The 72,089-nt window shown below is 36.9% G+C and overlaps 4 protein-coding genes across 5 annotated transcripts; 2 read left to right on the plus strand and 2 right to left on the minus strand.

Annotated features, from left to right (window-relative positions):
• Positions 1–5,584: 5,584 nt before the first annotated feature.
• On the minus strand, positions 5,585–10,764 carry LOC121773829 (MADS-box transcription factor 23-like). 2 transcript variants are annotated; one of them, XM_042170748.1, is made up of 8 exons: positions 10,444–10,764; positions 6,700–6,778; positions 6,445–6,506; positions 6,274–6,373; positions 6,153–6,194; positions 5,994–6,077; positions 5,795–5,916; positions 5,585–5,719 (listed from the first exon to the last, which is right to left on the minus strand). In XM_042170748.1, exons 1-8 carry the CDS (start codon positions 10,623–10,625, stop codon positions 5,701–5,703), a joined length of 690 nt encoding a protein of 229 aa, XP_042026682.1. In that variant the 5' UTR covers positions 10,626–10,764; the 3' UTR covers positions 5,585–5,700. The 2 variants fall into 2 exon arrangements, with proteins under 2 accessions (XP_042026682.1, XP_042026683.1); XM_042170749.1 differs by having other exon boundaries at positions 5,638–5,719; positions 5,795–5,903.
• A 6,109-nt stretch (positions 10,765–16,873) lies between these two features.
• Positions 16,874–18,043, plus strand: LOC121773799 (protein C2-DOMAIN ABA-RELATED 5-like). The gene is made up of 3 exons (XM_042170715.1): positions 16,874–17,095; positions 17,366–17,461; positions 17,552–18,043. Exons 1-3 carry the CDS (start codon positions 16,985–16,987, stop codon positions 17,840–17,842), a joined length of 498 nt encoding a protein of 165 aa, XP_042026649.1. The 5' UTR covers positions 16,874–16,984; the 3' UTR covers positions 17,843–18,043.
• Positions 18,044–43,786: 25,743 nt separating this feature from the next.
• On the plus strand, positions 43,787–45,831 carry LOC121773985 (transcription factor MYB114-like). Its single transcript, XM_042170893.1, has 3 exons — positions 43,787–43,931; positions 44,016–44,145; positions 45,270–45,831. Exons 1-3 carry the CDS (start codon positions 43,802–43,804, stop codon positions 45,703–45,705), a joined length of 696 nt encoding a protein of 231 aa, XP_042026827.1. The 5' UTR covers positions 43,787–43,801; the 3' UTR covers positions 45,706–45,831.
• Positions 45,832–69,278: 23,447 nt separating this feature from the next.
• LOC121774071 (MLP-like protein 43) lies at positions 69,279–70,215 on the minus strand. Its single transcript, XM_042170987.1, has 2 exons — positions 70,016–70,215; positions 69,279–69,724 (listed from the first exon to the last, which is right to left on the minus strand). The coding sequence occupies exons 1-2, from the start codon at positions 70,203–70,205 to the stop codon at positions 69,468–69,470; spliced, it is 447 nt and encodes a 148-aa protein (XP_042026921.1). The 5' UTR covers positions 70,206–70,215; the 3' UTR covers positions 69,279–69,467.
• Positions 70,216–72,089: the final 1,874 nt, after the last annotated feature.

A 72,089-nucleotide genomic window follows, 5' to 3' on the forward strand; every position in this document is an offset into this window, starting at 1 on the left:
TATTACAAAGTCATAGTAATCCATAACAATTTGGCTATTTTGTGGTAACTAATTAAGTGCAAAGCCAATACTGTCTAATTAGTTATTAGTTGTATCAATTAATCTGCATATATGTTGACTGCGACTTACGTTTAGCTGATAGTCGACTCCAATAAATCCAATTATATCATCTAAATCGTATGCATTCCACTTATCCTAAAATAAAACAATAGTCCACTAATTATAGCAATAATTGATTGGGGCCATTGAAAGGATAGAATAGTTATAACGTTAGGATGCCTTTTTCCACACTTTATAAAAAGCTCAACTCCATTCCAATTCCACCACAACTCCACCTCACAAAAATATTCTCAAATCTCAATCCAAAAATGAGCGACGTTATTAGCCGACGGCCGTCCTACTTCACCGGATGCATGTCGCCGTCGTGCGTCCCCGTGCACGAGGAGTACTCGCGCATACCCGGGCCCCGCCCCAACCGAGGCCTGCGGAGGCTGATCCGGAAGATCCTTAGCGAGAGCAAGAGCCTATACGCGGCGCCGAAGCCCCTCACTTTCCAATACGACGCCGTTAGCTACTCTCAGAATTTCGACGACGGCTGCCACCGCCGCGACGACGATTACAATCGAACGCAGCACGCTTCCAGATTCTAGACGCGCATCAGAAGCAATTTGTACATATTTTTAGCATTAATCTATTCCACTTTTTGCACTTTTGTTGAGATATTTGTGAATGGAGTATATATATGCTGTTTTGTTACTTTTATTAACTCTATCAATTATCATCATCTTTCCCTCACACACAAACAACACTACAAATCAGAACATTGTGATTTGTGAATCTATATTAATTTTGAAAATATAAATATTGGGAATAATTAGCTAATTTTGAATCGAATCATATCGTTATAGAGATTGCACATGGATGAAGGGCCAATTGTCTCCCTATTATGTCTTCTAGTACTGGTCCTCACTGCCGTTGCTGTCGTTCACTTAAAATTATTCTTTAAAAAAATAAAGCTTTATATTCCAGCAATTTCCAGTTGGTTTTTACTTGATGATTGTAGCAGCTGTTTTGGTGTATTTCAATGCTATAATTATTTTAATTTAATAGTATTAAATTTATAGTACTATAATTTGCAATCAACTAATTTCGGCGGGCCCGGACCAAGGTTTCTCGTGTGATAATTGATATTGTTTCAGGATGTGTGTTTTTTGGGCCAATTATAAGGCGTGTGATATAAATGTTTCAATAAATTGTGTAAATGATCAAACGATACAAGTTAGGTGAAATTCATGTGCGCTATTTATTTATAATTAATAGATGGGTATTTGCCTATTTGAAACGAAGAACATGAGGGAAAATATTACTCCTAAAAACGTCATTTTCCTATGCTATGGAATTCTAGGGCCACTTCACACTGTCGACTGTTTATGGTCCGTCTATATTAATTTTCGAGTGGTCATAACACTGTTACAAAAGTATTTGTATTAATTATCTAATTGCAGTAATTTAAAATTAAATGGATTGGCAGTTGACAATTTTGATGTTTCACAAGTTTTAGTTGACATTGAATATATAATGCCACAAATACATGAAAAAAACAAGAGCTTCGTGGTCATTTTTTAAAAATTTTAGTCTGAGGATGATGAGAGTTGAATTTGAATCCCTATCTGTTAGAATGAAGAAAGTTATTCTTTTAGAATCTTCACACTGATATTACATTGACACTCCAAGAATAAATTGATACTTTTTCTGTACACATATATTTTGATCTCTATTTTAAATTGATACTTTTTCTCTTCACTTATATTTTGATCTATATTTAAAGAGAACTGGAGTAGTGATAAATTGATAATCATCAATCAATGAAATACATTTAATCCATTCATATCACCTAATTCAACACGGTATCTGTCTCGACCAAAACCATGATAAAGAGTTAAAGACCCAAATGAGCAATTCAGAAATCCTGATACTAATATCCATCAATTCAAATTAAACCAAAGTCAACCAAATCATTCGCCCAATGATGAACGAATGAATGAGAGCAACTAAGTTAGAGCATCAGCAATAGTGGACGAACGCACGCCCTAGCCACCGGCTTGCGGATCGGGTGTCGCGTTCGTCCGCTATTGGAGTCGGCGCTCGTCCGCGGAGGGAGGGCATTAGCCGATCTCTCGTCCGCTATTGTGGCGACGCGATCGGCTAACGATCGGCGAGCGCATTTTCAATTATTTATTTATTTCCAACTCTATATATACGGCTCGTTGCACTTCATTTCATTTGCACCACTTGTATTAACAAGTTTCTCTTCCTCCTCTCTTCATTTCCCATCTACTAGTAGATTAAAAGTGGCTAGTGATGGTGATGCTAACGACTCGCAGCGAATTAACGAAGAGTTGTGGGCCTATACGTCCGGGGAGATAAACCGGTTGGTGCAAGAGCACTTGCGCCAGCAGAAGTAGCCGGCGGTCCCTCGCCCCATCCATCATCGAACTGTATTCCTCCGGGACCACCTAAGTGCCCACCAACGGTTGTTTGACGACTACTTCGCTGAGGAACCGTGATTTAGGGAGTCCTTTTTCCGCGGCGTTTTAGGATGCACCAGCCGCTATTTCTGCGTATCGTGTCAGCTTTACAGGCTCGGTACAAGTATTTCCGGTTCAGGGAGGATGCGAGTGGTAGACCCGGTCACTTGCCGATACAGAAGTGCACCTTCGCAATCAAGCAGTTGGCCTACGGAGGCGCGGCCGACATGTTCGACGAGTACCTTCACATCCGTGAGTGTCTGCAGCATTTCTGTCGGGGTGTCATTCTCATATTCGGGGATAGGTATCTTCCAAAGCCTACCCCTGAAGAATGCCAAGGTCTGATGGATATGCACGGGATGGTGCACGGTTTTCCCAAAATGTTGGGTAGCATAATTATATGCATTGGGAGTGGACGAACTGCCCACCTCCTGGAAAGGGATGTACACGACCGGCTTCAATGGCAAGAATCCCACGATGATCCTCGAAGTCGTAGCTGACTACCGGCTATGGATTTGACATGCTTATTTTGGGGTAGTCGGGTCGAACAACGACATCAACGTCATCCGGTCGTCGCCCCTTTTGAACGAGCAGTGCCTGGGCGTTGGTCCAGCCATCAGTTTCGTCTCCAACGGCAACCAGCACGAAATGGGCTACTATTTGGCGGATGAGATATACCCTAGGTGGTCCGTCTTTGTAAAGATTTACTTTGCGCAACGACAGGAGGCGGCATGAAAGGATGTGGAGCGGGCATTTGGTGTGCTCCAGTCTCGATGGGTGGGTGTGAAGGGTCCAACACGTTTGTGGTATGACGACTGCATTGCTGATGTCATGTATGCATGTATTATCACACACAACATGATCGTTGAAAATGAAGGTTCAGAACTAACTGATTGAGCCGTTGAAGATGCTGCTGGTCCAAGCCACGACGTGGCCACCGCCAATGTACTAATGAGGATACCCCGGGGGAACGCCGGAAAGGGCCAAGCATTTGCCGATATTCGCCAACAAGAAGCTCATATTCGACTCCAGCATTATATAATTGAAGAGTTATGGGCGCGTAGGGTTGCACGATGATATCTAATGTGATTTGTTTGAATCGTTATTTTTTAAATTTTACTGGACTTTTTTTTTAATTGTACTAGGTTAACTTTTTATTTAATGAAATTATTATTGCACTTTCTCCGTATTCGTGTCGAATTTTTAATTCCATATTTGTGAATTTGTTATTTGCTAGGCCATCGGCTAGTCCTAGTGCTTGCCTATTAGTGGGTTGTGGGAAGTCCTGATGATGTGTCAGGCTGTGGAAAGACCTAGTGATGTGATATGAGGTGTTTTTGGTTAGTCTTAGTCCTAGGCTATTGGCTGGGACGTCCTATTGTGGATACTCTCAGAGAAATCGGAACATGGTACACCTGTTGCTGCCGCTGTATCAGCTACGCCCCAAAAACAATTTATACAAGGATCTAATGAAATAAAAAAATTGTAAAATTATATAGTGAAACAAAAATGCATTGGTACAATGTTCTAATAAAATATTGTAAAATTATATAGTGAAACAAAATGCATTAGAAGAATCTAATAAAACAGAATGTATTAAAACCTCTATATTAAAATATGAAAAGATAAGTTGCACTCATTATGATAAACTGTATATGGAAAAACAAGTTACGAATATTAACTTTATATATGGTTTAATTTTCTCATCCTTTACATATTATCATTTTTATAAAAAAGTTGCTTCCAAGTTTACATGCTCAATTCAAAATTTAACTTAATTGGGAAAACAGGTCAACCTTGGATCCAACGACACTGAATTGACTCCTATTACTCTGATAACACACGGAGATAACTCTGTACCTTCCAACATCTAACTGAAATAATCAAACACAGATCCTTTTGGAAGAAAATCACACGAATAGATATTTGTGACTTCAGCTAAAACTTTGGCGTAACCAAATTAGACAGTTATTGTAATATTGTATACTTTGATTTCGTGTGTAGCAAAACCCTAATTAAAATCACTTTCACTTGTCAATATACAAGATAATTCCGTCCTCTATTATTGTACTCCCTCTGTCCCATAATAGATGTCACACTTTCCTTTTTTGTTTGTCTCACAAAAGATGTCACATTTCATCTTTTTAGAAAAAACTCGCTCTCACATTAATATAAAATATACTACTGTATTTCCTCTCTCCACCTAACACACAAAACAACATCTCCTAAATTTTGTGTCATTTCTTAAGTATGTCATCTATTATGGGACGGAGGGAATAGTAATTAATTTCCAACATTAATTTCTCAAGATTCTTCATCTAACTAATCCATGACATACTCGCTGGTTGATCAATAAAAAACTATTAAAATCTAGCTCCACGCCTGAAAATTCTAATGCAATTTAAGCTTCAATTCGGTCGGAATTTTAAATATATATAACTTCTGCAAAACCTTAGAGATAGTATATGTATATATTTAGTACCAAATTTATAGAATATGGAGAAACTTGAATTTCACCCAATAATTTATGGATTTAATACCGGTTAACCATTAAAAATTTCAGCGTTTTGGGTTAAAGAAATGATGCAGTTCTAGAATATATGACTTGGAGACTAAGCAAATTATTAATTTGATTTTATTTATTTCCTAGTTAATAGAACTAGTAGATAAAAAAATATTAGGTATAATTGTTTTTTCCTTCTATCAAATTAGAATTTCCTTTTTGCTTATTTTCCCTTTCGTTATTTTTCATAAGTTTAGGATTTCCAATTGCCTATAGGCCCTATTGTTGAACTAAAAAGACAAATTTTTGAATATTAATTTTACATTGAGATTTATACTTTGAAGTTCTCAATTTATTGAGTATTTTATTTACGAGTTCAGTCATTTTCCATACGTTTCTGCATCATTTGGTATCAAGAAAAGTCAAATTAAGTTTTTGATCATGCTTGACTTTGCTACCCTATATATAATTACTTCAATAAGTTTACAACAGAAACTGATTTTATGATTTGTGAAATCCTGCGTAATTTATAATTAAGCACCAATTTGAAAAATTGAAGCTTTCACATACCAACCAAGTACATCCATTTCTATAGCAAATCAGAATACGATACAAAAGTATTTGTTTTTAAATAAAAGACAGTTCAATAAACCCTTTTGTTGGACGTACTCATCTCCAAACCTGCTCACTGATCATAAAATCACAAAATTTATTTGGATGCGAAAGTGAATGATTCATAATGAAATGAGCTCTCGAAAAATACCTCGATTGAGTAGAAGTTGATTGCGGTCGAGGCTGGCTCAGTTGAAGCTGTATGGGTGCATAGTCATAGAGGGCCAAACCACTTGGAACCTCAAAGGGGCTGTAATTTTCTGCACCATAAGCCTACACACATCATGTTATAAAATTAGATCGAAATTAGTTTCTTTTACAATTTAATATAACTAATTTATTGTAATTACCTTTGTATACAAGTCCTTGTTTTGTTGTTCAATAAGTTTCACCTTCTTATACAGCTGAATGTTTTCTTCATGGATCAATTGTCCCTGAAGTTACTTTCAAAGTCTTAATTCATTATAAGGCGTACGTAATTAATTTATATATGATCGATGTATCCATACCTTTCGACTTAGCTGTTGAATCTCCTCACTTAATATTTGTTCCTGCAGTAATAAATTTGTAAGACAAATACTATTGAAATAATGTGTTTAGTTTGGAAGTGAATATATATGTATATGAAACCTTTTTCATACGCACGCCTCGCAAACTCAGCTCTAGTTGCTCTTCTATCCTTTGAAGATCTTTGACGCTCAGTCCATAAAGCTCTTCCCCCATCAGTTTCCTGTCTTACTTATCATGTCAATCCAATTTTATTGTTTACATAATTTATTTTACTTCAAGCCCTAAACGTACCGATGATTTTCCTGTAGATCGCCCAACTGTTGCCTTAGGGTTGCTGCTTCCCTTTGCCAAAACTAGCAAAATGAATTCCCCAAATTTTAAGCATACCAATGGAAATTGAGTTCAAGTAAAATTCCTCATATATAATCACAGTTTCTTTAACCTAATGTTAAATTTCATTCAAGTAACTTATACTTATCTCATTTGAAAAAAAAATGAAATGAATCTAATGAAGTAGAAGAAGCAAATTTAGTGGCAGAATCTTACCTTGATCTCGGATCCCGGATTGAGGAGCTGTTGCTGATCCTCTTTTGCCTTAGTGTAACGCTCTATAACTGATTTCATGCTGCAAGGCAAAATAGTACATATGATAGAAAATTTATCAGCATTTGACAATAAAATCATATGAATAGATATTTGCATCTATTACCATTTGATTCGAAAATACTTTTTAGGCCACAGACAATCACTTAACTTTCCACTTTATCAGTAATTACTTTATCCAGTAATTAAGCTACCATGATATTCTAATAAGTTATCATCACCATCTTTATCAAGCCCTAGAAAGTAGAAATGAAATGTGTGGTTTTGACTTTTGATCTGAGATGAATAAATTAACTGAACTAGTTCTGAAAAAGCCCGGAAGGACAAAAGATAAAGATTTTGCAAGTTTATGATGATTAGGTATAACCTTCTAGTTAACCTCACCATATGCTTTTGTTTCAATCTTCATGAAACTAGACTTGAATAATGAAAATCACATGACACTTGGACATAAAGAGTGCACATGGCACTATATACACACTTCAAAGCTACTCAATTTTACTTCTCTCATAATTTATTTTTTTTCCCATTTTAAACATAAAAGGAGTAATTTTCAGTTAGAGGTAATGTCAAGTAGTATCAAATTTACATGCACTCAATTTAAGTACTTTTAGATTTGTATTGATATAGCTTATAGCTAGGGGAAAGTGTAACCCAATATAGCCTAAAGAGAATAACTTGAATAACTTCTTCTACATAATTAAGTGAAGTGATTGTAATGTCTACTTAAATAGTAATATGATGAGGTTGAAGCACATATATAGAAGCAAATGTAATGTGGATTAGTTTAGGAGGAGGTGTCTCATGAGTTTAATTTCCTCAAAAGATACTGATAATTAAAGTTTAGAGTCCAATTTCACGAGAGAAATTAAGATAAGTGGAATGCGAAAGATGATGGATGATGATGATGATCGGCCTACCGTTTAGTGGAAATTGTGGAGTGTAGGCCATGCTATATTATAACACACTAATGCTTATTACAACATCTGTGGATGCTGCATAACATTATTAAATGCATTGAGTGTGTGTATGGTGCGTGTGTGGGTACTATACAAGCAACTATAACAAAAAAAATAATGACTTACCAGATAAGGTTAAGTTTCATATAAAACATTTGAAACTTAGGATTATGTGATGTATCTTCACCAGGTGACACCGGATTTGGGGTTTAACAATTAAATAATTTTTAAGAAGATTTTTTAATTAAATTCTTATTTGTCATAATTGTGCTAATATGATTGGTGGACAGCAAGTTGATCAATTGAGTATTGGGAAATGAAACAAGTACTACAAGAACTTATAGTAAAACACAATTGACATTAAGCAAATGTTGGATGCTACAGTTATTGGTTTCCTTTCACTATCCTATAGTATATATGGTCTTCTTCAAGATAAGGAAAATTTCATGACAGTTGCACTTGAAAAGAAAAGAAAACATAATATATTGCTTATGAAATTAGAATATGTTAAACAATGCAAATGGTGAATTGCAGTTAAAAACAAACAATATACTAAGAGTGTGTCTGATAGGATAGATAACTCATCTATGTTTGGAATTCTATGACCAAACATTTTTTGTCATAGAATTCCATACATAGCCAAACAAGTAATCTTCCAACTGCAAAAAAAAAACAAAAAAACTAGCTAGCTAGTTGAAATATTAAGATAGAGTTTCTTTTCTAAAAAAGGTCAAGGTCAATGCCATAAGACATTATTATTGATTCCTATTTTCTGAATACCCAATGACCATATAATTGAACATATCTAAATCTTAATTAGACTTGAGCCCCCCTTTCTTAATAAAATCCAAAGGGTTACATATATCATAGATTAAAGCTCTTGTTAGTAGGCTTTATATTGTAGGGACTAATTCATCTCTATCTACAACTTTAATAATGTACTAATAGATTAATGTTATAACAACATATAATTAATAAAATGTTATAATAGTACTTAATGTTTTAACTACATATAGAAACTTTAAATGTAGTCCTTCTGGTGTTAATTTACCTAACAAACAATATAATTATAAAGTGTTGTGCATGCACCGTCCAAGTAAAGCTAAATTGTTGATTCCAATCAATGCTATTATCTTTACCTTGTCACAACACAAGACAAAAGACATACAGGAAACGAACTTTGCTTTATTAATAATTAATGAGATTTGATTGAGGTATCTGATTTTAATGCAATAGAGAATGTATCAATACATTATCTTCTCATCTAATAATACCTTAAACTATCTCAGGGGCTCATGGATTTACCTAAACTACCACTCACGAGTTTGATGCAAGCCAACCAAATTGTTTCCTCCCATCAAACAAGAGCCTACTCCAAAAAGAAGAAGTATTTGATAAATGCAAGTAGCTTCATTTATTTATTTATGGAACTTGAAGCTTTAAAATCAATAATTTGAAAGTGTTAGCAAAATGGGATTTTCAAGGTGTATATATCTACAACAAAGGTAGGGTATCTAGAGTTAACTTACACAATTTTTATACTTAAGACACACATATAAATTACTTTCCTTACTAAAACATCATATTCTGCATAATTACCTTCTTTCCTTTTGTAATGTATCACATGAAGAAAGATTAAATGAGCAACTTGGATCCTCTATTGCCATATAGCATGGCATCTTACATTGCACTCAACATAATTGACATATGTCAATATTAATGGTTTATGATTTATGATTAATATAAGGAAAATATGTCTTCTAACATCTCAGAATCTTGAACCCTATAGATTGCCACATGTCGTCCATCTACGGATGCAATAAACATATCACACAAATTGACTATAGATTATCTTACATATGCTACTACTATACATCTCACTCGAGTATATACCATTATTGCCTTACAATTTAGGTATAGTCACACGTATCATTTTTGGCATCTTACAAGACATTATGGAATACAAACAGATTATTATTACTCTCCCCCTTGAACTGCTATACAAGAGAATATAAATAGATAATAAGGCCTAACTATATATAGCTCTCTGAAAATAGAGAAATATAGAGTGTTATATGCTTGCTACTTGAGAAACTCTTGAAAGATGGATAGAATCGGTAAACAATGGTATCTTATTAGACAAATCGTCACGAGCTAACAAAAAGAAAACTTGAAAGATTTGTCTTTATAAATAGAGGATTGTTCCATCCAACTTATTATTCAATCTCAGATCTTATTGTTTAAGCTTGTAACATGATATTTCATTTCATTATTATCATATCATCTTCATATGATTGAAATTTTAGCTACGCCTCAAGAAACCATAGAAAATATACATAAACATACAGTATATTTCATTAATTTCTTCATTAGAAATGATTGAATTAGATATAAGACGAAAACTTCATACTATATAACTCTACAAAGTAAAGAGTTGTTCGAAAAAGATTAGACTTGTCAATTATCATACACAAAACTTAATACTTCTTCCACTAAGATGTTCAAAAAAACTAAAAATAGTTTAAATTAAAAGTACCGAGCATCCAATTTTGAATCTTTGATTTAATTAGTCTATCATAAACAAAATTCCATGCAAAATGGTCCTAAACAATTAATCAAGATTGGTTTGAAGTATATATTTATATTTAATTTCGTGATGTTAATATTGTGTAGGAGACAGAAACAGAAATCACACATTGAGCATTCTTGATTTAGAGGGAAAGCAAACCTGGTATTTGAAAATTCATAGAGTTTGCCAGTGCTTGAAAATATAATAACTCCAACTTGTGCATCACATAGAATGGCAAGTTCCTTAGCCTTCTTCAACAATCCGGTTCGCCTCTTCGAAAACGTCACTTGCCTGCTCGTTGAGTTATCGATCCTCTGAATCACGATCTTCCCCCTCCCCATTTTTCTTCTTTCTAGGGTTTCTTCCTTCTTCCCAATTGTTGGATCTAAAAAACCCCAACTAGGGCAAAAAGATGGAATAAAGAAAAGAAAAAGGTTACTTTTGTTGAGCTTAGAGATGAAGTCTGCAAATCAAAGGGGTGAGAAATTTTATTTGAGGCTGATATTGAAGTCAAGACAAGCCCTTTTTATAGAATTTGTTAATTGCTTTGTATAGTTTTGGATTCCAAAACTATCTTTTGGGTTCTTAATTTAGAATAGTGGAGAACTCGAGGACCAATCTATAATTATAAAATTGAAAAAGCAAGGGTAGTTTAATGGCGCCGTCGCCTTATAAGGCAGTGACACGTGGGGAATCCTAAATATTTCTATAACAGGAAAAACTTTATTCCAATTTAAGTAACTTTAAAAACCTTAAACTTAACAGACCCATGAAAGCTTTGGGCAGACATTTCACAGATTTGTTATTGATTCTTTTGGCATTTTTCACATCTTTCGAAGTCATTTTGGAACTGCCAAGTGACATACCTCCTTACGGTTAGGCTTTTTATAATTTTTCCCATTTGTTATTTTCTTTTCACTTTTGCTAAATATATACTCCTCCATCCCGGCTAAAATAACACATTTCTGGACCGTCACAAGATTTTAGGAGTTATTGGTTAATATATTTAATTAGAGAGAAAAAATGTGGGTGTAAGGAGCAAAATAGAGAGAAAAAGAAAGATGAATATTTTAATAGGAGTGAGAAAAAATGGTTTGGTGTATTAATTAGAGAGATAAAGTTACTAAAAAGAAAATGTGTCATCTTATTTGGGATAAACTAAAAAGGAAAATATGTTATCTTGTGAGACGGAGGGGGTAAAAATTAATTAGTTCATTGCATAAAATATATGGATGAAACTAAATCATAGTACTTGGTGCCACAGTTCATAATGCAAGCCACCCTGGCTTCTATTATTTTATGTGAACTGATAGGATAGATCACTTGCTTATATATTTGTGCCATATGTATTTAATACTTTCTCGGTTACTACCTCCGTCCTCCAAATATTGTCCCACTTTGATTCGACACCGATTTTAAAAAATGTAATGAAAAGTGAGTTGAAAAAATTAGTGGATTGTTGGTCTTACTTTTATATATTAGTTTTATAATAAAATGTGAGTAGGAATAAGTTAGTGGAATAAATGGTCCACTACCAAAAATGGTAAAAAGTGAAATGAGATAAACTTTGGGGGACGGACGGAAATGAAAAAATGGGACAAACTTTCAGGGACGGAGATAGTAGTATTTAATTTTAAAATAACAAAATTGATCGATGATTAAAGTTTTAAGTATGATGTGATATTATTGATTGTGCATAAGAACAAGTTGAACTACATGCAAATTTAGACTCTCGTTAACTAGGACTCACTCGTTCGTGATTTAAAGTTCCATTTTGCCATTTCAAATATCCGTGATTTAAAGTTTCAGTTGCTTTTCTTTCATTTTAGGGAAGTGGACTTATCATTCAACTAAATCATTACACTTATATTCTATAATAAAATTAATATATAAAGTGGAGTTCATATTCCATCGACTCAATCCTCCATTTTCTTCACAAAATCAAATAATTTCATAAAAACTCTTTGCCAAATCAAAATGAGAATATAAGGACTAAGAAAATAGTTGATAGATAACATATCATTCCTATCCTATTTGGTTCATCTGAATTAGCAGGTGTTTAGAATTTCTATACATCTCAATCACTTTAACCATAACAAGTTTTGACTTTGTCTTATTGAAAGAATTCCCTTTTATTACCATCAATAAGATGACTTGTTTGGAATAGAAAATATGTAAAAAAATCGAAGTAATACATCATCAATAAACCAAGTTTCAAACTTAACATGATAGATTTATACTCGAAGTAGTATTTATTCTACATAAGCGCATAATTAAGACTAGATCTTGATATCTCTCTATCATGAGGCAAGAAGTTTGGTACCACCATAGACATTTGAATATTGGAAAATATTTTAGTATTTTCTTTCTTTAGAATCTTTAATGTTGGGGTTGCATCGGTCGGCGTTCTCCAACAATGATTATAGTTAAAGAAATAGAGCAAAAAGATGAAATTGTATTGGCTAAGCCCACGTGAAGTCGATTTGGTGAGCCAATGAGAATCTTTTGAAATATATAAAGGGCTTCCTTGAGAAAAGGAAAGCACCAAATTCAAAGGGATAAAATTATAAATTAGAGGAAATTCCATGCTTATAGACAGGTGTCAATCATCAGCAAATGATAGGAAGTCGAAGACCCTAAAATCAAGTGTTTTAATCTTTGGACAAGTTTATCACTCCAACAATGGAAATGTCGACACTTCTGACTCTCAAACCCTTTGAAAATTGAGTTCTGTTTATTTCACGTAAGAAAATATATATGTACCAGATCAGATATAATTTTTTGGAATGGGGTCCTTTTCATGATCTATGTAACATGCTCTAATTTTAATCAGATGCAAAAATTGTGATGATCAATTTCTTGCTATATATGAAAATTAATTATTTTTTAAGGTTTACTCGAGCGAGAGAATTCCCGGGTCAAGGTTTTGTGGTGGGTTTGTAATATAGAAGTGATTTTAGAGTTTATTGGCTGTTTATTTGGAACTACTCTAATGTATAGATTATATTATCTTGGAGATTTACATCTTTATTTATGATAACCACTATTGTCTTGTATATACCATAGCATAGTATAACTACACGTCTACACCTTTATTTATGTTCAAGTCAACATAGTATTAGTATGGTTTTATCATACATTCAGATATAGTATATTCTTTTAATTAAGAAAAAAACATTTAGAGGTCTTTACATTTTATTTCGTAGGGTCCTTATATAAATTTTTGTTTCATTCAATTCTTGTATTAATGCATTTTGTTTCATTAGGTCCTTTCATAATTTTTTGTTTCATATCCTTATATTAATGTATTTTGATTTAGAAGATTTTTTGGTGAATCTTTATTTAACGAACTACATAATTTTATTAATTTCTTGTGTTAAGTAAATTTACTTATTTTATTTTTTTTCTCTTATTTATTTTACGTCATGGACATAGTTAGCAATGCAATTTCTCCGCCTCATAAAAATAATGATTTTTTTTCGTATAAGATTATCCTATAAAAATAACCCTTCTATTTTCAATAACTTAAATCTATTATTTTTTCTTTCTACTCTCTTTTATTTTAGTAATGATGCATTAAAACTCATGTTGCTCTAAATATTCATATTTCTATAGGAAGGAGGAAGTATATATGTTAGAGTGTTTCAGTTTTACAAAATAAATGTATTATGAGGAGTATTAAGATAGAGAGAGATGGAAAGAGAATTGGGCTTGAAGTTTTTTTGTTGGCCCAATCGGCCCCAAACCAACGATCACAAAATAATGTTGTTGGGCCCACGATTCTAGCCCAATCCCTACATCGGGCTACGGAATATGCCTATGGAATCATTCGGGAAAAGGTGAGTTTCCAAGTAATTTCCTTCGTGGTCACTTTCTAGATGTTAATTCATCCATTTAATTATATTTCAGTCCATTTTGAAGTCAAATTTGGTCTACCGATCTTCCCCAATTGGGAACTCGAGAATCGAATGGACCTATATTTATCTAATCAACTATGACACGTGTTATTTTTTATTAATAGATTGACATAGTACCTAGTTTTATAGGCTAAATTATATATATGGTCGGAACATGGTTGGAAATTCAATAGACGTGTATTTGGAAATTCATTTTATATCAATAGTTAGCCGGCGGTGATGCAGGTGGTTGCATATACTTGAGTCTAATAGCAAGAAATAGCCGAACACTTTAAATTTGTTTAGATTCTTTGAGCTGTTAATTTAATTATATTTATGTCAATTTTGTGAATCTCTCATCAATTTGGTATTTGGATCATAATTTGGTTGCCGAAAAGTATAGGTTTAATTTGATTAACTTTATCTCTATGCTTGGATTAATTTGTTATTGTAGCTTCCCTTATTCTTTAACTCATATACACTTAAGCTTAAAAATTGCCTAAGCCATTTAAATCATGAAATTCGGTCAAATTCCGGTTTATCTCATAAACACTGTTGATATTGAAATATTACATTATGAAGTTTCAATCTTTCTTAATAGTCTCATACTTGCACAAGATGTCGTCTTTTAATGATGTTAAAAACACCGTGATTCATTAAAATAAGTATTTTTCTTTTATGTACTTTATTTTCTTAGATTTTGAAATATTGTTAATTTCTGCATGAATGAGACAATTGCAAAAAAATTTTTGAAACTTTTGTGATTTAATATTCTATTTTAAAAGATCATGACATAGACCATAATTTAACTAAACTTTTTAACTTAAATGACTATTAACCTATAAAAAATATATTGTACGTTGATCAAAATGAATAAGTAATATTAGAGTGAGATTTATGAAATTAATTAAAGATCCTAGCTAAGTTCGAATTTCACTATCATATTTATAGGTCTGAGCTTGATATATCTAATTTTTCATGTTTGGTGATGATCCATCTTATGTGATTTATGGGTTTCGCTCATAACATTATTAATTCCAAATCAGAAGATAGTGACTACAAGATCTGATGAATTTAATAAAAAAGGTAATGGTGCATTTTCTTTGACAATTAACGTATGATAATGTTTGAAATAAATGGACAACTCACATGTTTATATGAGCCCACAAATATATGAGAGTGTTGTGTACGTAAATGGACTTTTTTAGTCTTCTAGATCGATTGGAAACCAGTGGATGGTTGATTGTGACAAATGAAACCAGACTACAGGTTCAAAATTGAAATTCAAATTATAATTTCCCAGCTAACTACTGATGGGATTTTATTCTTTTCTATTATAAGGAAAAAAGCAAATACTCAATTTCAAATTTTCATTATATTCATAAGCAATGTGTCATATATAGGACCCATATTTTAACGTGTAATTGGTAAAATAAGAAAGATAAAAAAAGGATGTATTTTTTTAAAATGGAGCAAAATGAAAAAAATGACTTATTTTTTTATAAGACGAAGGGAGTATGAAATGAATCAAATGAAGACAAACATTTAATAGTTGGTGCATTTGGTGAGTTGGTCCCGTTTTTAAATATTAGTTTTATAATAAAATGTACTCCCTCTGTCTCATTAAAGATGAACTACTTTCCTTTTTGGTTTGTCTCAACCAAGATGATCTTTACTAAAAATGGAAACGTCTTTATCTCTACTTTATTATCTCTCTTACTTTACTCTCTCCACTTAACACACAAAATAAAGTTGCATAAAATCTCGTGCCGCTCAGGGAAAGGGTCATCTTCCTTGGGACGAAGGGAGTAAGTAAGAATGCGTTAGTGGAATGTGAGATCCACTGTAAAAAAAAATGATAAATAGTGAAATATGACAATTTTTATGGGACTGACGAAAATAGAAATATATGACAAATTTTCAGGGGCGAAAGAAGTACTATGATTTATGGGATACCTGGGATACCTGTACTTACCACTCATAATAAATACTCCCTTAATAAAACATACTTACAGACTTTAATTAATTTTTTTAAAATTTAATGTAGCATGCTAATTATTGAGACCTCAGATCAGGCATGACATACTTGTAAAGATTAGTTAGTTAATTAATTAACCAACAAATCAATCAATCGATTAATACATTAAAATATGGTTGTAGAATTAATTTATCTGATTGACATTCATTACGAAATAATAAAACAAGCTCTGACTAATTATATGCTGATTAATTAATGAATCAATCTATATTAAAATAATTATTCAACTAATTAGTTAAATTTTGTTCATCGTTATTATTAGCCTTATAGTATATCAATCAACTACCTAAATTCATATTATTAGCTATAATCTTGTTAATTAAATACAACTCTTATCAAATCCAATGATAATTCAATCTTATACAAACGATGTCAAATAAAAACTCAACGTTAGGACTCGAGGAATGTACTAAAAAATTCAAGCGCAAGAAAGTAATTCTCTAATATTAAATTTTTGACAATTTATAAAAGAAGAATGTCAAGGAGGAAAGACGAAAATAAAAACGTGTAAAGAAGGGAAGCTACCATTGTTGTTTGAAGTCAACATATGTTGTCTCTTCTTTCCATATAGAAAATACCGCATGCAATTTATTGTTTATTGAAATAGCGCGTCAACACAGTACAAATCTCTCTAATATAAAACCCCTCTCTCCACTCTTCGTTAAACCCAAGAATCTCTGTTTCTCTATTTTAACCAACATTTCTAATTTCCTGCAATTGGCTGAGTTCTGGTGCCAGTGAGAAGATAATAAATTTCAATTCATCAATGGATAATATTTTGGGTTTGCTAAGGATTAAAGTTGTAAGAGGCTTCAAACTTGCTAAAAGAGATGCCAGAAGCAGCGATCCTTATGTCATTGTTCGGATGGGCAAGCAGGTTTGATAATCATTTCCTTTATTTAACAAATTTGTTTTAGGTATATATGTGTAGATATCTGTTTGGTTGCAAATTCATACCATATCAACTGACAAAAGTTGAAAGTAATATATAAGGGTTACAATCTCAATTAGTTGAAGCCTTTTAAAATGATCTAAAAAATCAATGCAAACTAGGTCTAGAGCGAAAAATATCAAACTAATCTGCAGTTGACGATCATACCGCCTTAAACTTCAAACTAATAAGCTTTCGTCCTTGTGGAATGATCAGAAGCTAAAGACTCGAGTGGTGAAGAAGAATCTGAACCCGGAATGGAACGAGGAGCTGACTTTGACCGTTGCCGATCCAAATCAGTCCATCAAATTGGTAGGTTGATGTTAATTCATCCATCCTCTCTTAATCAATAATCATCATGTATCCTTAAAATTAAAAAAATGACATGGGCTTAAAATGCAGCAAGTTTACGACAGAGACACGTTCACGCTGGACGACAAAATGGGGGATGCAGAGTTTGATATAAAGGAGCTGGTGAGGGTGCTGAAGATGGAGTTGGAGAATGTTTCAAATGGGACAGTGATGGCCAAGGTTGTGGCGAACAGGGAGAATTGCTTGGCTGAGGCAAGCTCTATTGTGTGGGAAAATGGGAAAGTGGTGCAGAATATGGTGTTGAGATTGAGGAATGTTGAGTGTGGAGAAGTAGAGCTGCAGCTGCACTGGATACATGTTCCTGCCTCTACACCTCTCTAGTCTTGTGTTATTTAAACCTTTCTATGTACAGATTTTTTTTTTATTTCGATGCTGGAAATGGTATTTCTGCTTAATATGTGATGGAGTACGGACTAAACAAGCCCAACAGCAGTGACGGCCCATCAGCCCAAAGCCCAAGGAAGAGTATCAGACCGGCATTACCAAAGAGTTCGGCCCCAGCCTACAGCTCGGTAAAAGCCAACCAATCAGTTCGGCATTACCAAAGAGTTCGGCCCCAGCCTACAGCTCGGTAAAAGCCGACCAATCAAGCTCTACTCTCAGACCGGCAAAAGCTGCTCGGCAATAGTTCAGCAGTTCGGTCTCAGTATTTGACCGAACTGGGAGATAGTCAACTCATGTCAGAACCTCCACGATCTCCACTACACCCACGATCTATTTAGTGGTGTCAAGCAGTCATTAACTCATGCAGGATAGTGGGCCCATGCAGGATCGCATGACCTCCACGACATCCACAACCTCATTAGTGGTGCATGCCACGATCTTGGTTCAATGTATAAATAGAACCTAGATCAGATAGATAGGCTCTCTCTCTCTCGCTCTCTAGAGATAAAAATATCAAATAGCAAGTTTGTATTTGTAAGCTGTAGAAAACAGATCAAGCAATACAACTCTGCCCTCTTTTCTTCCCGTGGACGTAGATTTACTTCAGTAAATCGAACCACGTAAATTCTTTGTGTCGTGATCTGTATTTTTACTTGCATTTATCACCATCAGAAATTCGCCCATTCATCACTGGCGCCGTCTGTGGGAAACAGAGAACCAAATTTGTGATAAAGCGAATTTTTGACCCTTTTTCTACCCCAAAAAAAATGCATACCAGATCACATAACACCCGCGCCTCCGTCCGTGATAACCATGAGGAAGCTAATCCAGCAGCCCATAGGCCTGGAAAGCAGCCTCGTGAAAAATCTACTTCCAGTTCTCACGGAGAAGGAACAAGCCGCTCAAAAGGTCCACACACCGAGTCTTCCCAGCAGCCTGATTTGAATGAGGCTGTCAAGCTGTTCTTGGCTGAGAAGCAGGATGAGTTCTTAGCCTTCCTGCAAAGGAGCCAAGAGCCGAAGACGAAAAGGGTGGATTCTCCTTCCTCCTCCAGACATGAAAGTCACTACCGCAGTAGTGCCGTGTCTTCCGGAAAGAAGAATCCTCAACCCCGACATGTTCCTGTTCCTCCTCGGTACCGGAACCACAGGAGAACTCCATCTCCTCCGTACCGAAGAGATGTCAGTTCGTCTGAAACGAGCTGCAATAAGCTAACGATTGCGAGTCAAAGCTTCTAAAGAGGATACAAGACCACAATTCAGCTTAAACAAGCAGTTCGTCTGAAACGAGCTGCAATAAGCCAACGATTGTGAAGTCCAAGCTTCTAAAGAGGATACAAGACCGCAATTCGGCTTAAGAATCAAGCACTTCGTCTGAAACGAACTGCAACGAAAGTCCGATTCTCGCGATAAAACTTGCCTGAATTAGGACAAGGGAAAGTCCGATCCACGCGATAAAACTCGCCGAATTAGGACAAGGGAAAGTCCGATCCCCATGATAACCATGAGGAAGCTAATCCAGCAGCCCATAGGCCTGGAAAGCAGCCTCGTGAGAAATCTACTTCCAGTTCTCACGGAGAAGGAACAAGCCGCTCAAAAGGTCCACACACCGAGTCTTCCCAGCAGCCTGATTTGAATGAGGCTGTCAAGCTGTTCTTGGCTGAGAAGCAGGATGAGTTCTTAGCCTTCCTGCAAAAGAGCCAAGAGCCGAAGACGAAAAGGGTGGATTCTCCTTCCCCCTCCAGACATGAAAGTCACTACCGCAGTAGTGCCGTGTCTTCCAGGAGAAAGAATCCTCAACCCCGACATGTTCCTGTTCCTCCTCGGTACCGGAACCACAGGAGAACTCCATCTCCTCCGTACCGAAGAGATGTCAGTTCGTCTGAAACGAGCTGCAATAAGCTAACGATTGTGAGTCAAAGCTTCTAAAGAGGATACAAGACCACAATTCAGCTTAAACAAGCAGTTCGTCTGAAACGAGCTGCAATAAGCCAACGATTGTGAAGTCCAAGCTTCTAAAGAGGATACAAGACCGCAATTCGGCTTAAGAATCAAGCACTTCGTCTGAAACGAACTGCAACGAAAGTCCGATTCTCGCGATAAAACTTGCCTGAATTAGGACAAGGGAAAGTCCGATCCACGCGATAAAACTCGCCGAATTAGGACAAGGGAAAGTCCGATCCCCAAATTAGGACAACGGAAAGTCCGATCCGAGCGATAAAACTCGCCAAATTAGGACACAAGACGAGTCCGGTCAAAGATGTTTATTTCATCAGACCAAAGACGAGTCCGGTCGAAGATGTTTATTTCATCAGACCAAAGACGAGTCCGGTCGAAGATGTTTATTTCATCAGACCAAAGACGAGTCCGGTCAAAGATGTTTATTTCATCAGACCAAAGACGAGTCCGGTCAAAGATGTTTATTTCATCAGACCAAAGACGAGTCCGGTCAAAGATGTTTATTTCATCAGACCAAAGACGAGTCCGGTCAAAGATGTTTATTTCATCAGACCAAAGACGAGTCCGGTCAAAGATGTTTATTTCATCAGACCAAAGACGAGTCCGGTCAAAGATGTTTATTTCATCAGACCAAAGACGAGTCCGGTCAAAGATGTTTATTTCATCAGACCAAAGACGAGTCCGGTCAAAGATGTTTATTTCATCAGACCAAAGACGAGTCCGGTCAAAGATGTTTATTTCATCCGACCAAAGACGAGTCCGGTCAAAGATGTTTATTTCATCCGACCAAAGACGAGTCCGGTCAAAGATGTTTATTTCATCCGACCAAAGACAAGTCCGGTCAAAGATGTTTATTTCATCAGACCAAAGACGAGTCCGGTCAAAGATGTTTATTTCATCAGACCAAAGACGAGTCCGGTCAAAGATGTTTATTTCATCAGACCAAAGACGAGTCCGGTCAAAGATGTTTATTTCATCAGACCAAAGACGAGTCCGGTCAAAGATGTTTATTTCATCAGACCAAAGACAAACATCAACTTACCCCCGTACCTTTATCCAGAATGCCGAAGTGACTCGCTTCGCCGAAGTAATTCACTTCGCTTTTCGGGGGGGGTAGTGATGGAGTACGGACTAAACAAGCCCAACAGCAGTGACGGCCCATCAGCCCAAAGCCCAAGGAAGAGTATCAGACCGGCATTACCAAAGAGTTCGGCCCCAGCCTACAGCTCGGTAAAAGCCAACCAATCAGTTCGGCATTACCAAAGAGTTCGGCCCCAGCCTACAGCTCGGTAAAAGCCGACCAATCAAGCTCTACTCTCAGACCGGCAAAAGCTGCTCGGCAATAGTTCAGCAGTTCGGTCTCAGTATTTGACCGAACTGGGAGATAGTCAACTCATGTCAGAACCTCCACCTCCACTACACCCACGATCTATTTAGTGGTGTCAAGCAGTCATTAACTCATGCAGGATGGTGGACCCATGCAAGATCGCCACGACCTCCACGACATCCACAACCATCATTAGTGGTGATGCAAGCCACGATCTTAGTTCACTGTATAAATAGAACTTAGATCAGATAGATTAGGGGGACTCTCTCTCTCGCTCTCTAGAGATAAAATATCAAATAGCAAGTCTGTATTGTAAGCTGTAGAAAACAGATCAAGCAATACAACTCTGCCCTCTTTTCTTCCCGTGGACGTAGATTTACTTCAGTAAATCGAACCACGTAAATTCTTTGTGTCGTGATCTGTATTTTCTTGCATTCACTAACATCAGAAATTCGCGGATTCATCACTGGCGCCGTCTGTGGGAAACAGAGAACCAAATTTGTGATAAAGCGAGTTTTTGATCCTCTTCTACCAAAAAAATGCATACCAGATCACATAACACCCGCGCCTCCGTCCGTGATAACCATGAGGAAGCTAATCCAGCAGCCCATAGGCCTGGAAAGCAGCCTCGTGAAAAATCTACTTCCAGTTCTCACGGAGAAGGAACAAGCCGCTCAAAAGGTCCACACACCGAGTCTTCCCAGCAGCCTGATTTGAATGAGGCTGTCAAGCTGTTCTTGGCTGAGAAGCAGGATGAGTTCTTAGCCTTCCTGCAAAAGAGCCAAGAGCCGAAGACGAAAAGGGTGGATTCTCCTTCCTCCTCCAGACATGAAAGTCACTACCGCAGTAGTGCCGTGTCTTCCGGAAAGAAGAATCCTCAACCCCGACATGTTCCTGTTCCTCCTCGGTACCGGAACCACAGGAGAACTCCATCTCCTCCGTACCGAAGAGATGTCAGTTCGTCTGAAACGAGCTGCAATAAGCTAACGATTGCGAGTCAAAGCTTCTAAAGAGGATACAAGACCACAATTCAGCTTAAACAAGCAGTTCGTCTGAAACGAGCTGCAATAAGCCAACGATTGTGAAGTCCAAGCTTCTAAAGAGGATACAAGACCGCAATTCGGCTTAAGAATCAAGCACTTCGTCTGAAACGAACTGCAACGAAAGTCCGATTCTCGCGATAAAACTTGCCTGAATTAGGACAAGGGAAAGTCCGATCCACGCGATAAAACTCGCCGAATTAGGACAAGGGAAAGTCCGATCCCCAAATTAGGACAACGGAAAGTCCGATCCGAGCGATAAAACTCGCCAAATTAGGACACAAGACGAGTCCGGTCAAAGATGTTTATTTCATCAGACCAAAGACGAGTCCGGTCGAAGATGTTTATTTCATCAGACCAAAGACGAGTCCGGTCGAAGATGTTTATTTCATCAGACCAAAGACGAGTCCGGTCAAAGATGTTTATTTCATCAGACCAAAGACGAGTCCGGTCAAAGATGTTTATTTCATCAGACCAAAGACGAGTCCGGTCAAAGATGTTTATTTCATCAGACCAAAGACGAGTCCGGTCAAAGATGTTTATTTCATCAGACCAAAGACGAGTCCGGTCAAAGATGTTTATTTCATCAGACCAAAGACGAGTCCGGTCAAAGATGTTTATTTCATCAGACCAAAGACGAGTCCGGTCAAAGATGTTTATTTCATCAGACCAAAGACGAGTCCGGTCAAAGATGTTTATTTCATCAGACCAAAGACGAGTCCGGTCAAAGATGTTTATTTCATCCGACCAAAGACGAGTCCGGTCAAAGATGTTTATTTCATCCGACCAAAGACGAGTCCGGTCAAAGATGTTTATTTCATCCGACCAAAGACAAGTCCGGTCAAAGATGTTTATTTCATCAGACCAAAGACGAGTCCGGTCAAAGATGTTTATTTCATCAGACCAAAGACGAGTCCGGTCAAAGATGTTTATTTCATCAGACCAAAGACGAGTCCGGTCAAAGATGTTTATTTCATCAGACCAAAGACGAGTCCGGTCAAAGATGTTTATTTCATCAGACCAAAGACAAACATCAACTTACCCCGTACCTTTATCCAGAATGCCGAAGTGACTCGCTTCGCCGAAGTAATTCACTTCGCTTTTCGGGGGGGGTAGTGATGGAGTACGGACTAAACAAGCCCAACAGCAGTGACGGCCCATCAGCCCAAAGCCCAAGGAAGAGTATCAGACCGGCATTACCAAAGAGTTCGGCCCCAGCCTACAGCTCGGTAAAAGCCAACCAATCAGTTCGGCATTACCAAAGAGTTCGGCCCCAGCCTACAGCTCGGTAAAAGCCGACCAATCAAGCTCTACTCTCAGACCGGCAAAAGCTGCTCGGCAATAGTTCAGCAGTTCGGTCTCAGTATTTGACCGAACTGGGAGATAGTCAACTCATGTCAGAACCTCCACGATCTCCACTACACCCACGATCTATTTAGTGGTGTCAAGCAGTCATTAACTCATGCAGGATAGTGGACCCATGCAAGGTCGCCACGACCTCCACGACATCCACAACCTAATAAGTGGTGATGCAAGCCACGATCTTAGTTCACTGTATAAATAGAACTTAGATCAGATAGATTAGGGGGACTCTCTCTCTCGCTCTCTAGAGATAAAATATCAAATAGCAAGTTTGTATTTGTAAGCTGTAGAAAACAGATCAAGCAATACAACTCTGCCCTCTTTTCTTCCCGTGGACGTAGATTTACTTCAGTAAATCGAACCACGTAAATTCTTTGTGTCGTGATCTGTATTTTCCTGCATTCACTAACATCAGAAATTCGCGGATTCATCAATATGATATATGATATGAATGTGTTTTGTGTTTAGAATTTGGGGTTGAAGTGATATGAAAGAATATATATGTTGCTTGTGTTTCAAATTTGAATAAACTGGTAGCCAGCAATTTAGAAAAAAAGGGCAGAATTGCCTTCCAATAGAGCTATTCTACAATGCTATGATATTTAGCAGCTTGTTTATTCCTGGTATTAAATGAAGAGTGTTAAGTTGTGATGTTATCCGGAAAGTGTATATATATGGACGATGTGAAATAGAAGATAAGTACATAATATATGAGATTGTTATGCCGAATCACTCTCGAAAATGACCGAATATATGATGGAAATGGAACTAATTGATACAAAAACTCAAAGTTTCAACATCTCGTTTAAAATTGTCCAAAATCTACAATTTAAACTAACAATAAAGCATATATATTATAGGCAACGAAATTCCTACTACTCCCTCCGTCCCTTATAATCTCTCATCATTTGACCCGACACAGGTTTTAAGAAATGTACTTCATCCGTCCACCATTAAATTTCTCATATTTGATCGGTACGAGTTTTAAGAAATTGTTTGACTTTATGAAGTTAAGTGAGAGAAAAGTTGGTGGAATGTGTGACCTACTTTTATATATTGGTTTTATAATAAAATGTGAGTGGAATGAGTTAGTGGAATGTAGGGTCCACTTACCAAATATGGTAAAAGTGAAATAAGACATTTATTGTCGGACGGACAAAAAAGAAAAAAAATGAGACATTTAGTGGTGGACGGATGAAGTAATAGAAAGTTGGTTGAAAAAGTTACTAACATGTGTATCCTACTTTTATATATTATTTTTATAATAAAATGTGAGTGCGAATGAGTTGACAGAATGTAGGGTCTACTACTAAAAATGTTAAAAATGAAAGGTGACAAATTTTTAGGGCCGTACGAAAATGGAAATAAGTGACAAATTTTCAGGGACGGAGAGAGTATTACTTATTGGAAAAAAAAACACAATTCTTTAAGGGAATAGAATATTTGAAATCGTATAAAATAATCAAAAGATAAACTCCTACTGCAAGTCTTTACCTTCATTGCAGGAGGCCTCACGCCTGCATCAGGTTGGAAATTGAGGATCTTACGCACAAAATTGAAGGGTTTAGCTTCGATTTTTTGAAATATTGGTGATAGTGATTTACTTGTTACTTATGGATTGAATTTGATGGGGTTTAGCCAGTATTTATTTTTTGAAAGGATTATTTTATATATTCAAACATAGTAATGTTATCGAAGAAATCCAACAAATGTAGTCCATTAATTGTCATTCATTCAATTCCAGTCACGGGTATCATCATAATTATTCGAATCCTTTTCTTTGCTCTTCGTTGCCAACTGCGCTACGCCCCTGCGGGCTATTCGAATCCTTTTCTTGGTAAAAGTATGAAGCAACTTTGTTGGATGAAACTGTGACACATGAATAACTTTATTATTTATATGAAAATATGAAGGAATATGAATACACCCCCTTGTATCAATAAAAATGCTTCCTTATGAAAAAATGTCGCCCATTAAAATTTGGAAATTTATTTTACTTCAAATATGTACTAGTATTTGGTTGGTATTTTAGTTGACGCAAATTATATCTAAGCCCACACAGTCGAGCAGGCCCATTGGGCTCTCCATTATATGGATACAAATAAAATGTTAAATCACATTTTTTAAGAATCAAAATTCATACCATAGGCACAAACCTTCACATAAACAAAGAATAAAACAAAACTATCTTAAGGTATGGGGAATGTAACCACGATTTAAAAATATGATATGTCTGAAATCTGGTGCAAACCACTGAAGATGTTTTAAACTGCATCAATGCCTTGCAATTGCTATAATAAGTGATTGGTGATACTCAAAGCTTTTAAATATTGAATTAGTGATTTTAGAGGTAACATGCTGGGTCTAGTGTTGATGTGCTTCTTCTTATGGTCATCAAAAAAGTGGACAACATAAGTTTGGTGCAACAAAAATTTGGGGCTTCAATCTTCAATGAGGCCTCAGCCATATCATACTATATATGCTCTTACATTATTTGTTGTAATGAAGAATTTGGAAATAGGCTTTAGGTTTAGGGCTATTTAGTAAATTCATCATTACTCTAAATTATTTTTAAATGAGATTGACACAGTTAGTAAAAATAAGGGCTATAGATGGAATTATTCTAATCTTTCTGCTCTTTTCTTCAACTCCATTCTGAACAAACTAAGGACTAGAGTATTTTATTTTTTCTTGATTTGTCTCCACATTTTCCAGTTTCTAGACCCATTCTATGTTTTATGTTTTAGACCCACTTGTCCACATGAAGAATGTGAATCGTGTCAATATTCAGTGTAAAAAAATTTAACACGTTTAATTTGCATAAAAATAACAAAAACATCAATTCCAATTTTGACCATATTGACAATTAATACTTTATAATTTATCATTTAAATTTTAAATGAGACGATCAAACCAAAATTAACCTACAAATTAAATTAAATTAAATTTATCTATAAATTGCTTTGATAATTAAATTTATAATTTTAATTTTTATAATTAATATATTTAAGAATTTCATAGTATTTTTTATTTTAATTTTTTTACCTATATAATAGTTCAAGATAAAGAGAGAAAGATGATATGACATAAAGTGATTGAAAAAGTTAAGTAAAAAGTATCATTTTAGGTATTCAAACTATAAGAAAATATCATATCTAGTATTTGGATTTGAAAGTTCAAAAATGTCCTTCATGCCTTGAGGACAGTTTTGGTACCAAATTGTGATGAATTGTGAAAAAATACCATGAATGTGATTACACCTTAGTTCATGGACTACCCATGATATTTTTAAAGTTCAAGTACTGTTCGCGTGTGAAATGCATAGTTCGAGACCATTTGCGTAGTTGACTCATCTTAGGATGTGATTGCCAACATAATATTCCATCTGTTCCACTATAGTTGATTCATTTTAGGATGTTTCAATATAGTTGAATTGTTTCCATATATATAATAATACTACTGAACACATTTTTTCTTCAATACTTCTCCATAGTATTATCTCTCCGAAAAGAAATGCCTCATGTATGGAAGAACAGAAGAGAAACAACATAGATAATAATGCATGCTCTTTCAGTTTTCAAATGATTGTCTTATTTAAAAATAAAATTTATCATTTAATAAGTACTTTATTTTAGTACTATTAAAAAAACGTTTTCCTTTTCACCTTCACCTAGAAAGCAAATTGTTTTCTGATTTCTCCAGTACATCCATTCAAATAAGATTAAATTATATTAAGGTTATTAATTATCATATATATATATTAGAATTTTAATAGATGACAAGGATTTGAATGTGAAATTAATAAAATACTATGAGATAGATCAAAAGAAAAAATAACTAGAGTAAACTAATTTTACAGGAGATACTAAAATGGAAAACAAGTAACTATTGTTTAGTGATAAAGCAAATATTAAATTTGACTAATCTCAATAAAACCAAGCCTATTACATCTTAATAAAATCAGGCCTATATATTAGAAGCCTCAACTCAGACCACATCTTAAAAATGTGGCACGAGACTTATATTACAGTGTTTCGAGACACTTACATTTTTGTCACCTACCATGTGGGAGTCAAAAATTGTGCTTTAAGTGTACTGTTGTTGTTGTATCTGTCCAAATTTATTAGACTAGTTAGTTATTGTCCAATCAATATACAAACTATATGAGTGAATAAATTGAAAGATTTCTAGGTAGAATTTTGGAAGGGGATAAACAAACTAATGATTATGCCCAAAATGTAAATTATTCGAGAATATTAGTATGCTAGCTAAGGATCGATAAGTCCTGAACTTCCTTCTTGATATATATATATATATAGGGTCTTGTTAGGTTGAGATTTTTTAGCTTAATTGAGAATTGAGATGCATTTTCAACCACTCATTTTGAAATGTCAACTGCAAGTAGATTATGTCAACTAAGGGGTATTATCGTCATTTCATTTCAATAGCCAGAATATCAAATGTCAACAACTCGTATTAAAATGTCAACAACTAAAAAAAATTTAATTTTTTTAATTTTTTTTAATTTTTTTTAATTTTTTTTAAATTTTTTTAAATTTTCGCGCGATGTCAACTACTGAGACATTATGTCAACTACGATGTGTAGTCTGCACATCAAATGTCAATAGCTCTGCACATCAAATGTCAACAGCTTATAATTGACATTATATATGTGTAGTTGACATGAATTGTATATGTAGTTGACATTATATGTGTGTAGTTGACATTACATGTGTGTAGTTGACATGAATTGTATATGTAGTTGACAAAAAAAAATATAATAAATAAATAAAATAAATAAAAAAATAAAAAATCGAAAAAAAAATAATTTTTTTAAAAAAAATAAAAAAAATATTTATTAAATAAAATATATGATGAAATTACAAATATGCCCTTTCACAATTAATTAATGTAAAAATATTTTCCATGTGGCAAATTCTGGACCACTCATTTAATAAAAATGAGTGGCTTATAATGCATCTCAATTCTCAATTAGGCTAAAAAATCTCAATTGATCACAACCCTATATATATATATATATATATATATATATATATATATAGACAATTAAAGCTTCACCGAATTTCAACAACGGATCCCACGGTATATATATATATATATATATATATATAGACAATTAAAGCTTCACCAAATTTCAACAACGGATCCCACGGGACCACAGGCGTCGAAACAAGTCACACCAGAATCTACGCAGATACAGACAAATATCTTTATTGTTTTTTCATTGTATAAACAAAACGACAATATTGCTGTTAATTAAGAGGATATTAGAGCATTTCCAATGCACCGATGTCCTATTCAGACATCTACTAAGACTTCCCAAAAACACCTCATGTCACGTCACTAGGACTTCCCATCCCACTGCCACGTCACTAGGACATCCCCTTCACAATCCGCCCTTCCCATCGCCCTTCCCACTAGGACTTCCCGCAATAAAAAAAAATCACAATTATTTATAAACGTAACGGAATTATAATTTTGACACGGAATACGGGAAAATAGCGAATGCTTCATTAAAAAATTACATAAAAAAAGAAAAAAAATTACATAATAAAAAAGAAAAAAATTACATAATAAAAATAACATAATACGGGAAAATTTAGACTCGGCTCACTCCGCATTGTCCTCGTCGCCTGTGCCGCCCTCGCCGTCGCCCGTGCCGCCCCTGTCGTCCCCGCCGCTAATCTCGGCGCCATAATCTCCAATGGGTGGCATCCCCAAATCGCGTTGACATCCATCGATGACATCCTTCAACATCCTTTTGTACACAGGATCTGTCGTGCTATGCCACATATGCATGGTCCGGACCAAACTAGTCGTTATCTGCGCACGGGCGAGACGATCGTACTCTTCTGGGGGAGCAGAGGCCTCCGATTGGACCTCGAACGACCCGCTACCACTACTGCTTCCCCTAGCCTTCCGCTGCGCAGCCTTTTGCCCAATCGGGCGACGACGCCGGCGAGAGTCTGATTGAGGTAGCGGGGACACTTCATCGGCTTCTGGGAGCTCGTGCGAACTTATTAACACAAGTGGTGTGAATGAAATTAAGTTCAACGAGCCGTATATATAGAATTTTTTTTTAAAAAAAAATTAAATACCGGACGTCCGACCCACGCCACAATGGCGGACGTCCGCCCGCCCGTCGCCCGCACGTCCGAGGACATCCGACGTCCTTACGAGACGTCCGTATCCGACTTGCCACGCCACAATGGCGGACGTCCCGGTCGCCCGTCGCGGATGTCCGACCGGACGTCCGCCATTGGAGATGCTCTTAGGACATCTTCAGTGGCTTTCGCCCAGCAATAGCCCAGCCACAAACTCCTCCAGCCACACCATCAACACTAAAAATTCTCCTGCCACATCATCAGGACAAACAAATAGCCCAACAATAGTCCAGCAATAGCCTAGCCACATCACCCCTAATTATATAAAACAAATAATTGACAATCACACAAAATACGGAATTAAATGTACGACACAGATACGGGAAAATTCAATAATATTATTTAAATTAAAAAAAAGTACAATAAAAAAAATACATTAATTTTAAAAAAATTACATTAAAAAAATACATTAATTTTAAAAACATTACATTATTTAAAAAAAACGACCTCCGCCTCACTCCTCGTCTCCGTCGCCCGCCTCGCCACCGTTACCGTCGCCGCCGCCTCCGTATCCGCCGGAACCCCCCGGTGTCCCCCGGTCATCAAATCATCACGCATGCTCACGAGCATTGCGTGAAGAAAACTCTTCTCCTCGGGGTCCGTCGTCGTCCGCCATTCGGCTAACGTCTTGGCCATCTGAGTGCGCGTTTGTTGACGCGCAAAGAATTTGAGATCCTCTATCGACTGGCCAAGGGGGGATGCCGACTGTACCTCCTGGGACCCCCCCGGCGCCCCCCTCCCCCCCGCCTCCCGTTGCGCCCGCCTTTGACCAAACGGGCGAGTTCGGCGAGCGAATGATGGCGGGGACGGGAGCTCCTCCGCATCCTCGGGGAGGTCGTGGGAACCGTTGTTGCTGCCGCTATAATCACCGGTATAGTTCAGTCGTTGCTTCTTCGGCCAGCCAGCGTCGACACCTGCCCGGAACTTCTCGGAGTTGTTCAGCACCTCGTAGCAGTTCCAGTAGATGAACTCCTTATTCAACCCGGGCTGGGGGAAGGCTTTCTCCGTTATCCTCCTGCAGTCATCCTCCGTTTGGCCACTGCTCTGCATGCGGAGGGCGTTGGCGTACAAACCCAAAAATCGGGAGACCCCAGCCCTGATTCGGTCCCACCCCTTCTGGCACTCCTCCCCGGTGTGCGGCCTCCCCTCCGGGAAAAATCTCATGTAGGCTGCAGCAATTTTGGCCCACATGTTGACGATCCTCTGATTGTTCGAATTCAGAGGATCATCACAGACACTCACCCACGCCTTGGAAAGCGCGATGTTCTCGGCGTCCGTCCACTTCTTCCGCACCGAGGGGTCGTCCTCAACCGGCTGCGACGACTGGCCGACCCCCTTGTCCTTCCCCTTGCCCTTCTTCTTTGCGGGCCCCGACCCCGCCCTACTCCCCCCGTTTGAACGGGAGTTTCTGGAACACCGAGAAGATCAAACCCCAACTCCTCTAAGGAGAAAGTCTCATATTGCGTGAACTGCGCCTCCGTTGGGGTCGATGTGTGCGAAGAATCAGTCGAAAAACAAAACTGGGGCGATAGACGCCCCCCCCCGGCGTCCCCTGCGTCGCCGGTACCCCTCCCGGCATCATCTGCATCCCGGGACCCCACCCCGGCATCATCTGCATCCCGGGTGTCCACCCCGGCATAGCCGGTAAACCCCCCGGCATACTCTCCCCGGGTGCCATCCCGGGCATCATCTGTTGACACGAGTACATGTTGTAGTACCCGGGCATCGGACCCCATCCACCTCTCACGGGTACCAGGGGAGTTTGAGACCCGCTCGTCACTGGAGTACCTTCGTTGTTGTTCTCCATTTGGCGTTATTGATCTTGTACAGAAATTAAGATAGAGAGAGTACTCGTTAAAACAAGTTGTGTGAATGAAAATGACGTGCAAATAGCGTATATATAGTGTTTCGAAACTTAAAAAAAAAAAATTAAATTCGCTCGCCGGTCCTGAGTCTGCAATGGCTGCGAGTGGACCGGCGAGCGCATCGGCGAGCGCTAGCCGATTTTTTCACCGAAATGGCGCTCGCCGGTTTCAATGGTTCGGCGAGTGGACCGGCAAGCGCCGGAAATCGGCTAGCCGGCCCGCTCGCCGCCATTGGAGATACTCTTATAGGATATCAGATTAGACTGATTTTTATTCATGAGTGAACTACGCAGTCCCTAAACTATGCATTTCACACGCAAATAGTCCCTAAACTTTAAAAATATCATGGGTAGTCCCTGAACTAAGGTGTAATCACATTCATGGTACTTTTTTACTATTAATCACAATTTTGTACAAAAAATGCTCCTCAAGGCATAGAGGGCATTTCTGGACATTCATATCTAGGTATCGATTATGATATTTTCTCTGTGTAAATATGATATTTTCTTATAGCTTGAATATCTTAAATGATATTTTTCACCTCACTTTTTACGTAAAATTCTCTTTCTCTCTCTTTTTCTTAGTTCAACGATATAAAATCGATATGCTCCTACTTTTCCCAGTAGGTCGGAAACCATGATTTTAGCCATAAATAATAATTTTAATTATGTATTCATGTCATTTAGTGACCAATGTATAATTAGAGCACTCATAATGGTAGCCTATCTCACAACTTATCTCGCAGTCTATCTCAAATTCTTCCTGCTATGTTAGCATTTTGTCTTATATTTTTATCTCACTGCAATGATTCGCTCATTATGAGCGCCTTAATCTTGCTTCTGTTTTGAGTTTTAACAGTGGAAATAGATTGATTCTGTTCGAATATATAATATTTAAAAGTAGATAAATATTAAGTACTACTTCCTATTAAAGTGGATTTTTGTTAAGTACATGAGTAGTTGATATAAAGAGCCTATTTTGTAGGTAACGGACTGAAAATCACTAATAAGATGAGATGAGGGAGACTTGTCTCTTTATCGCGGCAGCATATACATAACTCAATTCCGGATTTTATTTCAAACCATTTTAGCTATTTTACGATTTACTAAAGTTTTCGTTTTGTTTTATATTTATGAGCTTATTTGTTAGTACATTGTTTAGTAGTTTTATTATGTATTACTCCATTATCTCAATTTAAGTGTACCATTTCTTTTCACACACGAGACTTTATATAGTGCCGTTGAGATCTAGAGAATAAAATACTCCATCCGTCTCATAAAAGATGTCACACTTGTAGGATAGCACAAGATTTTAGGAGCTTTTGTTTTATGTGTTAAGTGGGAGGAGAAAATATAATTTTTTTATATTAATGTGTGAGATAACTTTTTTCCAAAAATATAAATGTGACATCTTTATTGAGACAAACTAAAAGGAAAGTGAGACATCTTTTATGAGACAGATGAAATATGTGATCAAATAATGAATTTGAGAGAAAATCGTGTTTTCATTTTTAGAAATGTGGATATCCCAAAATAGAAAATGCGTTACTTTGGATATGACAAATATATTACTCCTGATATATGTAGATATGATACCCCGACCCCACCATACTGTTAGAAAGGAAAATATGTAAGTAAGGAAAATAGGTAAGCAAGGAAAAAAAATTAATTAGGGAATGAGTATTATGGCAAATCTTGCCAATTTTATGTAACCCTTGGCCTATTTAAAGGAGGCGTACCTATTGTAATTCTCTGAACAAGTTGAATGAATAATACTCATATCTTTCAACATGGTACCAGAGCAAAGGCTCATAACAAAATCATCATAGCCTAATACCTTTCCCGACCAAGAAGGCGGTTATTTTCAACCTGCAACATGTCAGACGATGAAGAGAAACCAAATATAGAGGAGACACGATTAAAGATGAGTAAGAATGTTACTCTAGCCGTTAAACTCAACGGGATGAATTATCCCCTATGGAAACGGCTGATGAGAGTAGCCATCGTGGGAAGACGAGCAAACAAGTATATCACCGGTACACCGCAGCCGCCGGAACCTGGAATGAAGGGGTACACAGAATGGGAGGAAGCCGATATGACAGTGTTCTCATGGATAATTGACAACGTCGAAACAGAAATTGTTGTCGACTTTGCACATCACCAAACCGCGCAAGCTCTGTGGGAGAGCCTACAAACTACATTCGAAAGTACTGCAGATCCATATCTGTTGTACGATCTAGAGGAAAAGGCAGGCCGAATCGTGCAAGGGGAACATGAGCTAGAAACATATTGGCGACATCTCCACGGAATCTGGGTCGAAATTGACCGATGCCAACATCAACCTGTGGATTGCTGTGACAAGGGGATTAGCCAACTTCGAACTTATGTAGCAACAAGACGGCTGTTCAAATTCCTAATAGGCTTGAATGCAAGATATGACGGGATCCGAAGGGATATTCTCAAGGAAACCCCGTTGCCCTCAGCCGAGACCGCATACGGTCTGGTAAAATGAGAAGCTACGCGGTTGAAAATCATGCCGGCAGCAGACATCGATCTCCAGACCGGCGCAATCAACGATGGATCATCATCGGGCCAAGTCGGACACGGGTTCACCGTCAGAAACCAGCCACCACCGCGACAAAAACAGCCACCACCACGAACCGCCGCGCAACAACCCAATCGCCAAGGCGGTTTCAAACCCGACAAATCAAAATTTTGGTGCTCTCATTGCGGAAAACAAAGACATACTCGAGATACATGTTTCCTCCTCGTTGGATTTCCGGAATGGTGGGATGAAAATCAAAAGGCTAAAGCTCGATTAGCCATCAGAGTCGAAGATGGAGGCGGATTATTTCTGCAAGGAGCAGGGAATAGGGAGATGACTAACACCCGTGGGAGAGCAGGAGATACCGGTCCTCAACCGGGTGGAGGCGGCAGGCCCGACGAGGCAGCCTTCGCGGAGAAGAAATGAGGCGGGTCATATGGAGGTAACGGATTGGGGTTGAGAAACCCCGATCCCCAATTTGATTTTCAGAATAAACCCCAAAGCATGAGTAATTTAATTTCTGGTCCTTATAGTTCAGAATATATGCAATATGACCCGGGAAAATTACAGTTAGGACCCCAGAAAAACTATATTCCACTTTTGACCCCAAAAATGTCTGAAAGTTCCGTCTTAAGCCCAAATCGTTTTGCACCCTTGGAAAATATACCTATTGCATGCATTGCCCAAAGTAAAATTGACCCTAAGGAGAGTGAGTGGATTTTGATTGTGGGGCAACTGATACTATGACCTACGATCTGAAAGATTTTTGTGAATTTAATGGGGCAACTAAAAGCCAAATTCAAACTGCCGATGGAGAGTTGACCGCTGTGGGTGGGCGTGGAACCATTGAAATATCCCCAACCCTGAAGCTTACAAATTGCCTCTATGTGCCCAAATTATCTCATAAACTTATGTCTATCAGCCACGTGACGAAAGAATTAAACTGTACATTACTAATGCATCCAAATTTCTGTGTATTACAGGATATCAGGACGAGGAGGATAATTGGGCATGGCACTGAGCGTCAAGGTCTTTATTATGTGGATGAGATTACTCAACAAGGTGGCACCGCGATGCTTGCTCACGGATCTGCAAATCGGGAAGCTTGGTTGTGGCACCGCAGATTGGGGCATCCATCCTCGGGGTATTTAAAATTGCTTTTTCCAAAGTTTTCTCATTTTAAGGATATTACTTGCGAATCTTTGTGTTTTGGCAAAAAACCACAGACAATCCTTTAGATCAAGTGATACTCGTGTTAAGACTATTTTTTCTCTAGTGCATGCCGATGTTTGGGGTCCAGCTCCTATTGTTGGTGATCATGGTTTTAAATATTTTCTCATTTTTGTGGATGACTGCACTAGATTGACTTGGGTATATTTTTTGAAGCATAAATCTGACGTTTTTAAAAAATTTACCCGTTTCTTTACAATGATCCAGACACAATTCCAAACCACGATCAAAATTCTTAGATCCGATAATGGTAGGGAATTTGTTAATAAAGACATGACTGATTTTTTAAAGAAAAGGGGTTAGTTCATCAAACTACTTGTCCTTACACTCCTGAACAAAATGGTGTAGCTGAACGAAAGAATAGGATAATCCTAGAGGTCACGAGAGCCCTGTTTTTTGACTCAAATGTTCCTAAATTTTTATGGCCCGAAGCTGTTGCCACTGCTGTCTACCTGATTAATCGTTTGCCTACAAAAATTTTGGGTATGAAAACTCCTTTGCAGACTCTCGCATCCCTTACTGATATTCCCCCACCTCTCATACTTCCGCTCAAAATCTTTGGTTGTTCCGTTTATGTGCATGTACCGAAACACGAAAGAGGAAAATTTTCTACATGTGCAATAAAATGTGTTTTTTTGGGGTATGGGGTAAATCAGAAGGGCTATCGATGCTATCACCCGGGGTCTAGGAAGGTTATAACAACCATGAATTGTAATTTTCTAGAAAGTGAATACTTCTATCACACGCAACCTCGGGGTCAGGGGGGGAGTGTGATACAATTGGACCCCTCAGTTTTCCGATGCCACATCCAAGTATCTCGAACGTGGAACCAACAGAACAAGCTAGTGTCACTGCCGAGTCAGTCACATCTGCTGTAGAGCCTCCTCAACCGCCTACGCCTGAATCGAGTCCTCCTCCAGTGATATCCGAGGTAATTCCTGAAACTAGCTCAGATAATACAGTTATTACTCCTGACACTTTTGGAGTAGACGAGAATGAGAATGCAGCAATTGATGGTATTACCGGCCGCTATATACTCCCCAACAGAACTACTCGTGGGGTCCCGGCTAAGAGATACAGTCCTGAGAGGATTAGTAGAAGCCGATATTCTATGGCGAATCTGGCTAAAGCAAATCTAACAGAGATGGCTAGGGCGTTTGAAGCAGCACTTTACGAAGAAGAAGAAATCCCATATACGGCCGAGGAGGCTATGAAAATTGCTCACTGCCGAGAAGCAATGCTAGTAGAAATACGGGCTCTGATGAAGAACAATACATGGGAAGTATGTCTTAAACCTGATGGAGTTCGAACTGTGGGATGCAGATGGGTCTTCACTATCAAACGGAGGCCAGATGGGTCGATTGAAAGGTATAAGGCGAGACTTGTGGCCAAAGGATACACTCAGACTTATGGAGTTGATTATGCTGGAACATTCTCACCGGTAGCAAAAATGAGTACTATTCGAGTGCTCTTCTCAATAGCGGCAGTCAGGGAATGGCCACTACATCAGTTCGACGTGACAAACGTATTCTTACATGGGGAACTGAAGAAGCCCATTTACATGGAGCCACCACCTGGATTTGTTGGAGATTTCGAAGGAGGAAAGATTTACAAACTAAAACGAACACTATATGGGATAAAGCAGTCACCTAGAGCTTGGTTTGGGAGATTCTCTGAGGCAATGAAGAAGTATGGGTATGAACAAAGCAACTCTGATCATACATTATTCTTGAAGAAAAGAGAATGAAAGATTACATGCCTCATCATCTATGTAGATGACATGATTCTCACGGGAGATGATGAAGAGGAAATAAGCAAGCTAAGGAAGAATTTGTTTGCAGAGTTTGAAATGAAGGACTTGGGATTACTAAAGTACTTTCTGGGTATAGAAGTGCTAAGGTCAAAGAAGGGGATCTTCATCAGTCAGAGGAAATATGTACTTGACTTGTTAACCGAGACAGGACTACTGGACTGTAAGCCAGCAGATACTCCTATGGTTCAGAATCATGGTCTGCGGATAGTTGAAGGAGCTAAAGCCACTCACCGCACGAGATATCAACGTTTAGTTGGGAAATTGATATACATATCCCACACTAGACCCGACATAGCTTATGCAGTTGGAGTAGTTAGTCAGTTTATGCATGCACCTCAAGTAGCTCACTGGGAAGCAACACTGAGGATTGTTCGATATCTGAAAGGGACAGCGAACCATGGGATTCTATTCGAGAATCATGGACATTTAGAGATTCATGGATTCACGGATGCTGATTGGGCAGGGAACCCAAATGACAGAAAATCAACTGCTGGATATTTTACCTTTGTGGGAGGAAATCTTGTCACTTGGAGAAGCAAAAAACAGAAAGTGGTAGCCTTGTCAAGTGCAGAGGCTGAATTTCGAGGGATTAAGAGTGGGTTGACTGAGATTCTGTGGCTGAGGAAATTGATGACTGAGTTGAACTTAAACTCACAGAAGTCATGTAAGTTGTTCTGTGATAATAAGGTGGCAATCAGTATATCTGAAAATCCAGTTCAGCATGATCAGACAAAACATGTCGAGGTGGATCGACATTTCATCAAGGACAATATAGAGGCCAAGACGGTAGAACTTCCTTTTGTGAGATCTGAAGATCAGTTGGCGGATATACTCACGAAAGCTGTCGATGCAAGAAGCTTCCATGAGGTATTGGGCAAGTTAAGTATCGGTAATCCCATTACTTAACTTGAGGGGGAGTGTTAGAAAGGAAAATATGTAAGTAAGGAAAATAGGTAAGCAAGGAAAAAAAATTAATTAGGGAATGAGTATTATGGCAAATCTTGCCAATTTTATGTAACCCTTGGCCTATTTAAAGGAGGCGTACCTATTGTAATTCTCTGAACAAGTTGAATGAATAATACTCATATCTTTCAACACATACCCAACCCCGTAACTTTGGGGAATTTAAGCTTATTTTTATTATTGATGAATAAACAGAAATATAAAAGTCGTGTCAGGGTAAATTCGAACCCGAAATTAAAGTTCATTTATGCTTTGCATGCATGTGGGCACATGCAGCTATGAATGCAAGGAACATAAAATGTACTTGGAGATATAAACCACACATTATAGACAAATTGTTAGTAGTTTGTATTGATGCATCCAAGTGGGTTAGGAACGATCTCTTTCATTGTAAACACACTTTCTAACTAATTTTCGTATCCTCTTACCAACAAGACCCTTGAGAGAGATCAAATGAAAAGTTTTAGTTGGTGTGATTTAATTTAATGAGGTTGCAATTGAAATAATCACAAGTACATTCTAAGACATGAACCTTTATAAAAATACAAACGTATCTACAAATGATTGGATCAAAGTACATTCTTAGACTTAAACACTACAACTAATTATTATTGATAGAGAGTAAATAATAGAACGTCACGCAAACAATAATGCATTGTATTAATTCGACTCTAATTGAATGCATGGCCAGCTAGCTTCTTCGTGGTTGTCTGCACTTCGTTGAGATAATAGTACATGTCAATTCATGATTTTTTTTACGATAAGAAAAAGGTGACATTTAATGCGGACGATTAAGGAAAAAGGTACATTTCTATTTTCTAAACTGTGTGTATGTAACAAAATAGACCACGTCATCAGAATCTCAAGAGTGGAATATGCTAATACATTTAATAAAAATTGGATTGATAATAAGGCGTAAGATAGCATCGGGCTCTCAATATTTGTCAGATGTTCTCCGTACACGTCGTAACTATTCTTTAGTCAAAATCGTTTACTCCTCTCTTAAAATCAAAATAAAATCTGATCTACCAACATGTTATAACACAGTTGCCAGCGCAAAGCTATAGTAAACTTGAACTCAAGAGTTCAAATTTAACACTCGTTAAGAGACTTTCGGTCTTAATTCGCAAATTCGATCGGACATGATTAGTCATATTCCACCAAAGATGAGTTTGGAACACACGTGGACAAATAACAAAAAAATAAAATAAAATCAGTTCATCCACAACTAATTGCTATTCCTTTTTTCTGTAATCCTATTATAAATAATTAATTTATATATTTATAAGAAAAATACCATTTTTTCCTACTTTATTTTTTTAGTACTCTCATTAATTACTTTCGTATTTTATTTTTTCGCATACTTTATTCCTCCTTTACTTAAAATGATATAAATCATTTTTCTTAAATCACATTTAGAAAAAGTCCATGACTTGAAATGAGGGAGATTATATAAATCATTTTTCTTAAAACTATACAAAAAAGTCCACGGGATAGAGTTATTTATGTTTATGTGGAGGCTATTTGAAGTCACCAGCACAAGAGTTATTTCCACAAAATATCTCACTCTCTCTGATCAGTACTCTCTTACCTCTCTAATCATACACATAAATCAGCGCATAGAATTTTAAGTACTAAGCGCACGTCACATTCAAGAGATTCATTTTTTAAATGATATAGAATTTTAGCTGAAATTGTTAAGTTGAGTAAAATGAAGATAAAAAGATTGTTGGCTATTCAAATAAGTAGAGTGAAGGAAAAAAGTTTATTCCATCTTGGTTGGGATAAACTAGGACGGACAATATCTGATACGACACGATAATCTGACATGAATCCACATAAATTTAATGGGTTTGAGTCAAATCTTATTGGGTTTGAGTCCTTATTGGTGGCTTGACTTCAATCTCTAGCGATATTTCCTTCATGTGTTGACGTTTGTGCCCTCGAAAAGGTATTCCTTCTAGAAGCCTACTTCATCTTCTTGCACTCCAACTCCAGAGTGCGTCATTCTGACCAGTTTGACACCTGCTCCCTCTACTTTCTCTTGATGCTCCTTCGACACTTCTTGTACGTGATTCCACCCATTTTCTGCACACTAAGTAACTCATTTGCGCATATTATTTGTTGAAGCACTATCAAACTGGCCAGTAACCAATGCATGAAACTCTCATTATTAGAGATATAATAATCTCGTGTTTATTAAACCTAAACTGTTTAAAAATTTCGAAACCGCACTTAAACATTTCATTTTTTGCCATTATATACATTAAACTTAGTCCATTATGTACGATGGCCTAGGAAATTGTACTAGTGCAATGAAAAATATTATACCGTAGGTCGTTATAGATATATACAAGTTACATTTTCTCTTGGCAATTTTTTCGTCTGAACATATGCAATTGCGATTGAGTTAGAATACTTTGAAAATTACCTTTTATTTGAAAAAGGTTTAAACTTGGTAAAAAAATGTCCTCCAAGTAATAGGCGAGATGGAAATTTCGTGCTCCATAGCGTAAAAAAAGATTTTGCTTCACAAGGTAATAGTTTCTTTCATTCCTTGAATTTCCGCTTAAATTCAGCACTTGACAGCATTGCTCTATGTTCGTAGAATGATCATAACTTTCTCCACAGAACTCTGATGTGATGTTCAAGGTACCATCGTGACACTCTTTCGAAGACAAAGAGAATGGTATGTAGAATGCCCTGATCGGACTACAGAATAGCCGACATTAGTATGTAGAACGCAAATAATTCATGCTTAAAGAATATAAATCCTAAAACATGAATTCTACGGTTTAGAGTTACCGATTTGATTCTTCAAAGAATCGTCGATTGCTCGCGCCTTCTCCATGATGATCTTCAATACTAGACCACGGATCTTCTGACTGGTTCCGGAACTGTATCTCGATATCAGGGTGGACTTATCTTATCAAAATACTAGGACTCGAATAAAGAGACAGAACTTTCTCACGGAGGAGGAGCTGAATAACTCACGGAGGAGAAAATTAGAAAATTTTGTCCTCCTTCAAAAAGAGAAGGGACGAAAATTTCATATTTAAAAATTGTGTTTTCTGTCTCATTTATTCTCCTTTTTATATTAAGTTCATATTGGACTCAGTCTAGGATCTATGGAAGGTTTTAGATATGGACTCCCTCAATTAGCTTTTTACTAATTAAATTGAGTCCACAATTTAATACAAGCTTATATTGGAATATTACGAGCAACCACTACAGAAGTAATACTGACCTCCCCATCCAAATCCGAAATTACAAGTAATCCGGGTTTCCATTTTATTTATTATTTATTTCCCGCGCTTAAGATATAAATGTCCATTTATTAATTAAAGTCTGATATGGACTTAATTAATTAACATCTTATCAATTCCAAGAGTGGACTTAGCAAGAAAAACTTATTCCATTTAAATTCCAAATGGCCAGTTTCCGAATAATAAAACCTTGTTCAAGCTCCTCTTGATAAGTCAAAGTAGTGGATAATCAATACCGTATGCTCAATGCTAACCTATGTAGATTAAGAAATAGATATTTATCAAGACCTAGTCTTTCAGTAGATAGCATAAAGGTGACATTGCGCGGTCAATTGAAGAAAAAGGTGATTTTTATTTTCTATCATCTGTGTAGGAAACAAAATAAACCACGCCATTAGATTCCCAAGATCAGACAGGAGTGGAATATGCTATTGTATATGCCCACTATACACGTTGTAAGACACCATCCCTAATTCAAAATAGTTCAATTCGTTATAAAAATCAAAATAAAATAGTACTCTCTCCTCCCAAAGTAGTTGGAGACAACTTTTTTATATGAAATTTAAGAAGTTGATATTGAAATATCAATATAAGGAGAATAAAGAAAGAGAGAATAAGAGAAAATAAAGTATGTGAACGAATGAAAGAGTAAAGTAGAATGAAAGAGTAAAGTAGATGAGAGTATAAAGTTTTGTTCAAAATAAAATGACTCAATTAATTTGAGACGGCCAGAAAATGAATAGGGCTTAACTATCTTGGGACAAAAGGAGTACTATTCTATCTATTTTCTAAAAATAGTTTTATTGGTGGATGATACTGTCGAAGCATATATAGAAGAAAAAAGAACCGTGATTGATACAGTTTAAAATAGAAAATATTACTACTCTGTCCCACTAAAGATGTCTACAATCATGAGTGGTACGGAGTTTTAAGAAAAAATATTTAGTGTAGTAAAATAGAAAGATAAAATGTAGTTGGGTGTTTTAATAAGGAGAGAGGAGAGATGAATTTGTTTCCAAATACGGAAAACGGGGTAAATTAAAAAAGGAAATGTAGACATTTTGAGTGGGATAGAGGGAGTATGTAATATAACCTCTGTAATAGAATGATCTCTTTTTTTACTTTGTGATCCTCTTATAAGGGAGGAATTGTACCCAATTATCCATTTAGAAATAAGAAAACATGTATACTATTCTCTACAAATCACAATGTCTAGCATATCAATCCTTGCCTCTTTCGATTACCATCTCCAAGATGGTATCAGGCCAACTTATTAGAGTGGGGACTCGGAGAGATTTCATCACTATCCCAGGGCCATAACTTTCCCGACCTCTTTTCCTCGATATTGTGAGCAAACAAAATGTTAGAATCCGATAGTTCAAACACCAATTTCCCAATGGAATTCGTGGCACAATTTGCCGAATTCCTCAAACTTAGCCTTGATGCAGCCAATCCGAATCCAACCCCATCAGCACCTCCATCAAGCCAACCAGAATCCTTCGGCGAAGTTATGATTGGTTAAATCATCTAAAATAAAAATACCAAAATATTTATGTTGTTGTATGGGTGAGAATATTAAGTTTCCTAAGACATATGCTCATGCCGTTTTGCAAGATTTAGTTCTCTAAAGATTTCAAATGTATTCATTATTTAAAAAATATTCGTTAATATAATTCTATATATGGATTCACCTCTATGTGTGGGAGCTAGGATTGACTATAGTTTGAACACAAGTTGTTCACCGCCTGTTTTTCATATGCATGGTCAATAAAGCCTTTGACATTGAAGCAATATTTTTTATTTAATTATTGTGTTGTCTCATTATTAAATTTATAATCTATAATTTTCTTTGTGATAGAGAATTTATTTAATTAAGATTTTTGTATTGTTTAAAATCCAAGGGGTAGAGCAAACGTATGAATACTCTAAAAAGGCAACTTAATTATTTGCTAAAAACACCTTGACTCCCTGTCTCCTTGAGCAAAGAAAATGGAGAGCGGTTTTGTGGCTGGGAAAAGTCACACGTCGTCAATCAGATAGATAGAAGAAGAAGAAGAGTGTTAAAATTCATAATTTTTTTCCCACATCGAAATTTTTTTCCCACATCGACTTGATAACGATCCTAGCTTACCTATTATAAGTGTGGATAATCCTCCCCTCATAAGGCCTTTTAAGGGGTGAGTGACCCATTTATAATAAAGAGCATTAAAAGTGATGGATACATGACTGATGTGTTCAATAAATTGCCTACAAGTTAATCTATCTCTCCTGTTACTTTCACCCCCTTTGGCATTTTCTTGTGTTATAAATAAAGATCATTATCGATTTTGTCACCACAATGAAATGGAAAATAATACTAATAATAATAAAGGAATAAGAAAAGGAGCTTGGACTAAAGAGGAAGATCTTCTTCTCAGAGACTGCATTCGTAAATACGGAGAAGGGAAATGGCATCTCGTCCCTCTCCGAGCTGGTAATTTATCATGCTTCTTCAATTCAAACAAACAATTCTTCTTCTTCTTCTTCTCTAATTTATTATCACTATATATATTTGCAGGGTTGAACAGATGTAGAAAGAGTTGCAGGCTGAGATGGCTCAATTATCTCAGACCAGATCTTAACAGAGGCTTTTTTACGAATGATGAAGTTGATCTCATCGTCAGGCTTCATAAATTGTTAGGGAACAGGCAAGTCTTCATTTCCTAATTTTTACGTACTTTTTTTTAGTCCAAAATAAACGAAGAAACTAAATACACAGAATTACGAAAATAATTAAGAATTTGAAATTAATTTTAGTATAGGCATTAAATATAAAAAATCCAATGCTCAGTGCCTCCCATTGTTGATCTGGATGTTTGTGCACGTTATGGCTAGATTTGGAATGTTATATAAATTAATAGCTTTACCGTTAGATTTGGATGTCAGTCCTAATTTCTATATTAATTCAGAAGATTCGCAGTGAAAAAATAAATTATATAGTATTAAGTTTTATAAAATTGTATAGCCCAATTATGGAAGAATCAACCCCAACCGTTAGATTTGGATGTCAGTCCTAATTTCTATATTAATTCAGAAGATTCGCAGTGAAAAAATAAATTATATAGTATTAAGTTTTATAAAATTGTATAGCCCAATTATGGAAGAATCAACCCCAACGGTTATTTTTAAACAAAAAATAAATTAAACATGAATGATAATTATAATGCCTAGCTATATTCCCTAGTTAATATTTCTAAAATTAAGTTAATATAAATTAAATCACAGCATATTTAAATTAGAGAAAAATAGGAAAAATCAAGTACAAAAATTTATAGTGCGATACCATGTCACAGAAAACAGACGACCAAATACTTTTATGGATATGATATCAAGTTGCGGCATTCTATGATTAGGTCAACCGAAACACTTACTAGTATTTAATTATCCCTAAAAATAAAATCTAAAAAATCATACCCCTAATTAACAACAAAGGCTCAATCGAAACAGGAGAAGTTTATCTCTCTGTCTCCTCGATAAAAGATGTCAACAATTAGCGAACAAACCCTAAGTACTATTCACTCAAGTTGAAGTCAAGAAATTCGAAGCAATAAATAATTGTAACCCCCACTTATTTATATCTACAAAGCAACAAACTGTGATTTGGTTGTGACATCTCAGCTACTCCCTTTGAAAAATTTATCTTAACATTTTTTAGCATGTGATTTTGTACATGGTTTTTTTAATTCAACTTTTAAATATTAAAATAAATTAAAAGGAATTTAACGTGTTATTTTTAATTTGCACACGTTTTGTTATCCAACAACGGAGGCAGATGGTCGTTGATCGCCGGCAGACTTCCCGGACGGACTGCCAACGACGTCAAGAACTTCTGGAACAGCCACATTTCAAAGCGACCGCCGCCTCCGCCCAAAGAAAAAGCCATCACCGAGAGCAACATCGTAAGGCCTCGAGCTCGGACCTTCTCCAACTCACACCCACCGGCTTGGTCCACCAAACTAATCGCTTCCGAGAAAATTCCAACGAACAACGATCCAACGAGGCCGTCTTCATCGGCTCAGCAGGACGATCTGGACGAGTGCATGCGATGGTGGGGAGACTTGCTCGAGATGTCGGAAAATGGGGAAAAAAATCCGTTTATGTTCTCCGATAATGACGTGGTGCGTTTACCCGAGCCGGGGATCGGCGATCTAGGCGGCGCCGATGAAGACGGGTTGACCTTTGATGATAATATTTTGTTTGGAGGTTGAGCATTAATTGAGTGATAGACCCATTAATGATTGATATACATATGTCCTTTGGCTTGTTGAGTGTATGTTGTATCTTGTGTATGTCTAGTAAATATAATAAAAGGTTTATTGTATATTAAAATATCATTACACGTCGCAAATTAATAAAACATCGGTACACAATTGTGCAAGATCGTTCACAATCTTGTCTATTTTTCATGGATGGAGGGAGTATAATGTTTCATTCCACGATATTTGTGCAAGATCGTGTTAATAGAGATGTAATACTCTTTTAGAAGTATGTATTATTAGTAATATTGATTATACTTATAATATACCTATCTATTTTCATTTTTAAGAATAGTAGGAGTATAATAATTTATATTCTTATAATTAATTATAAGAAATTGTTAATAAGAAATTGTTTGAGTGTATAATATTTGGAATATGATAGTGGAATTTGGGGCCCATTTAAAATGTTTTATTTATAAATCCATCTTTTATACAACAATTTTCTGATTTTAGGATTTTTATTTTAAATTATATGTCCCACAATCAAAGTAAACAAACCACGCTAATTGCAGTCACAATGTGAAGATTTGAATTGATTTCAAAAGACAAGATTAATGAGTCAAAACTAGCATCGAACTTAAATTAAAGATCAAAAACCGCAGAGGCCACAAGAATAGATTTTTCAAGAAAATTTTTTCTAACACAATCAGTGAGAGCAACAAACCTAATCAGGCACACAATCAGTCCAACAAACCTAATCACACTTAACACGACAATTATTTCAAGAAGAGGAAGGGGATTAGGGTTTGGAGGGAGGGAGGGAGAGATTGAGAGAGAGGGAGAGGGAGGGGGAGAGAGAGAGAGAGAGAGGACAATGTTTTGGAGTGTATTCCATTTCAAAAAGAGAAGGGGACAGCCGATTAGGGTTTGATAGGAGGCGGCGGGAGAATAGGTTTCTCGAGAGAGATGGGAATTCTCGAAAATGATGGTAGAGACAGGGGTTGGAGGTGGAAATTAGGGAATTAATTTTGGGGTTTTTTAATGGCATTTTTGAAATTTAAGTAAATAAGTAGGGGTGGTTATTGTTTCTAAATAAGGGAAGGAAACCAGGACTCCTATTTGCGAACGAATCGAAATGAAAAAACGGGACTCCTATTTGTCGACGGAGGGAGTATTGGATATATGATACTCCATTCGTTCCATAATAGAGAGTCACACTAGGATAATGACATGGGATTTTAGGAGATGTTTTTTGGGCGTTATGTAGAGAGTAAAAATAGTAATATTTATATTACGTAAGTTACTCTCTCCGTGCACATAAAAATTATCTTTTTATTCTATTTTGGTCCGTCTTACAAAATTAGCTCATTTCTATATTTGGTAAATTTTAATTACCATTCTTTCTGTCTCTCTACTATTTTACTAGAATCACATTCAGTTGCGAAAGTGTCTATATATTTAAGAAAATAAAAATTAAAATACCATTCACAAGCAACTGCAACTGTATTAAAGCTCTACAACAAATAGTCATGTGCAATATTTATGGATCATATAAACCCCATAAGTTTCAACATAACTGAAGACACAAGAAAAAGTACGTCAGAAACGAGAGCTTCTTGTCCTAAATGTTTATTAAATTACTAAAAAATAGATTAAAGATTTAATTATTTGCTGTTCATTAGTACTTTTTCTTAAACCAGCAAGAACGGAATTTTTCCCGCGGTCAGTTGCACAACAACCCCTGACGAGTTAATTGGATATTATTATCATTTCTAAGCTCAATCTCTTTAATAATATAGATATAGATCTAAATATAATTTTTACATATCTCTATATATATGGGTTGGGTTAATGTTGGGATCGTCGATTGCACATTAGTTTGATATTGTCCGTTTTGGTTGGAGCCAAGCCCGCACAAATTTGTTTTTGGATCTCCCCAAAAGGCCTCAAAGTAATTAGGGGTGGATAGCACTTATATACTAATCTAACTTCCTTCCCTTAACCGAAGTGTGATGGATTTATACCCAACAGTTAAAATGCAAATAACTCTAATAGCATAACTACAAACAATAAAAACTTTATTCACTTATATATGATCATATATAAATAATTAGAAATATCATATTAAATAGTTCACGCACAACGGTGGACGCAGAAACAAATATGTGTGTGGACTCAAATAATTTTTAAAATTTCTAGGCATTAATCTTTAAAGGCTAAACACATTTTTGATAATTTAGTCATATATTCAAATACTAGAACTAAAAGAAAACTTAATTAATGGGGGGGCATGAGCCCCTAGATAATCCATTTTGGGTCCGCCTACGTTTTACGTGAGTATCATACTTCAACATTAATCTCATTTAGTCCATATTATTAATTATTTTATCTTACCTATTTAATTTAATTTTAATATTTTAAAATTATTATGGATGTAAGTAATTTTACACTCAATATATATTCCTTGACCTAACTTCCAATAAATTATCTGTCCTAACTTCCACGAATTCCTGTTGCATGATATGGTATGATAAAAGCAATATTGAAACGTTTCTGAATATAGGATTTCATCCTCAACCCCTTTTGCTAAATTTACAGGTGTTGTTATTCAATTTCTTGATATGATTTTTTATTTTCTAGACAAACAATAAAGGGCTAATTCCAGTAGGCCATATATTAGTTACCCAAAATATATATTGGGACTCATATTGGAAAGAAATCAAGGGGAAATCAAATCAAAAGACAAATAATCAAGAATATATTAAATTGATTGTGATTGAGGAAATTACCATGTAATTAGGTAATTAGAATTAGGGTGAATATTTACCTTATTTGTATAGTCTTCTCCCTATATAGATGAGTGTAAATCGATGGATTTTTTAAGTTGAATAAGAAAGAAAGCCTTTTAACATGGCATCAGAGCAAAGGCTCAGAAACACATTCATCACAGCCTAAATATACCTCTCTCGACCTAAAGGCAGATTAAGTCATGGCCGACGACGACGGAACCAAACCCAAAATTCCAGACGACCACAAGCTTAGGGTCAGCAAGAATGTGACCGTTGCAGTAAAACTCAACGGGACAAACTACTCAATATGGGCACGACTCATGAAGATTCAAATCGGGAGTAGAAGGGTACTCCGCCACATCAACAGCTGTCCGCCACCACCCGAAAGCTGACTACACGGAGTGGGAGGAGACGGATCTAATCGTCTTCTCGTGGATCCTAGACAATATCGAGACCGATATCGTCATCGATTTTGCTCATCACCAAACGGCAGAGGCGCTATGGAAGAGCCTAGCCGTGACATTCGAAGGCACGTCCGATCCGTTCCTATTGTTCGACCTAGAAGAAAAGGCAGAAAACGTTAAACAGGGAGAACAAAGCCTCGAAACATATTGGTGTCACTTACACGGAACATGGATTGATGTGGACCGGTGTCAAGAGAAACCAGTCACATGCTGTGACAAAGGGGTAGGGCAGTTCCGGAAGTACATCGAGACGCTATTCAAATTCTTGACCGGCCTCAATCCAAAATACGATCAAATGAAGCGTGAAGTTCTCAAGGATCGACCATGGCCCTCAGCGGAAGTCACGTACGGCTGGATAAAGCGAGAAGCCGCTCGGCTGAAAATCATGCCGGCAACGAACATCAAACCAGCCGGCGCAACATCCGACTCCGTATCATCATCGGGCAACATCGGGCTCGGATTTGCGGCCCGAAATCAGCAACGAAGTGGACCAGCCCCACCATATCGGACAGAGACGCCAACTGCCTCGAATCGCACTGCGGAAAACACAAACATACCAAGGAATCGTGTTTCCTTCTTGTTGGATTCCCGGAATGGTGGGATGAAAACCAAAAGGCCAAGGCGAAATTGGTAATTGGTGTAACTGAAAACGGAGGAGGATTATTCCCGGCGACCGGAACGGGCAACCAGGAGGTCGCCGACGCTCAGGGACGGCCGGAGAACAGAGGCGGAGCAATCGGGGAGGCAGCGATTGCCGACTTCAGGAGAGGCGGCGATACATTTGGAGGTAAAGGGTTGGGGTTATCTAACCCTAGCCCTAATTTAATTACACAAATTAACCCCAATTTCATAAAACCCCAATTGCCACCCCATCATATAGCCTCTGTTACATATAAGCCCCCCAGATCGTATAAATTGCATAATTTACCCCAGCATGATATTACTATGCAATTGAGTCCACCAAATCCTGGAAATTCGAAAATTGACCCCCTGATTCAAGAAATTCATTTATTAGCCCTAATTCTTTTGCACCCCTTGAAAACATCCATATTGCATACATGGCAAAAAATTTAGAGTGTAATACTGAAAGTGAGTGGATTTTTGATTGCGGAGCGACATACACTATGACTTATGATAGGAATGATTTCTCTACTTTTAATGGGGCAATTAAAAGCCAAATCCAAACTGCTGATGGGGAATTAACATCTGTGCATGGAAGTGGAACTATTGAAATTTCTCCAAGCCTGAAACTGAAAAATTGTCTCTATGTGCCGAAATTATCCCACAAATTGATGTCTATTAATCATGTGACTAAGGAGTTGAATTGTACTTTACTAATGCACCCGAACTTCTGTGTGTTACAGGCTATCAGGACGAGGAGGATAATTGGGTGTGGCACTGAGCGTCAAGGCCTCTATTATGTGGACGAGATAGCTCACCAAGGTGACGCCGCGATGCTTGCTCAAGGATCTGCTAATAGAGAACCTTGGTTGTGGCACCGAAGATTGGGTCATCCGTCTACGGGTTATTTTAAATTGATTTTTTTCGAAATTTTCACATCTTAAAGACATTTCTAGTGAGTCATGTATTTTGGCTAAGAATCATAGACAATCGTTTATATCCAGTAATACGCGTGTTAAAACCATTTTTTCCCTAGTTCATGCTGATGTGTGGGGCCCTGCGCCTATTACTGGTGATCATGGTTTTAAGTATTTTCTCTTACTTGTTGATGATTGCACAAGAATGACTTGGGTGTATTTTTTGCGGAACAAAACTGAAGTTTTTGAAAAATTTGTCATATTTTTTAAAATGATTCAAACACAATTTCAAAAACCTATCTCCGTTCTTAGGTCAGATAATGGGAGGGAATTTGTCAATAGAGACATGGAATTTTTTTTTAAATCACATGGGTTAGTTCATCAAACCTCGTGTCCTTATACACCAGAACAGAACGGGGTAGCTGAGAGAAAAAATAGAATTCTTCTTGAAATAACTCAAGCTTTGTTTCTTGACTCCAATGTCCCAAAATTTATGTGGCCTGAAGCAGTCGCTACTTCAGTCTACCTTGTAAACCGTCTTCCGAAAAAAATACTTGAAATGAAAACACCCCTCCAAGTCCTTTCAAAATTGACAAAAATCCCTGAACCCTTCACTCTTCCGCTCAAAATTTTTGGATGCTCTGTCTATGTGCATGTCCCGAAACACGAACGAACGAAATTTTCTGTGTGCGCTGTGAAATGTGTCTTTCTTGGGTATGGTATTAATCAGAAGGGATATAGATGCTATGATCCGTCATCTAGGAAAATAATCACTACTATGAATTGTAACTTCCTTGAGTGCGAGTATTTTTATCACACCGAAGTTAGAGGTCAGGGGGAGAGTAGTGGAAATAGGACTAACCTAGGAAAAATAAGGGGACCTCCAAGTTGTGTGGTGCCTCAATCAAGCAACTCCGAGGCGGAACCAACAGAACAAGCTAGCGCCACCGCCGAGCAGGTCACGTCTACTGTAGACCCTCCTCAGTCAACCACGCTACAGTCCAATCCTCCTCAAGTGATATCTGAGGTAACTCCTGAACTAGAACCTGAAAGTACATCTATTACTTCTGACCAACCTGGCACAGATAAAGTCGCTGCTATAGATGGAGATACTGGTCGATACATTCTTCCTCAACGCAGCACTCGAGGAGTTCCACCTAAAAGATACAGTCCGGAAAAGATTGGGGCTAAGAGCAGGTACTCGGTGGCAAACCTTGCTAAAGCCAATCTCATAGAAATGGCTAGGGCGTTCACAACCGCCCTGTATGAAGAAGAATAAGAGATACCTCAAACAGCAGAAGAGGCTACGCAGATAAACCATTGGCGGAAAGCAATGATGGTAATGAATGCCCTGATGAAGAGCGAAACATGGGATGTATGTGCCAAACCGGAAGGTGTGCGAGCCGTAGGGTGCAGGTGGGTCTTCACTATTAAAAGAAGACCTGATGGATCAATTGAAAGATACAAGGCGAGGTTGGTAGCTAAGGGATACACACAGACCTATGGAGTCGATTATGCCGAGACGTTCTCATCAGTCGCCAAGATGAACACCATCCGAGTTCTATTCTCTATTGCAGCCAACAAGGAGTGGCCCCTATATCAGTTTGATATTACTAACGCCTTCCTTCATGGTGAACTCTCGAAACCAATTTATATGGAAGCTCCACCAGGTTTCTCTGAAGACTTTAAAGGTGGACAGGTATGCAAACTCAAGAAGACGTTGTATGGATTGAAACAGTCACCTCGAGCCTGGTTTGGGAGATTCACTGAGGTAATGAAGAAGTACGGGTATAAACAGAGTAACTCAGATCATACTCTGTTTCTGAAGAAGAGGGAAGGAAAGATCACCTGCCTGATCATCTATGTAGATGACATGATCCTCACATGCGAAGATGAGGAAGAAATCAAACAGTTGAGGCAGAATATGTTCTCAGAATTTCAGATGAAGGATCTTGGAATGTTGAAGTATTTTCTGGGAATAGAAGTGTTGAGATCAAAAAGAGGAATCTTCATCAACCAAAGGAAGTACGTCCTCGACTTACTGGCAGAAACTGGAATGCTGGATTGTAAGCCAGCAGATACTCCTATGGTGCAGAATCATGGGCTACAGATAGTAGAAGGAGCAGAGCCTACTCCTCGCACAAGGTACCAACGCTTGGTTGGAAAGCTAATTTACTTGTCTCATACTCGACCTGACATTGCATACGCAGTTGGAGTGGTGAGTCAGTTCATGCACAGACCCCAAGAAGCTCATTGGGAAGCAGCCTTACGGATCGTTCGGTACCTAAAAGGAACTCCGGGACATGGAGTGATGTTTAAGAAACATGGTCATATGGACATATACGGATTCACAGGTGCAGATTGGGCTGGAAGTCCAAATGATCGAAAGTCAACCGCAGGATATTTTACATTTGTTGGGGGCAATTTGGTCACCTGGCGAAGTAAGAAACAAAAGGTGGTAGCGTTGTCGAGTGCTGAGGCAGAATTTTGAGGGATCAAGAGTGGATTAACCGAGATCCTGTGGCTAAAAAGGCTAATGACCGAGTTGGAGTTGATGCCCTCTGGACCCCGTAAACTATTTTGTGATAACAAGCCAGTTATCAGCATATCCGAGAACCCAGTACAACATGACCGGACGAAACATGTTGAAGTTGATCGACACTTCATTAAAGACAACATTGAAGCAAAGATTGTGGAACTACCGTTTGTCAGATCAGAAGACCAGCTGGCTGATATCCTTACCAAAGCTGTGGATTCCAGAAGCTTCCATGAAGTATTAGGCAAGTTAAGTATGGATGATCCCCTTACTTAATTTGAGGGGGGGTGTTGGAAAGAAATCAAGGGGAAATCAAATCACAAGGCAAATAATCAAGAATATATGAAATTGATTGTGATTGAGGAAATTACCATGTAATTAGATAATTAGAATTAGGGTGAATATATACCTTATTTGTATAGTCTTCTCCCTATATAGATGAGTGTAAATCAATGGATTTTTTAAGTTGAATAAGAAAGAAAGACTTTTAACAACTCAACACAATTTGGGGTTCTAAATTTTGGAGATGGAATAGCCACCGCTGGGGAAAAAAATGTAAAGGACCATAAACCAAAAAATAGGAAGTGATGATAGATCTTCATTTATTATTGTCACAAGAACACATGCTTTTATGTTTTTTCACTAAATAGAAAGTTGGTTAGGGTTGAATATATGAATAATAATAATATCTAAATATGATAAATGTATGTAAAAAAGGAAAATTAATGGGATTAGTGAACCAATCCGAAATACTATGTTTTAAACTTTTAATAGTAGTAGATGGTGTTGCATGATTGGAATTAAATCGGCCCATATAAGTGTTTCAATCTAGAAGATGACAAAATAACATATTGAGCATTTATCAAAGCGTTCGTGTGTCGCTTTTGACATATCATTGCAATGGAAAGAGGCCCCTTTTGGTATGTCTCAACTGCATTGCATTAATGGAGTATCTTATTTCACCGACATGATTATAACGTATACCTGCATGTACCAGAGAATTTACTTCACTATATATCAGTTCAATTTATTTTATTAATTAATGAACACTTCCTTGAAACATTCATGGTTACAATTCAAACACATGTGGGTAAAGAACATCTATTACAATTGTGATGTGAACACGACTTCTCCGTTACAAAATCGAGCCTTGAAATATTTTTTCGGATTTTTTAGTCCGACTAACCGACAACCAAAAAATAAAAAAGGTTCATCCACAAAAAGTGAACGTAAAAGGAAAAGAGTGAAGGGAGGAAGAAGATTTGCGAAATTATTAGGAAAAGAGAACCATTTTTTGGGACCTTGGATATTCTTTAAAATAATCACATTAATCCTCGATAATTTTCTCCAAAGCAACTCACTTATGATTAATTAAAAACTAAGCAATTCTTTACCTAATGCTATATTAATAACACAAATAACAATCAAACATAAAATTCATAGACAAACTCAAGCCAAATGGGAGAAAACTGAAGTAATTTTGTTCATATAAGTCATAGGGAAATGAAGTAATCTATGTGCCGCACCTAGTTTATTGCAGTCAAATAAATAATACCTCCGTCTCATTCAAGAGTGAGATGTTCATATTTCCTTTTTAGTTTGTCTCATTCAAAATAGAGTAAAGGCCAAAATTGGTCCTGAACATATAGTCATTTTACGATTTTGGTCCTAAACATTATCTTTTGGATTTTTTGGTCCTGCACATATGGACATTTGATCATTTTGGTCCTCCGTCAATATTTCCGTTAAAAACTAACGGTCAACATTATCTTTTGGATTTTTTGGTCCTGCACATATGGACATTTGATCATTTTGGTCCTGCACATATGGAATTTTGATCATTTTGGTCCTCCGTCAACATTTTCGTTAAAAACTAACGGTCAACGACCGATTTTTGACTAAAACAATGGGTTGGGTCGGGTTTGGGTTATACGTTAAGAAAAAAATAATATTTTCTTAAAATCTAAGCATAATATTTTCATTAAAATCTAAGCATAATATTCTTAAAAAATTAATTAATATTTTTTAATTAATAAAATTAAAGTATAGTATTTTTTAATTAATTTTTTCATGAATTTGAAGAAAATATTATGCTTAGATTTTATTAAAAATAATTTTTTAATTATTTAATTTTATTATATAGATTTAATATTAATATACTTTAATTTTATTATTTTGATTAAAAAATGATTATTTTAATTTGGTAATTTTTTATTTTATTGTGTAATATCATGTTTAAATCGTATAATAACATCATGTTTTAGTCGTTATAATATTTTTAATCAACAAAAATAACTAAAAATTAAAGTTTTATAATTTTTTAATTAATAAAAAATAATTATTTTTTTTTCTTAACGTGTAACCCAAACCCGACCCAAACACGACCCGACCCAACCCATTGTTTTAGTCAAAAATCGGCCGTTGACCGTTAGTTTTTAACAAAAATGTTGACGGAGGACCAAAATGATCAAATATCCATATGTGCAGGACCAAAAAATCCAAAAGATAATGTTGACCGTTAGTTTTTAACGAAAATGTTGACGGGGGACCAAAATGATCAAATTTCCATATGTGCAGGACCAAAATGATCAAATGTCCATATGTGCAGGACCAAAAAATCCAAAAGATAATGTTTAGGACCAAAATCGTAAAATGGCTATATGTTCAGGACCAATTTTGGCCTTTAATATCTACTTTTTATAGTATTTAGAATTAAATCTATCTCTCTTCTCTCCTCATTGAATGTCATGACCACAACTCCCTAGTACTAGTGAGCGTAGCTATTTCGTAACTAAAATAATTTCATCAATCACGAACTCATCATAAGGGAATAATTAACTTGAGTGAATAGTCTCGAAGGCAAATGGGTACAGAGTCAAGTCATATTCAGAGTACAAGGCCAAGTTCATGAGTTCGTAGAACAAAATTTAAATGCAGCGGAAGGTTCCAAGACAAAACAGTATGTATGAGGACATACTACTTTGGCCTACCTAACTACTTATTAATGATCTCTTCCCAACACCTCCGTCGCATCAATCACGTTCAACCTGCACGTTAGAAAAGAAACATGCAGGGCTGAGTACTTGGCATACTCAGTGAGCACAGTGCCAAAAAGCAGTTCTATTTAATTTGTCAGTCATAGTTGAGTGAACACGGGGTTTTATTTAAAAGGGCCCCGAGTCGCTAAACTCTTTTCATTTCATAAATTTGATTGCGCAATCACATAAACATAAATACCATATCTGAACGTATGTGTACCGGGAATGTGGCCACATTCCACGACGGTCACTGCACCGGCCAACTCGAAAGTTAGCTCACGATCCCCATATGTGTACACTAGTCCGAGTAGGGTTTGCGGCCCTACTGGGACCCGAATTCGATTTAAAATTACATTTTAGAAAAGATTCACATATTCATATTAAAATTACATTTTGAAAAGAATATCCACCTCGTTTTGCTTAATCTCTCAATTGAACGTCCCTCGACTTGGTCTCACTTGACGTGCAACGACGCCCCTTTATAACAATAAGTATAATTAAATTAGACTTACGGAACTATTTATTTAGCGTGCATGCATTCTTAAGCGTATGATCATTTTCATTTTCTCTTTCCTAAATCCATAAAATCCTTAAGTATTAATTACGTCAAGTGATTTAATTTATTTGGAAATTTACCGAATTATTCGAGCATCAATTAAATTCCAGAAATTTTACCTTTAAATGCCGTGAAATTAAACAGCGGCTACCCATCATTTAATAGGCAAAACATTAGGAAAGCCTATCGACTAAATTAGACTTTTAGTCATGCTTGTATCTTTTATTTGGTGGTCCGTTCTATGATTTAATTTATCATTAGTTCATTCTCAAATTTAATTCTCTTGGATTAAATATAAGATGGGATTAAATTTGTAAGGTCCAATTTAATTAGTTGTTGGCTAAATTCTACGATGACTAACATATGTTATGGTCCACAAGAATTAGAAGTCAAAGATCCAAGGGTTAATATTAGTGGCCCAAAATAATTAAAATTGGTGGTCCAAAGGAAATTAAAACCAGGCCCAAATTAATTACTTTCAGTGGCCCAATTCATTTTTTTAAAAAAAGGCCCAATCTCATACTATACTCCCATCCATCGGCCTACTCTCTCTCTCTCTTCACCTCATTTCTTCCCTAATTTCCAAATTAATTTCAAACCCTAGATCGTCTACCCCTCCCTTTCCTCCCGTCGGCACCCCGGCAGCCACCTTCGTCGCGCCCCACGGGGCGTGCCACCGTCTCCAACGAATCGACGCCAACGTGCATCGATCTGTCGCCCTCTCCTCTTCGGAACAGAAAAGGCAGGGCCTAATTGTGCAGATGCGGCGGCGCTCCTCTTCCTCTCGCGGCGGAGTTACCGATGGGACGAAGGTGTCGCCTCGATTAACCGCCGTCGACCGCAGCAGCGTGTACAACTCCCCCCCTCCGGTGACACCTAGCTCCTCTGCCATAGATGTGATGCGCAGGTAGCGGCCTCGCCGCTGCCGGTGCCCTGCAGTAGCCCCTCCCTCGCCGTCGCCGGTTGTTGTACCGTGGAGCCCGTACGGCTGCCGCCGCGATGGTTCGTTGGAGCAGCCAGTGGCGGATCCAGGGGGCAGGTGGGGGCGGTCGCCCCTACCCGACCGTCCGGAGAGCCTAAATTTTTCATTGAATCAAGCCGAAAATAGCATATCCGCCCCCTCCGTAGAGTGTAGAAATATTTTTGTTTTCAATAAATGTCATATAAAATGTAGTACCCTCCGTAGAGTGTAGAAATATTTTTGTTTTCAATAAATGTCATATAAAATGTAGTAGTTCAATGATTTGGTTGTTGGATTTTTAACTAAGATGTCTAGGGTTCAATCCTCAACAAAAACATATTTTTTTTCATTTTTTATTTTATACATTCATATTTCTTCTTATTATCAAAATAATACATTTAAATACTTTATATAATCTAAACTTTTACTAAGTTGCATATATTATGTTGTTATATTTATTCTTTAGTTAAAATCATTTTTAATCTTGTGTTAAAGACTTTTTTATCCTATAGTACTTATAATTTGATCCATGCATCTTAATTATTCTCTATGTAACAAAATAAACATTTTAAATATTTTTGAAATATAAATATTTAGTGCTCTACTTATATCACTTTTGTATATAATATTTACAGTGATTTAAAATATACATATATTTACAATAATTTTATATTTTAAAATGAATAATACATATTTGCAAGCTAAAGCATGTTTATATTTATATATATTTTTATTTTAAAATGAATAATACATATTTGCAAGCTGAAACATGTTTATATTTTATTAATGAAGCTAGTGCTACTTAAATATTAATATAATATTTATTTATTTTATTATTAAAAATAATATTAAATTAAATATTAAATATTTAAATATAAGTTCCGCCCCCGCCATTTTCGGGTTCTGGATCCGCCACTGGGAGCAGCCCTTCGGCTTCAAAGATAAGTTTTCAATTTTACCCCACTAGACGATTATGATTGGTATTCCTAGATTTTTGGAGAGTCGAGCATGTGGCAGATTTACAAAAGAACTTATGTTTAGAGTTATAAGTTAATTTGTCGTTTGTAGGGGATGAGGGGATGATTCGACATTATTTGGAGGAAGCTTGTGTAAATATGAGGTTTCTTCCTTATGTGTATTTGCTAACTACTAATTTCGATGAATAAGCAGTGGCATGCTGCCTTTAAATTCTAGTGTCTCTACATGGATGAACTTGTTGGCTAAATGCATTACTTGTAGTTTCAAGCTACTAACATATGTAACCAAGCATGCTGCCCTTTAGAACACACTATTGTGAAGGTTGATAATGCTCTTGAAATCTAACATGTGGTGATTCTTAGTTTAAGGTGTGACTCTAATGACATGGTTCATGTTTGAGTTGGAGAGAAAAGGGTGGAGGTTACCTTCTTTGTACTACTCTGATTCCTCCTTCTAGTCTCAGTCTCTCTCACTCTTTAACTCACTAATTTGCAATGATACGTGGTGGTGAGGGAGGCAAGGCCGAGGGGATACAATATATATATATATATATATATATATATATATATATATATATATATATATATATATATATGTTAGTGATCAAGATATAACTAATTTTAAGTGTATAACTAGAGAACAAATCTCAGCCACACATCTTAATAGAACAAATATTATTTATTTTAATTATATAAAATAGGCCAAGGGTATTTTTGGAAAGTACATTATGAAATTCAAATATGCGATCAAATTACGTGATTTGATCCCAACGGAGAGGAGTGGGGATTCCGGCGGTCAGCTCTGCCCCAGCGGTCGCAGATTAGAGAGCGGAGGTGGCGGAGCTAGACGGCTTGGCGGAGTGGACGTAGCTGTCGCACTTGAGGCACAGGGCGGCGCCGTCGGACTTGCAGTAAACCATCGCCCTCACCGCCTTGCAAAGCTCACACTCAGCCATCTAACTCTCTATCTCCCAATCGATTATCTTATCACAAATTGTCGAATTTTTCATCATAGACATTGCAATTGAATCATGCATGAAATATGTTTCGCCGGAGGTGGCAAAGACGATCGGGACGGAGGGGTTGGTGGCGGATTCAATCGTCGCGCCGATACTGAAAAACCCCCAAATCAAAACCTATCTCTACGTCGGACTCACCAGGATCAACGTCGCCAGGTAAGGAGACGCAGCGATGAGCTGCCGTAGAAGAGAAGCGGAGTTTCGGAACAAGAGCGGGGCGCGGTGGCGGCTGTGGTTTGGCAGGAAAATTGAAGAAAACAACATTCCAATTTCCGGTTTGAGAATAGCGGTGCCGGTGAAGTGTGAATTACATTTGCTATTTTTTTAAATATAAAAACTAACATTAATGGTTAGTTAAAGGATTATTAAAAAGTACTACTATGTTTGATTTATGAAATTAGATAGATTTAAATATTCATGTTCTTACTTTTTATATGGAAAAATTAATCATAATTTAATATAAGATTAATCTCGTGTCAATAAGAGAATTCACAATTTTTAATATCCTGAATTTTAATATACTACATACATATCAAACTTTTCACTATAAGGAATCGTATATGATAACACATCACTCTTAGTATGATTTTACTTCACTCTTATTTACAAAACACATCACTTTTATTATGATTTTCTTCACTCTTGTTTACAAAACACATCACTCTTAGTATGATTTTACTTCACTCTTAATTACAAAACACATCACTCTTAGCATGATTTTACTTCACTCTTGTTTACAAAACACATCACTCTTAGCATGATTTTACTCCACTCTTGTTTACAAAACACATCACTCTTATTATGATTTTACTTCACTCTTGTTTACAAAACATATCACTCTTAGCATGATTTTACTTCACTCTTCTTTACAAAACACATCACTCGTAGCATGATTTTACTTCACTTTTGTTTACAAAACACATCACTCTTAGCATGATTTTACTTCACTCTTGTTTACAAAACACATCACTCTTAGCATGATTTTACTTCACTCTTGTTTACAAAACACATCACTCTTATTATGATTTTACTTCACTCTTGTTTACAAAACACATCACTCTTAGCATGATTTTACTTCACTCTTGTTTACAAAACACATCACTCGTAGCATGATTTTACTTCACTCTTGTTTACAAAACACATCACTCTTATTATGATTTTACTTCACTCTTGTTTACAAAACACATCACTCTTAGCATGATTTTACTTCACTCTTCTTTACAAAACACATCACTCGTAGCATGATTTTACTTCACTCTTGTTTACAAAACACATCACTCTTAGCATGATTTTACTTCACTCTTGTTTACAAAACACATCACTCTTATTATGATTTTACTTCACTCTTGTTTACAAAACACATCACTCTTAGCATGATTTTATTCACTCTTGTTTACAAAACACATCACTCTTATTAATAAATTTATCATTCAAATTTACAAAAATAAATATATGCAACAAGATGAAACGGTGCAACGACGTGTTTACATTCACTTGTCACTTTATAATACTAATATTTCGTCACAATAGTAAAATTTAAAAATAAACCAGAAAACACGGCAATAAATGATTCAAATACAATACACTCCATCACCATTAGCGGTGCTCCTCCTCCTCGTCTCCGGCAAGCACATCACAAACATCGCCATCCCCAAACACGCCGTAAGACAAAAACACGTTCTTCCTCCCCTCCGCCACTAGCAGCGCCGCCGAGTTCCTCATTGACTTCGGAAACAACTCAATTGTATAAATCAAGACGATGTCGAAGGTCGTGCAGGCGCAGAAAAAGGAAAGCAGCTCCAAAACTATCTCCGAAGACAACACAGAAACTCGAAGTGGTCTCACCGGTTCCGGTGGTCTCCGAATATCAAATTATGATTTGTAGTCATTTGTTTGACGAAGCAGTAGATGATGTTGACGACTTGAATGCGGTTTAATCGGCGACGGCGACGGCGAATGCGGTTTAATCGACGCTTTTACGATGCTAAACAGAGAGGAGAAGAGAAGAATACGAGACGCGGCGGTTTACAAATGAAATCAATTCACGCACCTAACATGAGTTTGGATTTAATTCGATGTTCAATGACAATAATACCCCTGACTTGTTTTTTTGGAGTAAATTTATGATTGAGGGAGCTCAAATCTCATTACATTCAAAAATTAATATTAGCCCTTGATTTTTTTGATCTTGTGGCTATTATTTGTTCTCTAGTTATTTGGTTAAGGGGTGTTTGCCATAGATCACTACCCTATATATATATATATATATATATATATATATATATATATATATATATATATATATATATATATGGCATGTGTAACTGAAAGCCTGCAAGGCTGATTGTGTGTGCAAAAAAAGGGGTCCCTAGTTGATTATATGTTGGCTGTTCTCCTGCAATAGTACAGGGCGTGTACTTGTGAAAATAAATGCAATTGCATCCTCATTTGTTACCCTACTGCAGTGGCATAAGTTTCTCTGTCTCTTGCAGCGTTCTCACTGAGTTTTTATGCGATTTTGCAGGTGTAACAGCTCTGCAATGTGGTTAATTGAAACCCTGCAGCTGAAACTCTGCAGAGCTGCTGTGGCTGTGGCTTTTTCCTTGGCTCGTAGCAGCTGGGGATGGGCTGGGGAGTGCAGGCTGCCCCATTTGGTAAGTCTTTCCTACTTCTCCCAAAAAGCTCCGCTGCCCCTTTCTTCTTCCTATGGAACATGTATTTTTTTTTTATCTTGTTTGCTAGTTTTCATACTTAGACTGCTTTAATTGATGTGGTCTGGTATTGTAGACCTTGGAGAGGAATAGCCTATCTCGCGGCTTGAAAATTCTTGGTCCAACAGCCGCTCCGGACACGGGTCGTGAAGTGTGGCTTGGCTTGAAGTAGAGGCCCACGTTTTTCCTATTTGTATACTCTCACTTGTAAACATAGTTACTTAGGTATATGTAATAGATTTTGTAAGAACCAAACCTTAACTCTTAGTTTTAATTTTCTCTTGTGTAATCTAAGTTATTTTCTTTATACTCTTTCTTGTGTAAGCTAAGACATAGCTTGTAGTACTACCACGTTGTATTTTATTTACTTAACGGTATAAACGAACGCAAACTCATTCTTACTTGAACCTTGCTTGTTCCCTTTATTTCTGGATCTATGTTAGCCATTATTCGTGCAAAAAAACCTAACATAGGAATCGTATATTTCCTCGAAATTAAGGTAATTAGGGAAAGGCATTCGCTTCATAGTTTTAAATTATTTTATAATGTTGAGCCAATTATGTCGTAGTCATTACATTGAAATATTCAATTACTTTTTTCATTCTACTTTATCACTAATAACTATTCTACCTAAAACTTCGTGCTACTCAAGAATGTGGCCATCTTGAGTGGTACGGAGGGAGTACTTCATTAGAGCACCCACAATGGGGCGCCCGATGGCGGCCATCGTCCTCGGGCGCGGACGATGCCTCCATTGTGGGTGCCCGCCATCGTCCGCGCCCTACGCCCACGCCCGATGCATCGTCTGCGGAAGAAGCGCGGACGATGGCCTATCGTCCGCGCCATTGCGGGATCGGCGGACGATGGCCTATCATCCGCGCCATCGGGCGCCCCATTGCGGGATCGGCGGACGATGGTCGCGGACGATGGCATGCGTTTTTTATTCCCTACCCCACCTTCATTTGTAACGTTTCATTTCACGATTTCACTCTCGAAACTCACATTTTTATTATTACTACGAAATGGAACTTGAATCGTGTAACTTTTGTTTAATCAATGCAATCTTCGCCGGTTTTTAGTTACTCGTTGTGTTTTTTAATTAGTTTGCATTACATATTTGAAAACATTTAAATTAATTAACAAAATAATGGTAAACATATAGGGCGCGCAATAGGGCGCCACATTGCAGGTGGGGGGTAGGAGGATAAAACTGATGACGTGGCGCGCCATAGGGCGCCCCATTGCTAATGGCCTTAGTCCCTAAAAAATATTAAAAATAAAACAAATTTTAATGCATAATTGATAAAGTAAAAAAATAGAAAAGAAACTGATTGAAGTATAGTTAGTGGAGAATTAGAAAAAATAAAGTTACTTTAACTATAATTAGTCTATTTTTAAGGGACATCTCAAAATGATAAATGTAGTCTATTTTAAAGAACGAGAAATATTTTATAAGGTAAATATAAAGGCACCCGATCTCAATCATAAAATCAAAATCACTTAAAACTATAGAGTTATTTGTCAACAAAATCTATACATATATAAAAGGCGAGTTTTGTCCTTCTTTAGAAATATTTATATGTTTTGTCCTTATTCCGAAATATTGATAAGTAATGGACCAATTTGAATATTTTATGTAACTCTCATGAATATTTATTTAGATATTTTAATGAGCATTTGACTAATTCTTATAGCACTACAATGAGTAACCAATGGTTACAAATATTTAAATAGGATAATGAGCATTTAACAAATTTTGTAACCTCTATTGTCTTGATTTTATAATTTATGATGTTTTAATTCCATGATTTCTCGTGTCCTAATTGTGTACCTATTAAAGGCATAGAGTTGTGGATGAATTACACACTAATTAAAGCTTTCTTCATTTTCTTTCAAGCTCTCAACATTTTATTGCACAGTTTAGGAACATTGTTTTGCTCGATTTTGGAGCCCTATCAAGTTTATAGGTGCCTAGCAGGTTTGAGATGTTATATACGTTAGGAGGAAGTCGTTTCATCTTTGGGGAAAATACGTCAATCCGAGAGAACTAACCGTGATGTAATTTGTCTTGCGGAAAGAGGGTTTTTCTTGACTAATTTCCATTGTAATTTCCATTTCAGTTATTGTTGTTTTTTTCTTTTATTGCAATAGTTAGAGTACCGCGTGTATATGGTTCGAGAATTTTATCCCAATATTTTTTATAGTTCTTAGAGATGGAAGAATTGTCGCATCCTTAACTCAAACATGCATAATATTTATCTTCATCTTTACACAATTTATTATTTTTGTATATTTAGTTGTTAAAACAATATAAAATAGTCTGCTACTAAATTTTGGTTTACTAATAATACTATTACTGAAATTAGGATTTAACACTTAATTGTTATGGGATACAACTGATTTTATGTGGAGAATCTAATTATCTTATCTATAGGTGATCATGTTGAGTAAAATATATACTCCATATTAGATATATTTTTACAAAAAGAAAATTTGTGATTGAGAATTGTAAAGTAGTATAAAAAATAGTATTGATGTTTCATGTTATAACAAGCCACGTTTAAAAGTGCAATGAATAAAGATAAACGCTCCAACATTCAAAAGGGCTATCATTATTCATTAATGCAATAATGTTAATTCAACCAATTAATGTAATATATTTTTGTGTAGTTTATCATTTGAATTTTTTTATGGTCATAATTTTGACGTTTTGAATATTATGAGTTACGATTCATTATTTTGTTAAAAGTGTGATTTGCATTATTTTTAGTAGAGAAATATGAAGGATTGTTTTAAACATATTTTTCAAAAATGTCAACACTTGATATAGTCTCTTCATCACTGTCCAAATAATTGTGTTTGTCTTAATTCCATTTTAAATATGTTTAATTTAATGTCTTTAGATGTAAAATGAATTGAAGAGTATATATTTATTGAATTTTTATTATATAGTATATTTTTCTATTTTTATCTTATATAATTATATTGTTTCTCATTTTAATTAATCAATTAACAATTTAAAATCGTATGACGAAAAAATATTCCGTCATGCAGCACGTGGGATAGCACTAGTATTTTTAATGGTCGACTGTTCCTTTTAATAAATCCATGATTCATTGACTATCACCGTTAGGGTGTCCACTATGGTTAGCCGCGGTTTGGGGCGGTCCCGGGGCGAATTATAGTGGAGTTGGCATCCGCCCCCGGGGCGGACAAGGAAATGGGGGCGGTAGGCGGCGGACGGGCCTTCGGTGACTCCGGGGCGGACGCGGCGAATAGGCGGGGCGACTATAGTGGCGTGGTGTCCGCAGTGTGAATACACCCCATTCCATTCACACCATTCCAACAAGTCACGGTGTTGCCTCCTCGCCGATCCAGATGGACGTACCACGGAGCAATGAATATTTGATCCAACGCTTCGCTGATACGCGCAGGACCACATCACATAACACACTCCAGGCCGATTTGATTGAAGAAGTGTGGGCACGTAGGGGAGGTGGCGGCGCAGTGTGAAGACCTTAGTGATTTGTACTAGATTAAATTTTCGTTGTATAATTTTCCCTGTACTTTAATACGACGAAAATTTAGTGTTTAATTTTAATTTCTTTACGTATAGTCGTCGTCTTCTAATTACGTATAGTCCGATAAATTTATTCATAATTACTTGAAACATTTATAAAATGAAAATTAATTATAAAATTTGGGGGCTATTGGAGGTGTCCACCATAGTGGCGGAAACAAAATTTTGGGGCTATGGACAAAAAAACTGGAGCTATAGACAAAAATTAGGGCGAGGCTATTGGGGTGTCCGCCTTATAGTGGACACTGTTACGTTAGGCCATCCGCAATGGGCGGACGATGGCACGCTCGATGGCGCGCATCGTCCGCGCCATTCATCGTCCGCCCCCACTGTGGGTGTGTGGCATAGGCCACGGACGATAGTCGCGGTCTATGCTTCGGGCGCGACTTAAACCGCGGACGATGGCCATCGTCCGCTCAATTGCGGACGTCGCGGACGATGGTCATCGTCCGCGACATCGTCGCGCCCCATTGTGAAGGCTGCGGACGATGGCACGCGGTTTCGTTTTTTTATAAATAGCGTTCATTTGTAACATTTCATTTCACACGATTTCATCTTCGAAACTTACATTTACATAATTACTACGAAATGGATTCAAGCCCCAATAGCCCTACGTTTAGCGGAGAGGCGCATTAGCCGGGTACAGAACCCGGCGATTATCGTTCGTTCGGCGACAACACCCGTTACGATCCCGATTTCAGTACGGAATCGTATGGGTTGTCTGGAGCCGTCGCCGCACCGCCCAACCGCATCGGCCGATCCCGCCCCCGCAGCGACCGGTGCCGCCAAGGGGAAGGCGAAGCGGAACCGGCAGCGGGCGCAGAAGTTGCCGCCTCCCGGTGACTGCGATGAGTACGCCCCCGGCCGTACGAACTACACCGGAAACGAAACTCTCACTTTGGCCCGGTGTTGGGAAGATATATCGGAAGATCCGATATTTGCCAACAACCAGAGACAGACCGCGTACTGGGAGCGCATCGCGGACCTCTACAATTCGGTCAAGCCGCCGACCGCGTACAAGCGCAAGCGTGAGCAACTCCGCAAGCACTGAGATCAAATCAAGAAGCAAGTGAACTTGTACTCGGCGGAGTTCGAGAAGTGCGCGCGATCACCTGGGAGTGGCGAGAGCGTGCACGACGTGCGCTCTAAAGCGATGTTGTCGTACCGGTCGATGTTCGGCGAGTTCAAGCACGAGGCCATCTGGGCGCTCTTGAGGGAGAAGCAGAAGTTCCAAGGTGGAATTCTGCACACTGGTGCGCCGAAGAGGACGAAGGTCACCGAAGCTGGTGACTACATGAGCAGCGGCAGCGCCGCAGCGGCACTTACCCGGTTGACCTCAACTGGACGTACGTGGATGAAGGGAGTTCCGGCACACCGGTGTCCTCCCGGCATCAAGGCTGCGAAGGCCAAGGGGAAGGCGATCGCGACGTCATCGTCGACCGCTGCAACCCCTGATCCGGACCCGGATGAGCTCCTGACGCAGACGTCCACCGCGTTTGCGTCGTTAGCTACAGCGTCGATGGCAAGGACGATGTTGCAGACGCACAAGGCCCTCAAGAAGTGCACCGACTCCGAACAAGCCGAGTATCTCCGTGCATTACTCGATGAGTTGCGTAGGAAGTTGGGAATTGGCCCGACTTAGTTTTTTTTTGTTTTTTTAGTTGAATGGTGTAATTTTTTTTTATTAAAACTTCGCCGCTTGTTATTTAGTCATTTTTTTACTCGTTACGTGTTATTTGAAAACAGTTAAATTAATTAAACAAAACAACAAAATGATGATGTGGCGCTTCATAGGGCGCGCCTTAGGGCGCCCCACTGCAGGTGGAGAAGGAGGAGGATAAAAATGCTGACGTGGCGCGCCTTAGGGCGTCCCATTGCTGATGGTCTTACTTGATCAATCGTGAGGGACCAATTTAGTCAAAGATAGCAAGCTCTGTGATGAACTTTTATCAATAGCAGGAATATCTAGCTAGGCTAGGGTAAAACATGCTACCACAAGAAAAAAATCATTTTGAACCAAAAATGATCAGGCATATTCATATATATATCAAACATGTACTTCCGATAATTCTCTAATTTTTTGGGAGCTGTAACTTACAATTGCCAATAGAAAGATAGTAATCCGTAATTTTTTGTTTTATTTAAGTTGGGTTGTTAAAAGATTGTGCCATATATAGAATGGCCCAACTACAGAATGGAAATATTAATTAACTTTCCTTCATTATATTAATCTACATCATTTCCTTCATTATAATACCACGATCAAGGGTCAATTATTAGTACGTGTACGTTTTATATGGAATTTATCTCCATAATACTTCGTCTTACTTCATAAGACATTATCTCGTTTATCATAGAGAAGAAAAGTATGGAGTGCTACATTATTTTTTTGTTATATATATCGAAAGTTAATCAACTAAAATATCGAGATATGATAACAAAATCGATGCACTTAATTAGGGGTGTAATGATGCGGTGCACCTTATTAAAATAATTAGACTTTATACCTTAGCTAAATATAAATCGCGTACTTTTACCCACTTTATCGTTTTGTAAATTTTAATTTCAGTGTGATGTACCGATATCATATCTACATTATGGTATACTATGTCGAATTTAGGTATATTCCACTTTTACGGTATAGCAATTATCGGTATATCAAAATTATAAAAAATAGATAGTCCCCTGAAAATTTAATGATTAAGACCATCTTCAACCATACACCAAAAATTAGTTTTGGTGTAGAAAACTTCTCCAATCATATACCAAACTCAAACCTATCTATGGATTAACATCAAATATGATGTTACTGCAAAACATTTGTGAGACAAAAATTAAAAAATTATGTAAATTTTGAATTTTGTATAAATGAATGGAGTAAAACTATTTTTTTGTGTGACATATACTCTCTCTTTCCTTCCATAAATAAATTTCCTATTTTGATTGACATTAATTCTAAAAAATGTAAAGAAAAGTGGATGAAAAGGTTAATAAAAGGTAGGTCATACATTTATAGTAATAAATATCAGTGAAAAGTTTCAGTGGAATATAGATTTTATTTACCTCCTACATAAAATTAAAATGAGGCAGTTAGTTGCGAATGATGTGAATCAAATAGTTTTTCTTTCGTCCCTTCAAACTTTAGTGGTTTTGACATATTTGGATTCATTTAAATACATTACTTATATAGTAGAACGTAAAACGATTGACATCAAATAAAGTTGGGACAAAGTTGAGAGCTAAGGATGAAATTTTGAGAGTTGCTTTAGAATACAGAAGATCCATTCGGTCCAAGTGGTATTGTAGTGAAAAGCTACTTTCACTACTTTTTCTCTCTTTATTTTATTTTACAATTGCACATTAAAATACGTGTCATTAATAAGTTTGTCTATTTATTGAGGATAGAGAGATTATTTAAAAACACGAAACAGAAAGTATGTCATTAATTATATAGGAATATTATGACACAAAGGGAAACTTGTAATGAATATATATATGATCACACGACATGGTGTGATACACATAATATATCAATTCCAAACAGTAACATCGACACACATAATTAGACAGTAGGATAATATAGGAGATGAAACGATTGCAACTCAGTTGATGAGAAGATAGGCATCGACGAGAGTGCAGAGAGTAACGGCAAGAGGAACATATAGCTGAGGAGGTGGAGAAAGGATAGTAGCTTTCTCATACTCAATGCTCCATTTTGCCAAACCATCACTCACACTAAGAGTCGCTTTATAACTCTTGTACAATTGCAGAAGATCTCCTTCCAAAACAGAAAATGTGATGATTTTTGCAGCATCATCTATCGCCTCTGTCAGAACCTTTGCAGTTGTTGGAATCGCTCCTGTCATCAAATAATATATATATATGCGTCAAACTACTACTCCCTCCCTCCCAATTATAGATGCCACATTTTCCTGTCATCACTTTTCTTTTTTGGAAAAAGTTCTCTCTCATAATAAAATAAATATATTATTTTTTCTCTCCATTTAACATACAAAACAATATTTTCTAAAATCTCGTGCCATTAGCTAAGTGTGTCATCCATTATGGGACGGAGAAAGTATATAATATCCACAAAAAATAGTAGTAGTATGATTTAATTTGTGGATAGAAATATAGTGACATTTATTACCAATAATATAGTGCCAGATCTTGATGGAGCCAACGGCGCCCTCCTCCCCTTCAACGAGCTCAACTCCGGTGAAGGCGGCCGGGAATATCTTGACAATTTCGTTCATGTCGAGCTTGAAGAAATTGTAGAACTTATCAGCTGGGCATTTGATTGCAGCACTAGCAACTAGGGTTTCTACCTTGTTTGCCATTTTGGTATTGAGTCTATACTATTATACTACTCCTATTATCTTCTTAATTTATAGTTCTGTGGCAACTTTATTTAATTAGTATTGGTTTGTATCATTCATCTAATCCATACCTAAAAATCTTATAATTAGTGCCCCATTTTGAAATCGGAGAAGATATCTTAGCTAATGATTCTTGATAGTGATTGGGCATAAATATTGCGTAGTAGTTATACTTACCAAATGTAAGTAGTCCATTTTATGTAAGTAAACTTGATAGTTTTTACAAATAAAGACATTTTTAATGCTATTAAGGATGCTAATTTGTGTGTCTACTTATACTACCAACGGTTTATAAAGTGTCCTTATTGTTGGTGTCCAACTAACTCTACGGGAAACCAATAGAAGGATCCTAAAAAGTAAAAAATTAAGATAATTTGTCTTCAATTTAGGGAGACTTTCTTTAGTGTTCTAAATTATGGTTATTTTTGAAAAAATTTCAAAATGCTAGTAATTGCATCTTAATTTTTGTGTCCTTAAAAGATAAATTTTATTTAATTTTTGTGTCCTTAAAAGATAAATTTTATTTAGTACTGTTAATGTGATTATAAAATTTGATAGTAGTATATAATATATGGCCTCAACCTAGAAAGGATTTGAATTATTCAAACTTTATTGCAATAACAAAACGATTTCACTTTCACATTCACTTGGAAATTTTGAGACATTTTTATAAACATATAGTACTACAAAATTGGGTAGAAACATTAAATGTTGATATTAATGAATTCTATCATAAACCCCATTGTTAGAATCTTTTCACTTATAAACATTACAACATCTAAATTGGAAACCTCTCTATTAATTTAGTGAATAATAATTATTTTTTCAAATATATTAGTACTCTCTTAATTTAAGTAACGTGAATCATGCACGAAATGCGCGTAGTGAAAATAACTTTGAATTATAGTGATCTACTCACCATCAGCTATGGCCTACCCATCGACTAATGCATATTCAGCAATGACGAACTTAGACTTTTATTAATTATTAATTGTTAATTATTACTGCTCTTATCATATTTTCATTATTAATTATCGTGGTTTTGATTTTTGCAGCCCAAACATGATTATCATGTGTCAACGTACGGTATATACTTATTAGATGCTAGGGTAATTATTTTGACAGTTAGATTAATATCTCGTCACAACCACTAATTATAATATAGATGAGATTAAGAATCGAAGAAGAGCTTTTTCTTGAGAATTAAATAAGTTGTGGTGATGTGTAGACAAGAAGTGGACTGGAATTATCTAGTAGTCTAGTGTGGACATTAATACCAATGTCATGAAACTCATGCCAATTCACGAATTCGTTGTTCGAGCAATAGTGCACATTTCAATCAACTGTAGCCGGGTGTCGAACATCATTACCACATAATGGAATCGTCCGCGTCAGACATCATCAGATGATCAAAATAATATTGGACCTTAAGAGCATCTTTAACCCTGGCCCGGATTTAGGCCCCAAGTCTCCTCCACGTCATCATTCCCCTAAATTTGAGTCTCAAGCCACAACTGCTCTAACCCTGCAGGCCTCAACCCGTGCCACAACTAATAAATTGCACTATTCACAACTTCAAGTCATTTTACTCGTAAATGCAATACGTTGAACAATTCAAACCGGGAAAGCACATTGTTCAGTATAAATTAAAATTACAAATCCTAGACAAACCAAAATAAAATCCTAGAAAATAAAAATACAAGTCATACATTTGTTTTAAAAAGGATAAAACTACTACTTCTTCATTTGTGCGCGAAGGTAGGCGATCATCTCATGGTATCGAACTCCGACATTGTCGAGGTATCCCTCGATGTCAACTCCGTCAGCTGGCTCATCCGCCAGGTA

This window comes from Salvia splendens, chromosome 17, assembly GCF_004379255.2.
Source record: "Salvia splendens isolate huo1 chromosome 17, SspV2, whole genome shotgun sequence".
Classification (NCBI taxonomy): Eukaryota; Viridiplantae; Streptophyta; class Magnoliopsida; order Lamiales; family Lamiaceae; genus Salvia; species Salvia splendens.

What these genes read in the sequence shown, in the direction of transcription:
- LOC121773799 (XM_042170715.1), top strand. Translation starts at nt 16,985, where the DNA reads ATGGATAATATTTTGGGTTTGCTAAGGATTAAAGTTGTAAGAGGCTTC. An exon ending in TTGTTCGGATGGGCAAGCAG is followed by an intron (nt 17,096 to 17,365) that starts GTTTGATAATCA and finishes TGGAATGATCAG; the next exon opens with AAGCTAAAGACTCGAGTGGT. An exon ending in CAAATCAGTCCATCAAATTG is followed by an intron (nt 17,462 to 17,551) that starts GTAGGTTGATGT and finishes CTTAAAATGCAG; the next exon opens with CAAGTTTACGACAGAGACAC.
- LOC121773985 (XM_042170893.1), top strand. Translation starts at nt 43,802, where the DNA reads ATGGAAAATAATACTAATAATAATAAAGGAATAAGAAAAGGAGCTTGG. An exon ending in TCTCGTCCCTCTCCGAGCTG is followed by an intron (nt 43,932 to 44,015) that starts GTAATTTATCAT and finishes ATATATTTGCAG; the next exon opens with GGTTGAACAGATGTAGAAAG. An exon ending in CATAAATTGTTAGGGAACAG is followed by an intron (nt 44,146 to 45,269) that starts GCAAGTCTTCAT and finishes CAACGGAGGCAG; the next exon opens with ATGGTCGTTGATCGCCGGCA.
- LOC121773829 (XM_042170748.1), bottom strand. Translation starts at nt 10,625, where the DNA reads ATGGGGAGGGGGAAGATCGTGATTCAGAGGATCGATAACTCAACGAGC. An exon ending in GATCTACAGGAAAATCATCG is followed by an intron (nt 6,374 to 6,444) that starts GTACGTTTAGGG and finishes TAAGTAAGACAG; the next exon opens with GAAACTGATGGGGGAAGAGC. An exon ending in ACAAGGACTTGTATACAAAG is followed by an intron (nt 5,917 to 5,993) that starts GTAATTACAATA and finishes TGATGTGTGTAG; the next exon opens with GCTTATGGTGCAGAAAATTA.
- LOC121774071 (XM_042170987.1), bottom strand. Translation starts at nt 70,205, where the DNA reads ATGGCAAACAAGGTAGAAACCCTAGTTGCTAGTGCTGCAATCAAATGC. An exon ending in GATCTGGCACTATATTATTG is followed by an intron (nt 69,725 to 70,015) that starts GTAATAAATGTC and finishes ATTTGATGACAG; the next exon opens with GAGCGATTCCAACAACTGCA.